Raw genomic sequence first — 72,089 nt, forward strand, 5'->3', positions numbered from 1 at the left:
TGGTTTACCAGAGAGATGCCTGGCAACCTAGTGTGATGGGAAAATAGAGTGTCTGTAATGGTACATATTTTGTTGTGATTTAGAACGTACATTTTCCAAATAATTTCCAACTATTCATATACAAACACATAAGTAGCCTTGGTAGAATAGTTACAACCTGCTAGGTAAATATCTACACCCAATTTTCCTTTTAAAGGAAGTTTCTAATTGTCTAAAATAATACAATTACAGCCAGATTTATAAAGTTTTTCCAAGTCCATGATGAGTTTTTGAATAATCTGCATGAAAAAGCCCCCAAATAAGGGTTTGCACATCTTTAGAACCTTCACCATCTATCATGCCGTCTCCTTTACACTTCCATGAGGAATGTCTTCCATTAAAAAAAAACTGTTATAGAAGGAAATTAACAACTTTTAAATAATACTCTTGGAGAAAACCTCCAAAGTCAGGAAACTCAAAGTGAAGGCTAACACTTAATTCCTCACTTTTTCTGCTTATTCCTATGTGTGGGAGGGATCTCAGATCAGTATGGTACGAGCCATATGTGCTGTAATAGCGCGATACAATGGAACAACTTACACATGGAGTGTCAGCTCCCCCTCCCCCAAATCGACCCTCCTGGTTTCCTGCACACCCAGAAGGGAGCACTTGTGAGGTGCGTGACTACTGCACTCTTCAGTGTGGCACAGTCCCAGCTGATCTGGTCATAGTAGCAGATGACTTAATATCTCTGTCTAGAAAATAAACTTCATGCATCTGGGGAGTTGATTGCATTACCTGGTTAAACATGTTCAGCTGAATTATTAATTTTCTGTCTTGTTAAGTACTGGATTCATGGCTGGAAGTGAAAATGCATGCAATGTAAAAATATGCTGGAAAACAGTTGTAAAACCATCATTAGGTCTCGGTGTTGCATGACTTCTTGTGAGACAGAGTGACACGTTCCCTAGAACAGGATCAGCTGTCATTTTCACAGGTTTATCCAAATAGTTTATATTATTCATTATATATTCTAAAGATTTAGGTGACAGAAGGTTCATATAAGATAATTTGTGTAGAACAAATGCTGTGTGGATCAGGGAAAATTCAGCCTAATGTCTTGGATCATAATATTATAACAGACTGCTGGTCAGAATTGAAGACATCTTTTCTGACACTTAAATTTGATAACCATTATTTTATATCAGAGAGATGTGGCTCCAGTTTGTTAGTATTTATTTGGCCTTACTGAATTGAAGGTATGCCATAGAAAAAGATAAGCGGCTGTTAAGGTGAATGCTCAAGAAAGGAATAATTATTATTTATGGTATGTTCTGGGTGTCATGATGTTTTAAGTTATGTTTTTATAGCTGACTCCTGAATAACTAATATTTGAAAATGTATTAGGTATAAGTGCAATAGTCATAGTACATTTTTTATTCCCTGTTTTCTTCCCCTCTTCCTCCCTTCTCTCTCTTTCCTTCTCCCTTCCCTCCTCTCTCCTTCCCTCCTCCTTCCCTTTTGACACAGGGTAGCCCAGGCTGGCCTTAAACCCATTTTGTAGGCTAGGATGATCTCATACTGATGCTTCTCTTGCCTTATACTCCTGAGTGCTGGGGTAGCAGGTGTAGGCCACCATGCCTGGCTTGGGCACAGGACATTTCAAATCCATCTTTTTATGGTAACAAAGAATGAAATTTCACTTACAAATGATAAACAACAATGCACTTAAATTATTGGAAATGTTTGTTAGTGAGCTCATTATGAAAGGTCAACTATGTCCCTCAAGGGCACTAACCATACAAAGTTTGGCATTATTGGATTAACAAAAGAATAAGAATTATTCTTCTACCTCATGGATAAAAATAATAAAAAATGTGCTTGGGAGGGTCTTCAAATTTTAATGACATTAATCACACAAATCACCTTCATTGTTGTAGGTTTCATCGTTCTCATAAAAAGGGGACAGGAATATGATGAAGACTTTACAAGCACTTTGTCTAGGAGCTTTTCGAAAGCTCACTGTCAGTGGACCATTATTATCACTTTGTCAATGTCTTTGTCTTCATTTGAGTCATTATCAACATTAGTCTCACTGTAATGCTAGGTCCTCTGGTCACTTAGGTAGCTGTCCTTTTCTTGGTCAGTGTTTTTAGAAGTATTTGTCTTCATTTAGTAAGAGTTCCAGAATATGCCATTTATCCACTCTTTCATGATATCCCAACATCAATGTAGCACCTACAATATGTTGAAGCAAAGTTTAATATGGTAAATGAAATAGACCCTCACCAACATCAGGACATATATCACTTATGAACATAAATCTGATAATGGCACTGACAATTTTCATATTGTAAAATGTGTCACAAATCAGAGTACATAGTTATGTTATTTTAATGAGATCATATTATGGGGTCTGTGGCCCACTCAGAGAATTTACCAAAATCTTCTCAATGGAAGATGGCCATGACAGTTGTGGACAGATGTGACTGATATAAGAGGGAAAACATTTAACAGAGGAACCATTGTGTGAGGCAGGTGGAAACATAGCACAGAGGAACTGACGGAGTATTTGGGAGATATGTTAACTAAATGTGCAAAGGATAAACTATTGAAGGAACTCCTAACCATGGCTGCTAGGTTTCTAGATCACATAGCTGGATCAATGTTTTGATATGCTATCAGGAAATACTGGAAGAAAACCAAACTTAGAAATGAAAACTACGATCAAATCAGTTCTAAATATACTCGATACACAATTCCATAAAGCAGCCGACTGAACACATCACCACAGGTGGTAACATGATGTTGTTAGTCTGGACTAAAAAAATTGTGATCTATCTTAATAAAAAAATTGCAAATATCTTCATCTATTTTCTGTTCCTATAACAAAATACCCAATATTGGTTAATTTATAAAGATTAAATACTGTGGAAATGTCTCTGTATAAATAAAATGCTGATTGGCCAGTAGCCAGGCAGGAAATATAGGTGGGACAAGCAATGAGGAGAATTCTGGGAAGTGGAAGGCTGAGGCAGAGAGATGTCATGCCACTGCCATGACAAGCAACACGTAAAGATACCAGTAAGCCACAAGCCATGTGGCGAGTTATAGATGAATAGAAATGGGTTAGTTTAAGATAGAAGAACTAGATAACAAGAAGCCTGCCATGGCCATACAGTTTGTAAGCAATACAAGTCTCTGTGTGTTAACTCAGTTGGGTCTGAGCAGCTTTGGGACTGGAGGATGAGAGAGGTTTGTCCTGACCATGGGCCAGGCAGGACCAGAGAAACTCCAGCTACAATTAGAAGCATTTAAGTTTTGTGTACTGAGAAGTGTAAGAATATGTATAGCATCGATTCAGTGTCTGATATGCCTTTTCTGCTATATTATAATGTGGTGGTCAGCATCACAGAAAGAATGCTACAGAGAGATTGCTTTTATACAAAGAGACTGAAGGCACCCACAGATGAATTACTTTCCAGTTACCCATCTCAAAGACTGTTAATTTGGTACTTTGTAAATTGAGTTTTCTGCACAGGAAATTTGAGGACATACTCAGAACAGGAGGATCTTTAAGGAGATTTCCAGACTAGTTCTCATGCCCAGTAGTAGATGGATATTGCAAAAAACAAACTCAATTAAAAGTTCTTGGAATTCTGAAGAATGTAGAATTAAGTCTAAGATGTGAAACACTGTCAAACTTGAACATGAATCTGAGACTTCTAAGAGCTTGTGACAACAGGGAAGACTGAGACACACTTCATGACCTCTGTGTAAGCCTAGGATCCAGATGTGAGCTCTCAGGTGTTCCTGGCACCATGCCCTTGCTCTGTGATAATGGACTCACATCCTCTGAAATGATCAGTGTTTCGCTCAGCCATCATCAGAGAAACTTCCTCCAGCATTAGATGAAGACTAATACAGAGACCCACAACTGAATAATGTGCAGAGAGTGAGGAACCTTGGATGTCTCACCAAACCCTTCCCCGTGGAAAAGGAAGCAGAAAGACTGTAAGAGCCGGGGGTGGTGGACACCAAGACACTAGTGTTTATCCAACACGACTGGACTAACGGATGCATGTGTGGATTTACAGAGACTGTGGTAGCATGCACAGGGTTTGCACAGGACTAACCCAGATGGGGTCCCAGCACTTCGATAAGGAAATGGACAGCTCTTATTTCTCGTCAAGAAGCCACCTTCAATTGACAACCACTTGCAAAGGAAAAACCAGTTTTCTCCATGAAGTCTCAGTGGAAGGGGACCCCATGTCTTGCAGTAAATGGCCAACATGAATCAATGGTATTATATATATATATTCTTTTTCTTGTATATTGTATATGATTTCTGATTTTGTGTTTTTATGTTTTTGTGTGTGTCTGTGTATATGTATTTCTCATGATTTTCCTATTTTGGCCTGTTTTCTAAAAAGGGAAAGATGGTTTGGAGTTATATGGTAAAGAGGCAGGGAAGATCAGCAAGGAGATGAAGGAGGGAAAACTGTGATCAGAATATATTATATGAAAAATATTTTCATAGAAGAAGAAAGAAAAAAGGAAGGAAGAAAAAAAGCAAGAAAGAGAAAAAGCAAGAAAGAAAAGCAAACATAAAAAAGAAAACTCATATCTTCACTGATGTCTATAGGGAGAAGAGGGCAAGCCTCTCAGAAGAGTGGCCAGAGCAGACAAGAAATCAGCAAAACCATGTCTTATGACGCTGAGGAATTAAGTGCTTCATGGAGACAGCGAGTTGTCTATACTGTTTAGAGGGCAAGTAAAATGAGGCTGGGAAATGTGTCTGTTAAATTCAGCGTCATTTTTGTCATGGTAAGTTTGTGGAAGCTGCGTTCAGCTAGTGTGTTTGTGTGGGTTTATAAAGGACAGATATGAAAGACAAAGTGGCCTGGGTTGACGAGTGAGAGGGAGGAGAAAAAAGAGAACATGTTGTACAATCCTAGAGAACATGGGAATTTAGGTAAGTATGATTTTGTTTCTTTACTTTGTTTCTTTAAAACACTAAGACTTTTGTTAATCTGTTGGTATTGTATTGCATGAGTGTTTTAAGTAAGATTCTCTTCACAAAGACCACTGTTATAGTTCAACTGGCTGTGATTTTCAGTTTTGATAGTTCTGACAGTAGGAATGTCTCTAAGATTGCCCCTGAACTTATGGTGTGTACACAGAATTGTCTCTGTACTTATATACAGCCCAGCTCATGATTCAGCTGGCTAATAGTGTGATGTAATTACTGCATTTGCAAGTTCATCTGGTTATTTAATAGGGATGTGTCCTGTAAGTCCTGGGACTCACACTTTTATCACAACAGTCAGCCAAGGCTTAAACAAGGACTTGGAGTTCATCAAATTACTTTCATTGAATATATCCATTTTTAAATGCACCCTGAAAAGGTTTTTGTATTTTGGTATATTTTAAATAGAATATGCTGCCCAAAAAACCTTGCAAATAAGAAATAAAAACAAATAATTATAAAAATACTTTAAGTGGATTGTTATTTCTTAAAAACTTCAAAATGTTCTTCTTAAAAGTTGGGGTTTTACAAAACTGAGGTTTTTTTTGTGTTTTGATGATGAGAAAGCATTTCACTCCTGAACTGAGTTAGGATTCTTCAAGAGAAAGTTGATTTATAAATCAGTTGATGAAATAAAAAAGATATATTATATAAAGAATTCGGGTTCTTGCTTAGAAGTAGACAGTTTCTAGTTTCTGGTTTTGCCTGTCCTACCAAATGAATAAAGTCAAAGAACAACAATTTACTGTTGCTTGAACTTTGTGCTGCTCACAGTAAACAGAATGGCAGAGATTAAACTTCTCGTAAAAGGAGAACCCACTTTTGGATGGATTTGCCAGCTTCCTTTGCTTCCTGCCAGCATCGAGATATGATGTTGCAATCTCTAACGCTGTTAAATCAGCAGGGATATCTGTAGCTAATGGTTATGCCTTTCCATTTTGCAGTTTGACTAAATAAATGGGATGCAACTGTCAGTACTAATGGCTTTGGAAAAGGAAGGCAAGCTCCTGGTCCCATCCTGAAGTATTATGTTATGTTAGCTCTCACCATATGAAACAAATATCTTGGTTTCTGCTTCAAACCATGTTAGTGCATGCTTGCAAAATTCCAGGGAGAGACCAAACTGTCCCACATATTGTGGCAAATATCCCATAATGTCCTGCAAATTGCAACAGAGTTGGTGGGGAAAGTAGGAGGAAATGATCTTCCTGCCCAGGGATTGCTCATGTGGGAAGGCTAATCCACAGGTTCCCACAAGAATGGAGAAATACATCTGGTACATCTTGAAGCACATTATGGAATGGCTGTTTTGTATCTCAATTTTACACATTGGAGAAGTATTTGGGATGAATGAATTTCTAATAGATGACTCTAAACTATGAATTTATATATTACACCTTTTTGTTATTAAGAAAGTTGCTTCCCAAAGCCTGCAAAAAACATACATATGTTCATTCCCCAAACTGTAGATTCTTAAAGCAATTTGCCTCAGCATCACAACTGAAGGCACCAGCTTTCGTAAAGGGCGTTCCCCAACAACTTAATTAAAACATGTGGAGAAACCATTTGCTTATGCTTTCTTCCCAGGCAATAGGAAAGCAAACAAGTCAGTGAAGAAATGAATTTTCTGCAGTTGGCTTTTACTATTTTTCTGTTGACTTCTGCTATGTAAGGGGGAAAGCAGCTATCTAGTATTTGTTTTCCTTCCAAGCTTCTATAAGAAGTCTGCTATTCTCAAAGTAGGATGAATTCAGGGAGTATCTTTTATCCTTCTTGTTCTATCTCCTTGTGATCAAGGGTAACTGCTCTCTACTGAACACTTCCACCCTCCCAGGCTGGGTTTGACATAATTACCCCAGTGGAGCCGAGATACAGAATCTGACTGCCAATGTCAACTAAAATGAAGACTTTCGTGGAAAACAAAACCTGTAAAGTATACTCTAGGCTCAGCATCAGTCCCACTCATGAGCAATTAAAATATCAATTTATGAAGTATTTGTCTTTTACTGGTATATCTGGGAATCCTATGGAATATTTTTCTCCAGAAATAGATGTTTGAAGGAGAATGAATTCCAAGGACAATTGTATAGATTAAAACTTTAAATTAGAATTCAATTCCACAAATAATGTTTTGAGTGTCTACCCTATGTGTAATTGTCTGATAATGAATTAGCTTTTCAATATTGACATCCCCTTACACGTTTATTTGGCAACAATGTTTTCATCAGTATTTTTGTTTGTATGTGCAGATATTGCTCAGGTCTAACCCTTAAAGGGGGATGCTACAATATTTTGTGCTTCTTGTGTCTAAGGAACTTCTTAGTAGAGTTTTTACCTACACTTCCATTTTTTTTGTACTATCTCTATGAAGTAGATTTTGTTATCTTCCTTTTTTGTTCATGCTTTTGAAAGTATACATTTGTTTCCACATGTGTGGGAGCTCGAGATCAACCTTAGGATGTCATTAATTAAAAACGAGGGTCTTTCATTGGCCTGCGGCTCAAGGGACAGGCTAGGCTGGCTGGCCAGCAAGCCCCATCAGGATCTACCCATCTCCATGTCTCTAACCCTGGGGTTGTAAGTACACCTTGCTCCATTCTTAGTATGTGAATTCTGGAGATTGACTCTGGGTCCTCACACTTGCATGGGAATCACTTTACCAATTGAGCAATCTCCCTACTCCTGAATTTTCTTTGAAGTATGAGACTCATATATGTGAAGCTATCTGCCTAAGATTACTGAGTCATCATAGTAAAAAGTGGCAGACAGCAGAAACTGGACAAAAAAATACAATGTCTGATTAGTAAGGAAATAGACCACACCTAAAAGGCTTTCAAGGCCTTGCCAATTAGTAATAGCAGGCCACTGTTTAGTGTATGAGCAATGTCCAAATGTACTAAGCAAAGGGGAAAAGCAAGAATAGGTTGGACCAGATACATTTATGTGGTTGACTTTATATGGGTTTGGGGATTTAACGTATTGTTAGCCACCTGGGCACAATGTATTGGTGCACCAAGAAGCAGACTTAATGGTGATCTAGAGTCAATGAAGTAGAAATGTCAGAGATATCTTGGAATACTGCAGTGGGAAAATGTACGGGCATTTATACAATATACTCTGTCCATTGCACACTCACAAGAGGAGTCCTTCTTTGGTTGAGCATCCAGGAAAAGGATGAAGAAAAATAGCACCATTTCCATGAGCTGTTTCTGGAGGTGACTGATAACAGTAGGAGACAGTGTGCTGACCCTAACCCATTGGATACTGCTGGAATAAAGAACCACGGAGTGCCATGGACCACACTGCGTCTCTGCTCCATCAGCAGGTATTAAATAAGTGTGATTGACTTAGTCTTTTTCAAAGATGGAGTGGCGAAAGAGTTTGACTGACAGGGCCATGTGGCCGTGGTCACCGATGGAAGGCTGTTTAGAGCTGAAAGTAGATGTGTACTGCCTGAGGTCTTTCTTACAAGTAGAAAATGTCTGTGTCCGGTAGGCAGAAATTTGGCTTAAGTTACTAAGGCAAGCATAGTTTATTGAACTAATCCAACTTGTAGACAGACCCTTAGCTGAGGCAAGAACACTTCCCAGGAAGTAAACTGCAGTGCTCACACAGACATGATGTTATAAACCTGTTATGTGTGCGTCTCTCTGAGATGGGGTGAATGCTAGCTTGAAAAGTGTGCTATATACTTAAATGTTGTAACCCATGTAGGATGCTGTTTATCCTGAAGCCAAAGAGCATGTCTGCCGGAGGGAGTGAGTGGGACTGAATATGAGCATGAGGTCCCTCTTTCTCTAGTGCACATTATGAGTCCATTTAATTAATTTCTATTCATGATGCATGAACTTGGGTTTTATAGTTTTGGATGTCTTAATCTTAATGAAAAGCATTCTTTTCCCCAGGGACCACAGTTATGTTCCTTAAGTCCCCCCACCCCTCCAAAAATGTGGCTACTGTATTGCTAGGGAGAATTGATCCTGGTTATTCAGGGAAGATTGGATTACTGTTTTATAAAGGGGAAAGAACCTCATATCTTCAAGTCAGACCACTCATTTGGGATACTTCATAATCCCCGTATCCAATGATAATAGTTGAGAGAAATTGTGAATGTCCTGTAAGTCAGTAATCTGAAGAACACACATTCTGAGGGACTAAAGGCTGTACTTCTTAATCAGGAAAATTCTGTAGCAGCTCAGGAGCTGGCGGAGATCAACAACCCTGGCAAATGATAGAACTTCAGGTATCAAATTTGTTACAAGTCTGTAGTAGTAACTCTATTTTGTTAATCATTTCTTTGTCCCACTTAACTGCACTCCATTGATATCTCTTATAGGTTTCAGGTTTTTGTTGAGCATATGGCTAAGTTGACATGATTCTATGCTAAGGTAGCAACAGATGGGGTTCTGTGTCCCCTATGTTAGTGACATGTGTTTTTCATCTGGACAAAGAACAAGCACAGATGATGAAGGGCAAACAATAGGACTTTACAGGCTCTTCTGTTTCTCTTTCTGCATTCGTCTGTTACCCTTCCTCACCCTTTTCAGTGTCCTGGGAGGCAAAACTCAATGGACTGCATTAATCAGGCACTCTTGCCCTTTGCCTTCTGTTTGAGTTCAGTCGATAGAAGGCCAAGGGGAGAAGGGTCAAGGACATCTTTATTTCTCTGGTTTCCTTCTTGTCTGGCTGGTGATTGGCAATGGATGTACTCATTTTTTTTAAAGTCACATAGAGAGAAAACCTCTCAAATTGATGGCTGTTTTGGATTAAGAAAATTACTTTCTTTTCACCATTCAGTTTCAAATCTTCGGACTGTCACTGTTCTAAGAGTATTTTCATTTCTTTTATGAATTTTTTGTGATCTTATATATTTATGAACAATCTCAAGGTCTTTTCAGTTACTTCTCATAATATAACTGACATTATAAATCTAATCAGTGCTATTTAATCTCTTGAGAAGTTATTTGATAAGGGTACATAATATGAAACTCTTTCAAGTGCCTGTGGTACCATGAATAGTGGCCATCTAATATAGTCCATTATTATAAACTGTGGATATGTCACATTACAAAGCAAAGATGATTAAAGATCTCGAGGAAGAGAGAGTATCTTGGAACATCTAGATAGGTCAATATGTAGCAATATGCTTTTAAATTTGGAGTTTGAACATTTAGTTATAGTTAAGGATGAGAATCTGAGAATTTTTATTATTATTTTTAACTTTTTTATTGATTCTTTGTGGATTCCACATCATCCTACTCATCTCTCTGTCCCTTTGTATCCACACTCTGCCCTTGCAACCTCCCCCACAACCAAAAAAACGAAGAAGACAAAAACAAAACAAAACAAAACCTTGTCCTGGAAGCTGTAGTGTGTCACGATGAGTCACCGAGTACACTCTCTAGTCCATGAGTCTTTACCTGAAAACGTTCATTGCGATGAGTCATTTACCTGGTTGGACGCCTCTGGCTTCTGCTACACTATCGATACCGGATCCTCACTGGGACTCTTCTTGGATATCGTGTTGTCTTGTGTCATGGAGATCCAGTAGCTTTGGAGAGGCCAATTCACCTACTCAAAGCAGTTCATAGATGGGGTGGCTGTTGGGGTGGTCCAACTCATAGCCATGCATCTGGACCTGGGTAGTAGCTGAGTTACTCATGCTGCCAGCTCTCCCTCATCCTGACCACCAGGTGAGCTCTCCAACACAGCCCCAGCTAGCTCACCCAATGTAGCAGGCAAAAAGGGGCGGGGCCATTTCTCCTATTCTCAGGAGGGCTGCCTCACCCACACCTATACCAACACCACCAGGACCAGCTCTACTGTGCACTGCCCAGGTGATCTCAAGTGCTGCAGCTGGTGGAAGGAGGACCAGCTTCCCCACTCTGATGCTCCTGAGGCCAGCTCTCATGTCTCCACGTGGCATATGAGGCGGCAGGGCCAGCTCTTCCACACACATTCGCTCAGGGCCTGCTCACCATCATAACCCCACCCCCCAACAGAGCTTGTTCTATTATGCTGCCCAGGCGAGGTGCAGGGCTCAGATAGAGCCAACTCTATGCAGCCTTTGGATATCAACATGGCCCCAGGCCACAGTCCAGACCAGGGACATCCACATGACTTTTGGTAATAACATGAACCATGGACATCAACACAGACCCCTGTTGCTGCATGGCCACGGATTCAGACATGGCGCTCAGTGGCAGCACAGGCTGGGACTTCACCATGATCTCAGGTGGCTTCACAGGCTACTCACATCAGGCTGTTCCTCTCCACCCTGAGTCTACAGAAGCTGTTCCACTTCTCTTTCTCTCCTATCTATCCATCCCATACATGCTACTGGAGGACCGTGCATTGCCAAGGCCTCTGGGTGTCAAGTGTTTGTCTAATCCAAACTTCCAAAGGAAACAAATCTCTGGCCAATATTAGCTGCAGCACGGTAAAACTGTAATTCAACATCGTCATTCAGTCTCATGGCTAAACCACCATGAGCACAACCAGCTAGAGAGATTAGCAGCTAGGCCAATGATAAGAAGTAAACACAGCAGGACATGTCCAGTCAGTTGTGGGTCTCCATCCTGCAGGTACTGCTCTTCTTCCTGGGCTAGGATGCAGCTCTGGGAGTCACAGTGACTCATACAGTGGTTGGTTTTCTCAAAGGAACAAGTCATAGGTCCACTAGCACTTGTGTTTGTTACTGGCTCAATTGATGATGGGCAGTGTAACTCATCTTTTCCCCAGGAACAGGAACAGGAACAGCTTTCACGTCTCCTGTTCCACCTTGCTTCACAGCACACTAACTGCTAGTCTTCCATTTCTCCACCAAGTATTTGTGGGCCTCTTTCTCTCCCATCACTCCACCATCTACTGACCCACTTTCCACCAGCCAGCGGTGATGCAGTGTGGTCTCAGTGCTCATGGTGTCCAGGATCTGTTTCTTAGTGATCCCAGTCATGGTGCTTGACTGGTGTGAGCACCACTGTCTTGCCAGTCCTCACAGCCTCCTCTCTTTGCACATCACCCATCCATAACTGTCTATTCTATTTCCCCTTTGTAGGGAGATGCATCCTTCCCCCTAGTCACTTACTCTATACCTAACCTCTGTGGTTATATAGATTCTAGCTTGCTTGTCATTGACTTAACAGTTAATATCCACATATAAGTGAATAAATAATGTAGTTGTTCTTCTATGTCTGGGATACCTCACTAAGGTTGGCTTTTTTCTTTGTTTTTTTGTTTTTGTTTTTTCAAGACAGGGTTTTTCTGTGTAGCTTTGCACCTTTCTTGAATCTCTGTCCCCCAGGCTAGCCTTGAACTCATGGAGATCTACCTGGCTCTGCCTCCCGAGTGCTGGGATTAAAGGCGTATGCTACCACCATCTGGAGGTTGACTTTTTTCTAATTCCATTCATTTTCCTGAAAATTTCAAATTTCATTTTTTTTCATAATGACTGAGCAATACTTCATTGTGAAAATGTACCACATTTTCTTCATCTATTCTTTGGTTGAGGGTCATCTAGGTTGTTTCTAATGTGAGGCTATTATGAATAGAGCATCAGTGAACATGGTTGAGAAAGTGTCTCTGGAAGGATGAAGCATCCTTTGGTTATATGCCCAAGAGTGATATAGCTGGATCTTGACGTAGATCAAGTTCCAGCTTCCCGAGGAACCACTACACTGATTTCCATAGTGACTGTACAATTTTGCACTCCCACTATCACTGGATGAGTGTTCCCCTTCCTTCACATCCTCACCAGCATAAGCTGTCATTTGTTTTATCGATCTTGGCCATTCTGACTGGTGTAAGATCAAATCTGAAAGTAGGTTTGGTTTTCATTTCCCCTATGACTAAGGATTTTGAACACTTCTTTAAGCACTTTTTATCCACTTCAGTTTCCTCATTTGAGAATTCTCTGATTGGATTTGATTCCCATTTTGTAAACGGGTTATTTGTTTTCTTGATGTCCAGTTTGTGAGTTCTTTATGTATTTTGGATATTAGCCCTATATCAGATGTATAGTTGCTAAAAAATTTTCTCATTCTGTAGCCTGACACTTTGCCTGAACAATAGTGTTATTTGCCATGAAAGAGAACATTACCATGACACAGAAGCTTCTCAGTGTCACGAGGTCCCATTTATTAATTGCTAATCTCAGTGCCTGTGCTAAGGGGTGTTTTGTTCAGAAACTTTTTCCTTGTACCAATGAATTCAAGACTATTCTTTACTTTCTTTTCTATCAATACAGTGTATCTGACGTTACGTTAAGGTCTTTGACCCACTTGGAGTTGAGTTTTGTGTTGCATGGTAAGTGTGGATCTGTTTGGATTCTTCTACATGCAACTATACAGTTTGGCAAGCACCATTTATTGAACATGTTATCTTTTTTTTCAGTGTGTGTTTTTGCCCTGAAAAACCAGGTGTCCATGGGTGTGTAGATTTATGTCTAGGTCTTTAATTATATTCCATTGATCGATGTGCTTATTTCTGTGCCAATACTGTGCTGTTTTTTAAATACAATTTGAGATTATTTTAGCTATGTTATTTTTGTTATTGTTGTTTTCATATGAATCTGAAAATTGTCTTTTTAAGTTCTGTGAAGAATTGAGTTGGAATTTTTAATGGGGATTGCATTGATTCTGCAGATTACTTTTGACAGGATGGTCATGTTTATTGTATTTATCTTATGGATGCATGAGCATGAGCATCCATCTTTCTATCTTCTGATATCTTCTTCAATTTCTTTCTTCAATGTCTTAGACAAGTCTTTTACTTCCTTGGTTAGATTTACCCCAAGATATTTTACTTTCTTTGAGGCTATTGTAAAATGTATTGTTTTCCTGTGTGTTTTTTTTTTTTTTCCTTTTCTGTTTTTTCAAGACAGAGTTTCTCTGTGTAGCTTTGGTGCCTTTCCTGGAACTAACTCTGTAGCCCAGGCTGGCCTTGAACTCAAAGAGATCAGCCTGCCTCTGCCTCTCAAATGCTGGGATTAAAGGCATGTGCCACCACTGCCTGGACCCTGTTTTTTGTTTTTCTTTTTCTACTTTAGGCTGTTTGCCTTTTGTATATAGGAAGGCTACTGATTTTTGCATGTTTATTTTGTATCTTGCTGCTGTGCTGAAAGTGTTTATCAGGTATAGATGTTTCCCAGTGGAGTTTTTATGGTCACTTAAGGATAAAATCATATCATCAGCAAATAAAGATACTTTGACTTTGTCCTTTCCTATTTGTATCTCCTTCACCTCCTCTAGTTGTGTTATTGTTCTAGCTAAGGCTTTCAAGTACTATATTGATTAGGTACAGAGAGAGTGGACAGCCTTGTCTTGTTCCTGATTTTGGAAGAATTGTTTTAAGTTTCTATCCATTTAAGTTGGTGTTGGCTAAGGGCTTGCTGTAAACTGCCTTTATTATGTGTAAGTATGTTCTTTGTATCTCTAATCTTTATAGGACTTTTATCATGATGGGGTGTTGGATTTTGTCAAAGGACTTTTCTGTATCCAATGAGATGATTATGTGGTTTTTCCTCTTTCAGTTTGTTTACACAGAGGATTGTCTTTATTGATTTTCTTATATTGAACCATCTCTGCATCTCTGGAATGAAGCCTACTTGATCATTGCAGATGATTTTTTGGATGTATTCTTAGAAACTGTTTGCAAGTATTTAATTGAGAGTTTTAATGCCCATGTTCATAAGGGAAATGGGTCTGTAATTTTCTTTCTTTATCGGGTCTTTGTGTGGTTTGGATATCAGAGTAACTCTGGTCTCATAGAATGAATTGGAAAATGTTCCTTCTCTTTCTATTTTGTGGAATAATTTGAGGAGTATTGTTATTAACTCTTCTTTGAAAGTCTGATAGAATTCTGTGCTAAAACCTGAGCTTTTTTGGTTGTTTGACTTTAACTACTTATTGTTACTTTTATCTCACTAGGGTGATAGGTCTGTTTAAATTGCTTATCTGACCTTGATTTAACTTTGGTAAATTTTGTTATTATGATTATCTGGATTTCCTCATTGTCCTTTGTTATGTCCTCTTTTTAGTTCTAATTTATTTGGATCTTCTTTCTCTGCCTTTTAGTTAATTTGACAAAGGGTTTGTCAATCTTTTTGATCTTCTCTAAGAGCCAAGTCTATTTCACTTGATGCTTTGCAATTTTTTTGTTTCTATTTTACTGATTTTAGCTCTGAGTTTGATTATTTCTTGCCTTATAAGATGCGTTGCTCAACTGTCTTATTAATAAAAATCCCAGAGCCAGGTATTGAGGTGAAAACTGAAAGATCAGATGGACAAAACAAACCAGCCCCAGTTCTTATTGCTAAGAAATCCTCAGCCCAAGAGAGAGCTACTTCCTGTATACTCACCCATATATACCTTGTTGTGCCCTGACATCTTATTTCCTCTCTTTGCCCAGCTACATCACTTCCTCTTTTCACCCAGCTCTATCACTTCCTGTCTGTCTTTACAGACCTCCAGACTTCTATGGTTATCTAGTGCTGGGATTAAAGGAATGTGCTACCATGTCTGACTGTTCTCAGGGTGGCCTTGAACTGACAGAGATCTGGATGGATCTCTGCCTCTCAAATGCTAGGATTAAAGGCATGTGATACCACTGCCTGACCTCTATGTTTAAAATAGTGCCTGCCTTTTTCTTCTGATCCCCAGATAAGATTTATTGGGGTGGACAAATAAAATATTACCACATTGCCGCTTATTCCCTTTGGTTGTTATTTCTTCTTTTTGTTCTAGAACTTTCAGAGGTACTGTTAAATTTCTAGTTTGGGGTCTCTCTAATTTTTTAATGTTGGCACTTAGTACTATGAATTTGCCTTGTAGAACCATCTTCATGTGTTCCATAAAAGTGAGTCTGTTTTGTATTCATTTTCATTCAATTCCAGAAAATATTTAATTTCTTTATTAATTTTTGTCTTGACCCATTTTTCATTGAGTAGTGAGGTGTTCTGTTTACAGGACAGGAGGAGTTAATGTTCATGAGCTTCTGTTGCTTCTGATTCTGCTTTAGCTTGTAGTAGTCTGAAAGGATGCAGGGGTTGCTTCAGTTTTCTTGTATCTGTTGAGTCTTGCTTTGTGTCCAGAAATGTGGTCAATTTTGGAGAAAGTTTCATGAGATTCTGAGAAGAAGGTATTTTCTTTTGTGTTTGGGTAAAATGTTCTGTAAGTTTCTTCTAGGAACATTTGGTTTATGACATCAGTTAGCGCCAGCATTTCCTGTTTAGTTTTTGTCCAGATGACCTGTTTATTGGTAAGGGTGGGGAATTGCACCACTATCACTGTGTTTGGTTGATTATGTGATTTAAGCTGAAGTAGTATTTCTTTTATGAAACACTAATATATCTCTTTTGGTGGACTTACAAATTTTCTTCTCATCTCTTTTGATACATTTTGGCTTGAAATCTATTTTGTCTGATATTAAAATGATCAATCCAGCTTGTTTCTCAGGTCCATTTGCTTGAATATATATATATATATATATATATATATATATATATATATATATATATATAAACTCTGAGGTGACGTCTATTGTTGATGTCAAAATGTGTGTTTCTTGGATGCAGCAATAGGATGGATCCTGTTTTTGCATTCATTCTCTTAGTTTATGTCTTTTTATTGGGTAATTGAGACCATTGATATTGAGAGGTATCAGTGAGTAGTATTTGTTTACTCCTTTAGTTTTGTTGTTGTGGTGTGGGTTTTTCCCACTTTCTATTGATTTGCTGGTCTGATAAAATTGGTTCTTTATGTTTTCTTATGTGTGGTTAACCTCTTTAGCTTGAATTTTTTTCTACCATGTTTTGTAGGGCTTGATTTGCATGAAGATACTGCTTAAATTTGGTTTTACCAATCAATGTCTTTCTGTCTCCATCTATTGTGATAGAAAATTTTTCTGGGTTTGGAGTGTGGCCTGGCTTTTGTAGTCTCCTAGAGTTTGAACAACATCTATCCAAGTCCTTCTGGATTTTAGAGTCTCTTTTGACAATCAGGTATATTACTAATAGGTCTGCATTTGCATGTTTCTTGGTCTTTATCCTTTGTAGATTTTAATATTCCTTCTTTGTTCTGTATGTTTAATGTTTTGGTTATTATATGTTGAGGGAAGTTTCTATTTTGGTGCAGTCTATTTGGTGTTCTGTATGCTTCCTGTGTCTTGATAGGCATCTCCTTCTTTAAGATGGGGGGATTTTCATATATGATATTATTTAGAATATTCTGTGCATTTGACCTGGATTTCTTCTTCTTCCTCTATTCCTGTTAGTCTTAGATTTGATATTTTCATAGCACCCTTGAATTCCTGGCGATTTTGTACCTGGATTATTTTTAGTTTTAACATTTTCTTTGACTGAGGTATCTATTTCTTCTATCTTGTCTTCAGTGACTGAGATTTTATCTTCTATGTCTTTCATTCTGTTGGTGAGGCTTGTCTCTGAGAGTCCTGCTCCAGTTCCTAAATTTTTCAGATCCAGATTTTGCAAATTTGGGTTTTCTTTTCTTTTTTTCTTGTTTATTTTTTATTTTTGAGATTATGATTACAACATTTCTCTCTTCCCATAACTCCTTACAAAGCCTCCCAAATAATCTTTCCCACTCTTCTTCAAATTCATGGTTTCTTTTTCTTTCTTTCTTTCTTTTCATGGTGGGATGCCTTACTCAGCCTTGATACAGGGAGGAGGAGCTTAGTCCTGCCTCGACTTGCTATGCCAGCCTATGTTGACTGCCCAAGGGAAGCTTTACCCCCATGAGGAATGAATGGGCGTTGGATGGGGGAGATGTGTGTGTGGGGGAACAGAAGAAGGGGAGGAAGGGGAAACAGCAGTTGCTATGTAAAATAAAAAAAATTTTAAATAAATACATAAATAAATAAAAAGAAAAAATTGTGTTTTCTTTATTGATTCTATTTACACTTTCCTATTTGGCTGTCTTTTTCATTTCCTTCCATTTTTTATGTTTTCATAGATTTCCTTAATGGGTTTATTTAATTCTTTTTAAAGGACCTTTAACATTTCATAAAGACTATTTTCAAGTCATTGTCTTGTGTTTCAGCTATATTGTATTTCTCACAGTTTATTGTAGTGGGGTTGCTGGGCTCTAGTGGAAATATTTTGTCCTGGCTGTTACTGTGCTTTTATTCTGGTGTCTAGGCATCTGGCATTGGGATGATTTGGAATTCTAGGTGCTGATATCTGGTCTTGTCTTTGTTGGGTGGGTGTTCCATTTCTTAGCTTCTGTTGCCCTCTCTGGTTCTTAGGAGACCACCTGGTAGGGAATGCAGCTGAGATCCTGGCAATTGTAGCCACTTGGAGTTCCTGGCAGAACAAGTTTCTAGGTTTTGAGAACTGATACTTGGAATGGAGATAGGCTAGAAGAGAGGGGAGTGAGGAGGTCCAGAGGAGGGACAAAAGTAGGATATGCTAGCAGGATCTGCTAAATCCCTTGGAAATGGGGGCTGGGAGTGAGGAGAGGCCTCAGCAAGTGGTCTCCTATAGTGGGAAGTTGAGACTGTGGGGCTGAATTTGAAGGAGAGTAAAGATATGAAAATAGTTCACAGGCTTCCTTGGCCAGCGTGGTTAGTGAGTTCCCAGGGAATGCCTATGTTACTTGGTGGCTGAGAGAAGGGAGTCAAATGACAAGCTTCTTCCTTTTGTGCATCTGCTTTTTGTTTCTTTTTAAAAATAATACTCTTAATTTTTCATAAAGGAGGTAGATCTCTGGTCTTTTTCTGGGCCAGTCTTGGGCAAATAGCCTTACTTTTCTTTTCAGAGGAGATATTTAGGCTTTTGGGGAGTTTATGACATAATCAGTGTTAAAATTTGAGATTTTAGTGTAGATGGAAAAACCATAGGTCAGCCAACATGCTTTAACTCATGCCTCTATTTTGCTTCTAATTAGGAAAAAGGAGTTGTGTGGTTTTTTAGCCCATATGATTAGGGTTCCATTTCTGTTTAGGAATTGGATTATTGTCCAAGTTGATAGTAAGGGTATTTTGCCATTTACATGTATTTCCATGAGACCATTTGGAGCTGAAAGCATTAGACAAGGGAAGATATACATATCTCTGTACATCTGTGTTAATACTTGTTATAACCTCACTTTTTTATAATTGAAAATGATACACTAAGTGAAAAGTTTACTTTATCTCCATTCCTTGTCTGGTGCTGGGGACTGTGAGCATTAGCCTAGCTCATCCATTCCACTCTAAGAACAGCAAAATAGAATAGGGAGCAAGAATTTGAAAATTAAATAATTTACTCATCATATTCACATAAACATGAATAGTGTTTATTGTGGTTTTGTTTGTTTGTTTTGTTTCTGACAAGATCTCTTGAAATTTAAGCTGGTCTTGAACTCAATGTAGCTGAAGGTAACCTTTATCTTCTGATTCCATACCCATGAGTGTGTGTGTGTGTGTGTGTGTGTGTGTGTGTGTGTGTGTGTGTACATGCACATACTGAGGATTGAGCCCAGGTCTTCATCTATGCTAAGTGTTCTGGTTTCATTGTATTTCTGTGATAGAACACTCTGACCGAAGCAACTTGGGGTGGAAAGTTTGTCTTATACTTTCATGCCACAAATTCATCATCAAGGGAAGTCAGGGTAGGAACTCAAGCAGAAATCAAAACAGAAGCCCCAAAGGAATGCTGATTACTGGCTCATTCTCTGGCTCATGCCTAGTTACCTTTCTTTTACCACTCAGGACCATGAGCCTAGGGATGGTGCTGCCCACAGTGAACTGAGCCCTCCCACATCAATCAGCAATTAAGAAAATGCCCCACAGACATGTCCACAGGTCAATTAGATGTAGACAGATCCCTCAAATGATTGTAGCCTGTGTCAAATTGACAGCTGAAACTAATTATGGTACCAGGCAAGTAGTCTACTAACTGAGCTTCATTCCCAGTCCTTTAGTTTACCATTTAAATATGCATTTAAGATCAAATAATTGATATTGAGAAGAGACTTCAGATCTGTACTGACTTTATATGAAGTTAAGGGAAAAGGTAAATGAATACTTGATAAATTCTCATTTCTACTCAGTTGGAAATTGTTTTCAACCTAAGACACTTCTGCCCTTAGCTTATCAGAGTTGTCATAAAAATGTGGGGAGACATTGTAAAGTTGTGCTTGTACATTGCCCTGCCCCCTGCCTGAGACTGCCTTATGCATTATTCTATTCTTTTATTTAGGGACACCAGATCATTGGCAGCTTCTCTTCTCATAGCTCCAGCATTTGCAAAATAAATATTTCATTTTATTTTAACCTCTACTATTTTGAAAAATAAGTGGTATTTCTGTCCTACTCCATAACAACAAAAACAACTACAAAAACCTTTCAAGCTGTGGCTCTCTCACAATAGTCTCCTTCCCAGGCAAAGGAGAGTTAACATATTTTAACCAGTTTGCTCCCCCTACCAGGTCATTGAGATCACTCTTCCATTTCCTTTTATCCCTCTTTCTCTTTCTCTTTCCCTTTCTATTCTTTCCCCCTAGTCTGTTCTTTCCTACCCACCTCTTTCTTCTCTCTTTTCTTTTCTTATTCCTTCATTTACTGTTACACATTTATTCCCTCTTGCTTTATCTCTTCTTTTAAGGATTTCTCCAGATAAGCTTTTTGTATAAAATTATTTTAAGGCAACTCTATGCTATATAAGCTTAACTTATGCAAAACAAATCAGCTTTCAGTTCTCCAAGTTTGTAGTTCCAGGTAAATTGGAGGATGTGCTCCAACTTGCTACCCTTACCAACAGACAAAATACTGGGATAGCTATTTGAGGACTCTGACTAGAAATTTTAGTAACACTGAACTGACAATGAATTTATAATTGTCCCTATTTTGTGTGTACACTATTCTGAATTCATATACTTAGAGATCCTCAGGGAAAATCATTCTAACTGTAGCTACAGGACTGGGAATGAGATCTTCTGTTAGTAGAATCGGTGCCAGACTGGAATCCACAAATGATTCAAACACTGAAGAGTGAAAATGCCTACTTTTGTTCTTTTTTTCTGTTTGGCCCTGGTACTATCAAGTTATAGAAAGCATATATCAAAGGAAAGTGTAAAACCATATAAAGTGGCAGAGTAGGGAATGAGAAAGTAGTATGGAGATTTTGGAGACAGGGACCTTGGTGTAGCAATTCCTTGGAAGTGTTCATAAAAACTTAGTGTCACACTTGATTTGAGTGCACACCAATCTAACCCTAAAAGAAATATGGCATTTAGGAATGGAACTAAGATGGGGACTATCTAAGATCAGGTTCTTGATTGGTCACTGGGTGACAAACACAAAAGCCAGGTGTGATTTGCTGAGAAAGAAACTTGACAACAGGGATGCACATCAAAAGCCATGAGCCAAGATTTTAGGCGTGAACTTAATTGGAATGATGGTTTGCTTAAAGAAAAATAACATTGTCCATATCATTTGAATATGAGTTGGACCCTCAAAAGACAGCATTTAAATATGAAGCATCATTAATTGGTAAACAAGAACTCAATACAATCTCAGGATTTGTGGGTGAAGTATAGACAATAACACTGAGATGTTAGTACTGTGGAATTGCCTGATGAAGACTCTAAAACATGTTATAAAAATATTCCCATTAAAGTTGAATACTCATAAATGAGTATAAAGAAAATCTACACAATATCTGGAAGATGCAAAGAAATATGTAATGGAAACTTTCTACTAATGATAGAAAGTATATATTAAGATATAATGAAGATACAAATACTTTTAACAAACAAGGAAACAAAGAATTCCAAATTTGTAGATGAAGAATTGAAGAAACTGAAGAACATATTGGAGGCAGAGAGTCAGTGAGTTAGAAGATACATCACCTAAAGGATGGAGAGAAAAGAGGAAAGTTCTCAGCAGCCATTAGATTAAATGAAGAGCTATGATATTCATGTCACAGGACTCTCAGAAAATGAGGCACATATAGTACAAAAAGTTTGAAATAATGATAACTGACAAAGATCCAAAGCCACATACAGAAGGGGCTCAGTAAACTCCTAAGAGGAGAAAATCAGAAACGTCATAAGTAGTCTGCAACTAATATCATAGAAGAGAAAATGCCCAAAAGCTGTAACTGAAGACTTCAGCACTGAAATCAGGAGTTCCAGACACAAAGGACCAGACCCGGCATCGTACTCTACTTCAAGTGCTAAATGTTGGTTCTAAGTAGTCAGTGGAAAGCTAGACATTGTAATTCTTAGAATAAGCACAAAAATTGATAAAATACACAGAGGAATATGATTCAGTTCAGTAGAATACTCAAAGTGTTTCAAATAGTAAAAAAGTCAGGACAGGAAAATGGAATTTTCAAACACGATAAAACATAATACAAATGGCATAACAGTAGAGTATAAATGTAAACATAGCAATATTAACAGTTACTTCAATAAAACAAATTTTAGACTAGATTAAAGCACAACTATATATTGATTATAAAAGGCTCATTTCAAGTACAATAATACAGAAAAAGCAATTGTATAGGAAATGAAGTGCCATAAAACAGTAATAGAAAAAAAAAAAGCAGCAGTAGTGACCACATTAGTGTCATTAAATATTATACTTGTTTTAGTGTGAAGCAGAAACAGAGTTCAACTTTAGATAAAGAAGGCTGGCAAAAGAAAATTACCAAAGAAAGTGTTGCCATCCTAAAAGCACATTCTCAAATAACAGTGCTTCAAAATATAAAATGAAAATTCACTGACTGAAAGGAGAAAAAACAAACCTGCATTTATTATGGGGATGTTTTATACTTCTTTCTTAGATCAGAAGAATGAATAAAAAACCAGCAAGGCCTTTTGTGGTGATATTTTGTTTGTGCTTTAACAAATAAATCTTTCCTGGAGATCAGAGTGCAGAGCTAGTCACTAGAGGCCAGGCAGTGGTGGTGCACACCTTTAGTCCCAGCACTTGGGAGGAGGAAACAGGAAGTACAATGGCTGTGCTGAGAGAGGAAGTGATAAGGCCAGGTGAAGAGAGGAGCTCAGTCCTTTCAGGATGAGGATACAGTAGAGGTAAGAAGTCCCTAAGTGGCTGACTCCTTTACTGATCTTTCAGCACTTACCCTGATATCTGCCTCGGTTTTTTTTTTTTTTTTTTTTTTTTAAATTAATTAGGATTTCAACTACAGACTTTCACTGTGAACCAAGTGGATCCAGGTAACAGAAGCTGAACACTCTCCCAAACCATGATAGTTCATGATGTCTTTAAGTATACATATGGCAGTTGTAGCCAGGCATATCATTGAGCATAAACAAATCTCAAGGGGCATGTTTAAGATAATTGAAATAATGTAATGTATATTCTCTGAATCAAATTAGATACCATTAATACAAATACCTATAAAATTTCTGTATGATTCTGTGTTAAACAGAAAGTCTCAAGAGAATTTGTACTTATTTTCTGTTTGAGAAACATGAAATATGCTATGTCAAATAGTCTTTGATACAGTCATTGCAGTGTTCAGAGGAATATTCATAATGTTAATAGTGTCCAATGGAAAACAAAGCACATGTCATGCAAAACAGGTGTCATGGACTTCATTTTAAGAAGCTAGAAATAATTCAAGATAGAAGTGAAGTAGAACTTAAGTAGAATTTAAAATAAAGTAGAATTAAAAATTAAGTAGAAGTAAAAAGTAATAGATATAAGGGCAGAAACTGATAACTTTGAAAATAGAGAAAATGACTTGAACCAAAGCAGAATCATTGAAAGAGCTTTGAACCTGATACACCTATAGGAAAAGGAAGAAATGCAAAGACAGACACAAAAAATGATGTCAGAAATAAAAGGTGGGGCTCATCATCTTCCCTATAGACACACACTAGAATATTATATATATTTCTATGGACATAATCTTCAAGTTGATTGAAATCAATAATTTCTCTTAATCTAAACATCCTACAAGTGCTACCTGGATAAAGTAGGGAACCATAATTGTTCTGTGGTTTTCAAAGAACATAAACCACTATTAACAACTTAAAAAAAAAAAACCCTCTGGCACTAGATGATTTTATTTCTAAATTCTGCCAATATATCAATTAAGTACAATCAAATGTACTCTATTGCTTTAAAAGGGGAAGATACTGATTAAGATGTTTTGTGACATGAAACATTTCCTTGCTAGAAAAACCAGAAAGACAATAATGAAAAGTGAATATCAATATTTCCCATGAAAATAGATGCAAAATCATAGAAATTGTAACCAATTATATACAGTAAAACAAAACTATAGACAGCATCAAATGCTGATTAGGAAGAAGAGGGACTAGAACTCTCATACACTACTGATGGAAGCGCATAATGTTTCTGTCACATTATAAACCAGCTCAGAAAGCTTATTATGAAGCCAAATGTACCCTAATTATGTATCCTTACAATTCCACTTCTCCAAAAGAGCAAACGTTTATAATCCCACAAAATATATGCATGGATGTTTCCAACTACTCTACTCAACTTGCCTCCAAATTAAAACACACAAATATTCAATGCATGAATAGACAATGGAATAGCTCAGCAACATGAAAGAACAGATTATTAATTCCACAGCTGTTCAGATGAATTTCAAAAGTGTTAAGTCCCACTGTGTGGCTCCATTATATGACATGTTCACAAAGCAAGAATGGAACTGTAGCTGTTGAGAGTTAGGCGTTGAAGGGGTTGGTAAGCAGGCTTTAGGAAAGATGGAATAATTTCGTATCAATTGTGTGATGTTCTTTATATCAACGTGTTTATTGCTAATACTCAGAGAGAAGGAAATCTATAAAAATCAGTCTTATTTCATATTAAATAAAAAAGAAAGCAAATCATAAGTGTGGTGGCATTCTTGCTGAGCTCCTGGCTTGGCTCCAGAGAGCAGCACCTAGCCATAATCCTTCCTTTGTTTAACCACACCTTTTGTTTCTCTTACCTTTTGTTTCTTTTATTGCCCTATGAGAATCTTGTCTGAGAATCAAGGATCAGAGAGTCCCCCAAGGATCAAAGGCCTATGCAAAACTTGGTCCAGGCAACCTGGAAAACCGAGGTACCTGATAATTCAAGTAACTTGCACCTGGCATTTGGTCTCTGAGAGCTCCTTTTGGGTTGCTTTAAAGGTATGGAAATTAACTATCTAAATTGTAAAAAAGAGTAAGTAAATATGCCCTAGGTGAATGGAAAAGGGATTTAGTCCTTCCAGGCTGGACCCCCCTGCAGCTGTCAAGAGGCTAAAGACATTCTTAAGGTCCCTCTGAATCTTTATCCCACGGATTCGCGTGAACCCACATACCTGTGTCGTGATATACAGCAATGCATAAGTATGCAAAAATAGCCTTAAAAATAAAAATAGTATTTTTTTCCTAACAAGTTGCTGAAATTATGAAGGGATGTTAGCTGACTATCTAAAGAAGATGAAAAATTTTGCATGTTTTATCTGGAATCATAAAGATGAAAAAAGAATCTGACTAGAATTATTTGAAATAAAAAAATCCTCAAAACTTCAAATCCCAGAACATCAGACCCAGATAGCAATATATGAAACATGGTTGGTGCAAATTAAGGTAGGTATATAATTGAGGTTTTAAGATGAAATTTTTTTCAGTTTTTGAGATTATAATATAATTACATCTTTTCCCCACTTCCGTTTCTTCCCTCCATTCCTGCCTCCTTGCTCTTTTTCAAACTCATGGCCTCTTTTTTCATTAATTGTTGCTTTTAAAATCATAACTACAGCTGGATGGCAGTGGCACAAACCTTTAATACCAGGACTCTGCAGGCAGAGGCAGTCAGATCTCTGAGCTCTAGGTCAGCCTGGTCTACAGAGCAAGTTCCATGATAGCCAGGGCTACACAGAGAAACACTCTCTTGAAAACAACAACAAAACAAACCAAAAAACCCAACAATAACAAAAAGATAAAAAAGAAAAAAAAAACCCACAAAACTTCATGTTGCTCAGTTCATGTAATGCTTCTCATATGTCTGTGTTCAAGGCTGACCATTTGAGATTGGATAACCATTTAGATAAGCAATCATCTCTGGGGCAGATATTTCTCCTGCCCTCAGGATTCCTTACTTGTCCGTAGTCCTCTGTATACAGGTTGAGGTCTCTTGTGCTTTCCCCAGGCCATATTATTATGTGTGTAGATGCTGACCTTGTTCAGCTCATGTTGAAGCAGTCATGTTGGTGAGACTTCATAGTTATAGCTTCTGACATTTCTGGGAGACACAGTGTCACAGCAACTCCCTGATTCTCTGGCTCTTACAATCCTTCTTCTTCTGAAATGATCCCTGAGCCTTTGGGTGGGGATTGTGTTATAGATGTATCCATTTGGTTTGGGCTCTACAACTCTACATGTTGACTGGTTGTAGTTTCCTCTAGTGGTCTCCATCTGTTGCAAAGAGAAGTTTCCTTGATGAGGGACAAATAATTGAATAAGAATATTGTAAATTTATGACACACTTTAATCATTAGGAAGGCTGAGATGCAGAAAAGGCTTAAGATCTTATGATGTTAAACAAAGTTGACCGTAAAAGAAACAGATATTAGAGTGCATAAGTAGTTATATCAGCACTTTAAAATGTTTATAAATAAAATCACATTGACTTTCAGAGATTAAGTGATGTCCTCAGGTTTATAGCAAGTTCACTGATCTTCAAACCTATTGATGAAGGACTGAGCCTGCAACTCAGTTGTAGAGTGCTTGCCTTCCACACATAAGGCCTAGGCTTTGATCTCAGCTATCAGCAAACAAAAAGTTATTCCACTGTCTTAGGGAAGCTGTTCAGGTAACTTTCTTCTCATAAACTTTCCAAGGCAAAACAAAAAGTCTTAGCCCATTTACATCCTGTTTTTGTCTGTTTTCTCCTGACAGAATTCTCTTTACAATTCTGCTTTTGTTCTTTTGTACTTCCTGACCTCACTTTAAACTGTGATGTTTTCAATGATTAATAGACCATCATTGCCTTTAATTTTAGACATTGCTTTGTGCCATTTTCCTTTAGACTTCTGCATCTTCTAAATTCTATCCTGTGTCCACTGTACCACATTTAAAATTATTAATAGCCAGGTGGCAATGGTGCACACCTTTAATTCCAGTACTTGGGAGGCAGAAGCAGGTGGAGCTCAGTGAGTTTGAAGCCAGCCTGGTCTACAGAGTGAGTTCTGAATAGCCTGGACTGTTAACACAGAGAAACGCTGTCTTGAAAAACTGAAAAATAAATAAATAAATAATGTGGATGTATGGACTCTCAATTTGTTTTGCACTCTGTCCCCCATGGAATATTGCTATTTGATAATCCAATTTGGTGAATGGGTGCCCTTTGAACTGTGTCCCTTTGATAGATTCTCTTTGTTCTTTGAAGACTTCCTGTTCCTGCCACAGCAGAGATGGTTCAACCTCATCTAGGACCATTTCTGACTGCGACAATTTGCACAAATCTGGGTAAATACATGTTGGTAACTTAATCAGCAAAGCTGCAGTGTTGAAAGAGGGGACCTCAGGAAAGAAGTCATACCCTCAGCATCTCCCTCTCTCCTCTCTCTGAATGAATAAGTATATCATTTAGAAAGTGTCCATGTAGAAAATGGGAAAAAGCACAAGCAGCTTACCTACAGAGAAAACAATTATTTCTCCTCTTTAATGTGATGCCTATATGTTATTTGAGGGATAGTTGACTAAATCCCAGTGTAACTTCTGAGAAATGGAAAGGAGAGGGAGAGGAGGAGGGGGAGGGGAAGGGGAGGGGAAGAGAGAGAGAGAACACACAGAGAAACACACACACACACACACACACACACACACACACACACACACACACACACTTTCCATCAACCCATCTCAGACTGTCTTAAGTATTTGCATTAAAAGTGTATGCCACTGTGTTCAGCTTCCAAATTGTATGTGTGTGTGTGTGTGTGTGTGTGTGTGTGTGTGTGTGTGTGTACACAAGCAAATGAAGTTGATATCAGGCATATTCCTCAATCTCTCTCTACTTCATTTATTGAGGTCTGGTCTTCATTTTGAACCCAGAATGGTTCCAGCTAGTATACTTAGCCAACCCCTACCTTGGGAGAGGATCCCCGTTTTTTAGCCCCAGGACTTCTGAGATATCAGTGATGGACAGTCTGCCTGGCTTTTCCATGGGTTCTGGGGATGTGGTTTAATCTTATAGTTGTTGGCAAGTGCTTTATCTACTGAGCCATTTCTCTAGCTGTTTCCAATCTTTTGAATATAAAATTATTTTTCTCTGCAATATATATATTCACATAAAATACATTTGGAACATATTAATAATCACATAATTGAATTTCATGTTTCAAGAGACATCTTTGAATAATGGTGCCCTAATGGAATAAAATTAAGTTTGGTTTCTTGGCATAAAATAGCACTAAGACTTTTGGTTGTCACTCACTATTTTTTTCCCGTTTCCTCAACTGTTAATTAGGTGTATTCTCCAAGCCTTGTTTGAAGTCTGGCTTCCTTCCCAAGTCTTCCTCTTCCCACATATGATCATCAGGGTTGTGTCCAGAAATCTTTGTGTTCTTTGTTACTTTTTGCAACTCTCTTACTGTTGACTAAGTCTCATTGTATATTCATCAAATACATCCATTTTATCTTGCTTAAATCATACCACATTTGAGGAAATTTGTAAATATAACAGTTGCATGAAGTAAAACAGGTAGAAGTGTTCCTTTAATGAATTTGCTGTTTTCTATTTAATAAGAAAACATTGCATGCATGCAGAGGGAGATGCAGCTCCGCAGCCCGTGTCCCCTCTTGTGGAGCAGAGGTGTTTCCTCGCTCCTTTCCACTTTCTGCAGAGGTAGTAGGCCTTTGCCTGAACATCAGAATAACATACATCCTCTTTGGGCTGAGATCTGGCCCCAGTGTTCCCTTCCCTGTACCCAAAGTCAATGAAACACTTTGTCAGAGATTGTTAGGAAATTCTTCTGGAATCCTGTAGTAAACCTTCCTAAGGACAAGGCAAATAAAGTCAGATTTCCTGATGGACTGCAGAATGCAAGAAACATTAGCATCACTTTTGAGTTTTCCAGAAATTTATCAGCTACTTATGTAGACATATTACACTGTCTTGATTTAAATTATTAATTGTTCTCGCTTACTCCTGGTTTCATCTCAGTGATTTAAACCAGACTTCTTTATAACAGAAAGAAGGCATGCTTTCTGAAAAAGGACTAATTCTAAAATGGTTTTAGTTTGTCTTTATAAGTGAATGATCAAAATAATTAGTGATCACAAGTGATTTGATCATTTATCATCTAATATTAACAAGCAATGGGTCAGAGTGTGAGAGAAGAACTTATGTGCCACAGAGTAGCAATATTTTGTACTATGGTTTATATTGTTAAGCAAACTAAAATAAGCAAATCTTCATGCCAGGGTCTTAGTTAATGTCATTTTGCTTGGCTGGGAAAATCTGCAACATCTCTGAGCAGACATATTTTAAGAGAGCATTAGGGCATGCATATTTTTAGGATGCTAATAGACTCTCACCCCCTTTGATTTTAGCTGCCAGAAATTATGATTCATAGTTCTTGATAACACAGAACAGAAAACATTGCAAAGGGAAAGAAATTCTAACAGATTGCTCAGGAATGATTTCTGAGTGTCAGTTAATCAAACAATTCTCTTTCATCCTTTAGCAAAATGTACACTTACATTTTGAAAAATTAGCCTAGGAAAATCTTTATTTCTTCCCTTCAAATATCATAATTATTAACAATTCTTGCCATAGAATTAAAAATTGGATGGTGAAAGAATATAAAGCATTATATTTATTTATAATTATAAAAAGACAGCCTAAAAGGGACCTATATAGGTGCTTTCAAAAGAACAAAGGGTGGGGTTTGCTGTAGAGTCTAGTCCTTCTTATAATAAAATACTAAAGAATGTAACAATAGTATCTTGTGTTACCCTATTTTTACTAGCTATAGAAAAATCTGGACAAATGCCTCTAGTAGATTAAAATTATATTAGAATAGAATATTTCAAAATATATGACCATTTTCTGAATTAGCTGTTATTCTGGAAAACAGGTTAGGGTTGACAAAGAATTAATTACTATCATAACCGAGGCTCAAAGTAGTCTGTCTTGAAATTCAAATTCTTTCTTTTTAACACTTATTTTATTTTTAATTCTGTGTATATGTGAGTGTGTGTGTGTGGATGTGTGTACATGGCTACAGGTGCCTGAAGAAGGCCAGAGGTATCAGATCCCCTGGAATTGGAGTTAAAAATAGTTTGAGATGCCCTATACTATTACCTGCTGTGTCATCTCTCCAGCTATGAATTTCAATACTTACAAAGACCCTAAGGCATCATGGTTTTGATTTGGATAGTGCATATCTACATACCACTGTTTTTAAAGTAATACTGATTCTCCTCCTTTGTGCCTCCCCCCCCCCACATTCCAGTTGTCTAGGCTGAAGCACTTAGTCGCCTGTATAGATCGCTTTTCTTAGGACACTCAGGGACGACATAGGAAAATGAAGAGGACACTATTACTACTAATAAATTTACAGTGTTTAGTTTTTAAAACAAACACTGCTTTGTTGGAATTTTCAGGTATGAGAGAACTTTAAATTCCTTGCTATCCAATGATCAGTCAGAATTAAAAAAAATGTACATGTAGTATATTGCATGCAGATTGAAGTGTGCAAAGCATTCATGTTTTAATTAAAATTTTAGAGGAAAACTCATTCACATGAATTAATAGCAAGATTTTTAACAGGTTGCATAAATGGTGACAAAATTTACATCTTTGTATTCAAGGAGAGTATAAAGCTACGTAGCGAAGATGTCTACATATGTCGACTCCTTTCAACATGTGCCATAAATAGCAAAGCTCTGTGGATATTAACTTATGTGAGAGCAAATGACTCATGAGGAACTGCAAATACCTGATCTGCTTCCACTCCATCATTCACTTTCTAAAAGGTAGCACAAAAAGAAAATGCAAACAGATCATCCAAAGGAATGGCTTCTTGCTAAACGATGCTTTGTCCTAAAACAAAATATCACAGCCAAATTCAGTGCAGGATCAAAGCAACATTTGAAGAAAATGAAACCCCTTTAAACCAGAAGCCTCAGACCTCTGCAGGTAGGAACCTGTGCTGTTTACGTGTCTCTTCAAAGCATTCTGCATCTTCCCAATTATTTCTGTAGGACAGTAAAATACTTTTTATTAAAATGCACTTCGACAATCAGAGGAGTCAAAACAGAAAAAAAATGACAAAAAATGGCACACATTCATGTAAAAAGTATTCAGAGAGCTAATGAATGGAATGAAATAAAACTTAGCTCTGTTAGTCGTCATTGTCAATCAAATGCATACTTGATAATTCTCATCTTTTTGCCCTTTGGGGGATACTCTGCTTGCTTTTTGACTTTTTAATCACTTACTGTAGATGATCTGTGGGACTGTTCCTTTCAATACCCTGTCCAAGGAAGAATGACTGTCTAGTTCCTCAGACATGTGGCCACTTGGTTCCTAAGAACATGAGTGGTAGGCAGAAGTCTTAGAGGTTGGACCTCTTTGGAGTTGTAAGGTGTTCCTGAAGATCCTTAGATCTTCTGGCCAACCTACCAAGGCAGTTCTGCTTTAGGGGGTTCTATTTATTTCTGATTCAGGCCAGATGATGGCTGCAGATGCGAGTTCACTTTTTAGGAAAAAAAAGATTATCTAAATGTGTCCTGCCATCTTGTATGTGAAGAATAGGACCTGAAAGTTTGAATGACCTTTCAAAGGGCTGAGACCTCCCCGCTTCTAAGTCATACAACTAAAACAAAATAATTCCCTTTGTTTCAAAGCCTACACCTTTACTAACTTCCAAAACATTTCTGCTTCATTTTTGTGATCAGTTTCTAGTAGTGCTTAAGTCACTCTCCACTAAAATGCAGCTTGAATGGTGGAGTCACAAAGATTCTTAGTTGCTTTGAATCTGCATTCTTGTTCAGCATTATTCGCCCAAAGTGAAATATGCTAAATTCTCAATAATATAGAGTGGGTTCACAAGTAATTTGCAGTGATGAGGGTCTGTTCTCCATTGGTTTACTTCCCAAAGGATTGGGGACATCAAGTGACAGCAGTTGCAGTGGACCCTCTCCCTCTGCCTCCTTCTCTATCCTGGGCTTGGGAAGCAGTGCCTCAGAATGGACAAATGTGCCCAAGGCTAGAGGAGAGAATGGCAGGTGGAAAGGGAAGTGTCAGCCTTCCTTCTGAGACTGGTTGTCTATTCATCCTTGTCTTTGTCTTGTGGGACCTATGTCCTAATTATTCAATTGATTCCAAATTTAGGCAGAAAGAAGTAGTTACTTATTTAATTCTCTAAACCCAAGTTGATGATGTTACTTAGACATTATGATATGAAGACAATCTTCAAAGAGCCAGACCTTACCAATGGCATCCCAATATGCTCTTTAAACTCATGCCCATTTCAGAATTGTGACTGTGATGAAATAATCCCTTATTGAGCCCCTTTCAGAGCCAGGGACCTTGTGACTGTTGCTTACTACATACCAATGCATCTAGGCATGTGCAATCGAAACCCTGAAAGACTTCCCTTTAAACCCTGCATAGCTCAGTTCTGACATCTGTGGATCATCTCTGCCCTTGCTTTCTTCAGCATCATTCTAGGCAAATGAATAACCAGCCCTGTCAATCTCATCTTCAAAAGAGCTTTGGAGCCCATCTGCTTCTATCCATCCTCCATTGTTATTACCTCATGCTAATCCATCATCATCTTTTTTTCCTATGGAGTTGATCTCTACTGTGATAAATTCCTAATTGGTCTTTTTATTTATTGTTTCCACATAAATCTATTCCATACTGAACAGCCACAGTAAATCGTTCTTTTCCTGCTTCAATTCCTTCAGTGTTTTCACATGACACAGAGAATAAAATCTAACCCATGTTGTGACGGATAAAGCCTTTTGTGCTGTCACACCTGACAGTCCTCATGTTTCTCTCCCCTCCAGTAACTGTGCTTCAAGATCCCCACTGTCTTTTGCTTCCTTCCCCTCTTGGCTCATTTCCTTGAAGGGGCTGAGGTTTCCCTGGACTTGAAACTTTCTTTGTCTGTTCTATCTAAAAATCATTTTGTCTGGATGTTTCTCAGACGTCCTGGATCTCTATTTAGCCATGACATCAGGTCTTTCTTGACCACTCAGAAAGATGTTCCCCAATTTCCTCTATCATTTCTTCATGGTAGTCTTCTTTTATTATATAGCACTAATCAGTTCTTATATTTATGCATGAGTTTACTTAATTACTTTTATCTTAAATCTCAAACTCTAGAGTGAATTGCATTCAATTAGTGAATGGATCAGTTAAGAATATATTTATCATTCAGGTATGCTGAGCTCATATATGCAGTTACAGTGAATGAATATTTAATAGCAGCTAATTTTTCCCATCTACAGTAGTAATAAAATTCCTAGGGGAGAATAAACAGGACAGAGTTCAGGATCTGGCCCTATTCTCTTCCTCCAGAATGACTCTTTGAAAACAAGAGTGTGGCTTATACCTATTGAGCTAGACTGAATATTCCTGTTTCTAAGTGTGACTAATGTATGTACTACTGAGTCCATGGAAGTGATCTCCTGCTAATACCTCCTGTAAAATTCCTAGTTCATACATTCACTGTCTGTGCTCTGGGGAGAGAAGTTTTATAATGCTTTCTGACTTTGGGTGTGAAGAAGGGCACACTTACTGGAGTTTATCTTTGATAATGAAAATGTTCATCTATGTAAGTGGCTCTTGTCTCCTGATAAGAAACATCACCATAGATACAGACTTTCTTACCTGAGCCCATTTATGCAGAATAGAGTTTTCCATTTGGCTAGATCTGATATACACAATTCCTTCCCCTCCTCTCCCCTCCCTTCTTCTTCCTTTCCTCCTCTTTTCCTCCCCTTTCCCCTCCCCTCCCCTTCTCTCCTCTCCTCTCCCCTCCCCTCCTCTTCTCTCCTCTCCCCTCCCCTTCTCTCCTCTCCCCTCTTCCCTCCCCTTTCCTCATCTCCCTTTGTCTACTTCCCTCCCTCTTGTCCTCTACTGCCAATTTCCTTCCCTCCCCTCCTTTCTTCTCCCCCTTTCCTTCCTTCCTTTTCCCTCCCTCTCTTCCTCTCCCCTCTGTGCCCTACCCCTCCCTTCCCTCCTTCAATTTCCCCTTCTCCTTGGCCCCCAATGTGCCACATTAAAAAAAATAATAAAATTCCAAGTTTAATATGGTCCCAAAGGCTAAGTCTCTTTCACACATATGCTGAGGCTGATAATGAAATAATTTACAAGCTATCAATCTCTTTTGTGAGATAGCATTTATTAAGCACTAGTTCTTTGGTAGGTACTATGGTATGTATATGTATAAAGTGTAATGCTGATCAAAGACACCTGTTTCTAATAGGGAGCTTCTTCCTATTAGTCTTCCTATCTACCTTGCATACGCCTTTAATGTCAGTGCAACATTTCTATTTCCTTCTACCATCTTTTATTGTTTGAAAGTGATTTCAGAGAAGTTAACCTGTATCATCATGGACACAAGTACCAGATAATTCAGAGAAATTCCCTTGTGTTTATTGGAATGCCATTGTGGGTTTATAATAATTATGGAATGTAAAGCATCAATTGAGAACACTCAAGATGGAGAGAAAGTTAAGTTGGTCAAGTAGTTAGTTGCCTGGTAAGCATGGGGATCTGAGTTTAATCTCCAGAACTCACATTAAAACAACAACAACAACAAACAAACAACTTGAAGGGGTAGAGTACTGTAACACAGTGTTAATGCAGGGCTCAGGAGTCAGTGGATCTCTGTGAAGTTAAGGCCAGTTTGGCCTACACTGAGAGTTCTGGGATAGCCTTGGCCACACAGTGAAACTCTGTCCCCTCCCCCCATAAAAGTGTGGCACATGATATCATAAGTTTGTATTTCCAGTCCTGAGGAGACAGAGCCAGGCAGATCCTTGGATTTCTCTCTGCCTAGATAGTCTAGCCCACTTGGCAATCTCCAGGCCAGTTACTAGAGCATATATACAGTGAAAAGAAAATATAAATATTACCAGAATGAATGCAGTATTTTTGCTGGTTGCTGGAGATTAATGTCCTATAAAGAAAAGTCCCCTCAAAAGGAAAAATTAGAGCACTTACAGCTGCCTGAAAAGCCTCCTTTGAATCCAGAGCATGTGTTCCTGAGTACAATGTTCCCTTGAGATGAGCTAGACACCTGCTTCCCAACCTTGGAAATAAAGTGTTTGCTTTAGAATCGATAATATTAACTTCATTGTGAACACTGAAAACAAGACCAGGTAGTTTCAGAGGCATAGTACTCAGTTTTTGGAATGTGCACCTATTGTGCAGCTCTGGTGTAGAATTCATCTCCAGCAAGGCAGACAAAGATTAGCAGTTATGTGCGTTCAGAACAGGAATGAGAATTTTGAAAAATCTCTCATCCTTCAAGATCATGTGACACATGATCTTGAAAGATGAGAGCATCTTGTGATGTGTTAGCTAACCACATGATAAAAGCCACAGGCTGTGAATTCTTTTTCTAATTTACAAGAATTAGGTTCTGGGTTTTAGTTCACTACTTAACTTCTGAACAAACACACAGTAAGTATGGCTTTGCCTAGGATGCTGTCCTCAAGGAAAGCCATTCTTTTGTTTTGATGCTACCAGCAGCTCTGATATATGGGAGAGTTGTGTACTGGATAGACGCACATTTCAATGTTTTCATGAATACAAGAGGCACCCATCAAATTGACTCATCAAAAGCTCTACCCAGACATCAGTGAAAATGCAAGAAGTGGCTTCTGGGGATTATTCAATGGATACTTTTGGAAGAGTAGTTTCCAAATAGTGGTCAATGGGATTATGTCAATCTGTGGAGACATTTCTCACAGGGCTACAGTGTAATGAAATGTTCAAGACACAACAAAAACCTTGTGTTTTATGTATTTTAAAAGAATTTTTTGGTGTTTGTATGCTGCGAAGACATAAAAACATCAGTCGTTATATTTTCGCCTCCGAATGTCCTTCTGTGGCAAGAGTAAGAGATGCTAACTCTGTTTGCTGTTCAACAATCTAGAAAGATGAGGAAGTGGAGAATGCTAGCTGGCTATATGGTGGGCTCTTAACTCATCTCCACTCTTGTTTAGATTTTAGAGTGATGTGGTTATTAAAATGAAAAATGTGGTCTGATCATATCTGAGATTAGACACCACATACAGAGGGGATTTGAAACTATTTAACATTATCCAAAGCTTCAGATTTCTTTGTGTATAAAATTTGGCCAATATGGTTATGGCCTAAATATTGCTAACAGAGGGCCACTGTCAAATTCTGCAAGTGTCTTGTAAACAAATGCTACATTTTGGTACTGGCACAGTTTGTTTGTTTTTACATTATTTATGCTTAATTCTGACAAGTGACAGAAACAAAGTGGATTCGGCACCTTTAGAAAACATGTTGCCCAACCAGCAAGAGCAGTTCAGTGTTTGTACTCAGAGCTGGTGCAGTGCTTGGTGACTTCATGCAGACCTCTGGAGATGGAGTGCCTCTTGTTCCCAGTGGTCTATCTGAATGAGGCACAGGTCAAGTTTGTATTTCTAGGGCAACATACACATAGCCATGAAACTAAGGAATATTTGCATGAATGGCTCTTTCGACTTCTAAATCAGGGCCTACCCAAATGTGTATTTCTACTTGTTGAATTATGAAACTCTGTACAATCAACCCAGATACAGGATAGAAGAGAAAAGTGACCATGTGAGCAGCCCAGGGGAAACTTGATGAGATGGGGCATGTTTCAGAATTGTAAGGATGGAGACTATAGGAGTTGTTTGAACAAGAACTTTACATCATTATTCTGGATGAATTTTTTCTACCCATCATGACCGAACCAGAAAGCTCATTTTATTGTTAGGCATTAAAACAAATCTTTATTTTATTAGAACATCAATGTGATCAGAAACTTAAACATCCACTTTATTTTTAAAGGACTTTAAATTTGGAACAATGCATCATTATATGTAGGAAATTCTTGATAATACCATTATGGAAAACAAGGAGTGACTCAGAATAGTTTCCATTTGCTGAGGGGTGATGGTAGGCATGGGGTTAATACTCACACATTCAGATATACGTTTCTTACCTAGAGCCAAGGCTGCATGTCAGTTTTGGCTAGGGTGTTTTAAACCCCACTACTTACTATCTGAGCCAAGTTCCAGAGAGTCCAGCTTGGTGGGTATGGTTTGGACTTGAATGTGATAGTTTTAATTTCAGATGATTTTAATAGCTCTGGTAAATTACATACTTGTTCCTAAAGCAATACTCTGTTTTCTAAAAGGCAACAACACAACAAAAAGTGCCATTTGTCCTTATGAAATATAAAGTGGCTGGAGATGGCAGTGCATGTCTTTAATCCCAGCACTCCACATGCAGCCTGTGGTTCAAGACCAGCCTGCTCTACATAGCCAGCTCTGGGATAGCAAGCGCTACACAGTGAGACTCTAACAAAACAAAATAAAATAACAACAACAGCAGCATCATACATACACACTGTGACATGTTTCAAATATCAAAATTTAACGCCTGTCTCCTTCTAAAATGAAGTTAGAGAAAGACAAGTTGAATAGAAGAACCTTTAGGAATATTGGTTCATGGTTCCTTCTATGTCTTTAGAATTTCCTGTCTGTGTATCATTTGTTTACATCCTTCCCTCTCTTCTTGAGCGGATTACCAACTCCTACCACTGTTAACCCTCATCCTGGAAGGAGCTTCTGTCTGCATCATTCTGAGTGGGCTTTAGCTTCCTCACATATGTTCAACTCTTAAAAACCTGTCAAAATGAGAGACCAGAAGATGTAGGAAAGATGCCAGGCAAGAGTGTGGTAAGTGGAAGAGGAGCTGTCTCCAAGGGATTGACGGAGGCCTCTCCACACACACACACACACACACACACACACACACACACACACACACACTCACACACACAACCATATTTTCATTTTTATGTGCCTGTGTTTTATGCATATGATATTATGCTTTTCTGTGTTCAGAGGAGCGGTAAATATATCCTTATCCCTCACTATACTTCTTGCTCAAGATCAGGGATCTGGCTTCATTATCTTTTACCTTCATTATCATACAATGTGTAGTATATTGGTGTTCAAAAGTGTGGATGAAATGCATATTGAAAAGAGGGGAAGAAGTGATGAGAGAAAGGAAGATAAATATCAGGTGGCATTTGTCAGGAAAGTCCATTTTCAGTAGTTCTGGTAACTGTCTTCTATAATCCGGTCTGTTTTTGCACAGGTGAGGACTATTACTGATGACTCCTTAAGTCCTCACATCTTCAAAGGAGCTTCACCTTTCCATGGGGAAGTGAGGAAGGCCAGGACTGATGAAAAGCAAAATTCTAGATCTGAAAGAGCTTCACCAGTCATGGAAATAGGTTTTCAGTGTCTCCATCCTATCTGACTAGGGTTGGTACCAGAGCCTGTACCAATGCCTCTGTCAACATTGCCACTGTGCCTGCAGACACTGACCTACCATGGGCTCTGTAGCTGCTTTCTTACCACTATGTCTATAGACGATTTCATACCATTGCCTTTGTAGACACTGTCCTACCCTGTCTTTAGACTCAAACTTTCAGAATGCCTGTGGATCGAACTTGACCTGGAGAATACTCTGACACACTGGTGATGCCCAGTTTCTGATCTAAGTAATTAAACTCACCAGGAGCGTGTCATGGGGAAACAAAGGAAAACAAAGAGGCAAATACATCTCAATGTCTCTTTTTCTTTACGTCGGCCATGTTTCTCATTTACTCTCTTTGCTTCATTTTATCCTCTTACTATCCCTGCTCTGGTACTCTACTAGGTTTTATTTCTCAGTAGGAGACAAGCTGAGGTTTCTGTAGACTTGTACACTTAATTATAATTTCATATCTAATTGCTACAATTTATTTTAATACTTGAAATATGTGGTTTAGCTTGATCTAAAACCTGTAATGTGACCCAGGGTGGCCTGGAACTCAAAACTCTCAAGGTTCTGCCTCCCAAGCGCTGGGATTACAGCTGTGTACCACTGTACCTAGTCACTTAGGTATTTTTATCTTTGGGTATTGCCAGACTTTCTTTGAGAAGGCTGTCTTATATGATATGGTCATTGACATTTTGTAATGTTAAATTTCCTCTTCGTGATTAAGTACCAATAGTTAGCTGTATTGGATATCTTTCATGGCCCTTCCTGTTACCTTGTTCCAGGGAGGGAGCTTGTTTCCTAGCCTCTTCTTCATCCTGAGTTGGTGTCTGTCACAGGTTGACAGCAGTAGCAGAGCAGAGCATGAGAAGGGAGTGAGGTCAGGGGATTGCAGCCTCCAGCTTCTCTGGCCAGTGGCTATGGATTGGAAATATCCTTCTTGCTATGATGGTGTCCATGGCCCACTATTTGGAGAGGGCTGTGTTGATATCTGTGGTCTGTACTGCCTCCAGAGATCATGCTAAGGTCTGTGGCATGGACTGACATATAAGGTCATTCGAATGTCCATGCTGTGGCCAGATACCATGTGGAAGTCTATGATCCATGTTCCTGCTGGCTGTGAAGGGCAAGGGAGCTTTTTTATTTTCTTTCCTTTTTTTTTTTTTTTTCCAGTGGCATTGATGACTGCAGACTCAGTTAAGAGAGACATAGAAGGCTTTGGTGACAACTTTTACCCACTCCTTCCCCCCAAAAAACAACAGTCTCGACAGGAAGCCATTGAAGAAAACTCTCAAAAATTGTGATAAGGATGCCGAAGTATAGCTCACAGAACTGATGGCTTCTGGCAGGGGTGTGGGTGGGGAAAGAAGGACTCAGTTTTCTTTAAGGAGATGGCTACTGGGACTTTGACCATGCTCCAGTGAGTGTATGGACAACACAAATTAGACTTGTTTCCCTCTTCTCCTTCCTTTCCTCCTCCTTCTTGTGCGTGTGGCGGGGATGAGGGGGTGGGAGGAGGGTAGAGGTAATACCTGGGAGGACTGGGAAATACGTGTGATCAGGGTGCATTATGTGGAATTCCCAGGTAGTCAATACAATACTATGTTGGAAAAAAAGGAAATTGCCTTATAGAAAAGACACAGCTCATTAGGTGATGGACTAGTGCTTTTCCTTTTCCTATGCCACCTACAAGGCTTAGGTGACTTGTTCTCAGATAAATATTCTACCTCCCCTACTCTGCTACTAGGCCTCAGATAGGTAGTTTCTCTCTCTCCTTGTGCTGGGGTATTCCAACACAAGGCAGTTTCCTGTTGACATCGTTGTCATCTTTGTGAGGAGCCCACTCTATGCTTGAGTGTGCTTGGTCTGTGGCTCTGACTGGTGCACCTCATGATGCTTTGCTCCAACTAGTGCACCTCATGATGCTTTCCTCAGGTCCATAATACATGGACCTATAGAGGATTCAATACACACTTTGATCTCTGGCCTGTTTGGGGAGAATTCTAGTTCTTTGTTGTTGATCTCTCCCTCTCCCTTTATGTGCAGGGAAGAATTTACACTGTTACCTTTTCTTCAACTTTCCCAGCCAACAGTGATTTAAACGTTAGCTGACTCCCAGAGGCTGTCCTGAGACACATGTATTCTCATGCCAAGTACCCTGTTATGGGCTTCATGGTCTTTTAGGAAGTACAGATTGTGATCTAAGTATATAGATTTTTATCTAGAAAGCATATGTAGGTAAATCCTTTTGTTTCTGCTGTGCATTCTCTGAGATTATAACGTTACCTGGAATGGGGAAGTAAAACACCAATTTTGTAACACAAAATTAGCTTTTGTTTTTCATTAGACATTACTATTTATAAAAAAAAATCATTTTTTCTTCCTCGCTTTGTTGGTGTCCTATCATTTGGTATTTAACATCGCTTTTAATAAGTTTGTGTGCTTGTATGTCACATTGGTAGAAAGAAATTTTAAAAATTTTCTTTGAGCAAAGTTTAGATTGCTTTTATCCAATCTTTTTATACTAACAACTTAATCAAAATAACTAGCTCCTAATTCTGATATATCTCTTTAATGAAAATAAAATACTTAATCTTTGGTTTTTAATCTTCATTTTTCTTTAAAAACATGGAATTATCTATAGAGAAAGTTTTGGCAAAGATGCTACATTTTAGTCTATTATAAGAGGTATGTAAAATGTCAACAGATGAGGAAAAAGGAGGAGCTATTTTATAAATTTCCACTCATCAAATATGTGACAGGTTTGAGTCAATCAATTTAAGAAGTTACCAGTCCACTGATGAAACCATTTGAAGAAAATGTGCTGTTTGAAGTTATAGAAGCCAAAAGTCGAATAAATTTGTCATCTGTTTTTCATTTTAATTCACTATTTCAGAAGTATTTACTGTGTATTAAAAAAATCCTTTACCCTTTCAAATCTTTTGGACAACCTGGAAAAATTCAGAAGAGTTTAACGTGTAGCTGTAAAAGCACATTCCCATCTGAGTTATCTTACCCATAGCCATACTATTAGTGAACTTTAAATTTGAGTAGAAATTATCACCTTACTGTTTAAGTAGCTGCTTATTTTAAGAATAAACTGCAAAAGAAAATATGAAAAATAAAAACGATTATGAAAAAAAATTAGTTGAAGATTAAAAAATTGTGTGGCATTATTTGAAAAATATTTCAAGTTTTGTACAAAATGTCTCAAAGTGTGCTATTTTGTTACAGTACAGACATGTGAAAGGATGCTCTTGTTTTGGGAAAGAAATTTCAGATTGTTGTCCATAAGAAAATATTGCTGGACTAAGATTTCTTTCCAGATCAATGCCTACCAATCCCATCCTGCCCTAGAAATGAACATCAAATTACCGCCTCCCCTTTCACTTTTTAAAAGCATCGTCCTGGCCTGGCATGGCCTTTTTATAAAGATCCAGCTCTTGCCAGCCCTTCTTCAGGCTGTCTGGCCTCTCTCAAGACACTCCCTCCACCTAGACAGACCCCGCTTCTGACAATACTAATTTCCTCTTCTGTTGGGCTACGGAATCTTGCACTGTGCCATAGACAGGCTTCTAGCGGTACATTGGGATATCCATAAGGAATGGTCAAAAATACCATTCCTTGTCACTGATCTCTAGATAGAACAGGCAGGGAGGGAACTATCCGTGTGTTCCCTTAAAGCCACTGCCCTTTACTGGTTTTCATTAAAAATTCAGAGAATGAAATGTAAGAAGTAATAATCTTCAGGTTTCCTTGGGTTGTTTCTGGGAGTGTTTTTACCCAGCTTCATCCAGGCAGCTGGCTTGGGAAGTGCCGAGGGAGTGCGACAAGGGTGTTGAGAGTCCCTCAACGGGATCCCGTAGTTTCTAGAAAAGAAATAGTTCTGCAAACAGGAGACATGATTACATAGACTTAATTAGCAGTTCAAAGTATCGGGAAGGACTTATCGTGGTCCGCCGCATGTTTCTTGTTCTTTAATGAGTAAATGAGCCATCTGAGTGCACCAGCGCATATCAGAAGCACATGGCGATGAAGAAGCTTGGTGGTGGCAGATCTGATCAAAGTTTGCAAAACTGACTCCGAGCATTTGATGAAGAAGATTAACATGGAGACAATTTACCAAATAAATACAGCATAAAGAGCCAAGAGACCTTCGAGGGGACTTCAAGGCTCCAGCTTGCCCACATAAAGAATATCATTAAACAGCAAGGAAACAAAGACCAGAATAAGTATCTCGTGTGCTTAGTCCGCGTAGGGTAACTGAACTGCGGATTGATGATATTTTTTGTTCTATTTTTCAAAATATATATACCATAAGATGTTTTCAGTTTTTAAATTCAAAACTAAGCAATGCATTTGACCTGAGTTCTAACTGTGCAACTCTCCGAAGCCTTCTAAAAGATTTCTGGACCAGAATTGGTTAATTAGCGCTTTGTGTTGTACTGTGTTACATATGACCTAACCAGAGATAAAAAGGTTTAAAGGTCTCTTGTAACCCTGCAATGCCATTTGTAACACAAAAATAACCCCCTTTCATTACTGGCATGCCACTGTAGCACGCAGGTTATTTTTTCCCTTCACTGCAATAAGGGCAGCTTTCGCATCAGAAGAATTCTTGGCAAATTAATGCACTACCTCTTGGGCTAATTAAATTAGAAAGGATCAAAAATACAGAGCGGCTTTTGTGGTGGACACAATGTCGTGCTTCATGCATCTTGCTCAGAGAGGAATTTCTGCCATTTAGCCCCCTTTGCCTCTAGCAGTGTTCTGGACTCTCTAACACAGTCAAGTTCCTAATTTGCCTCAATGAGAGAGAATTATTAACTGATAATAAGAAAAGGAGCATTCACAGCTCCAGGCTGGGCTGTGTGGAAAGGGGTGATCCACCCAGCACCTGAAGCACATGCAATTTTTATTAATTCCTGCCTAAAACAATGCATTCAGGAGTAAAATTGCTGTGCAGATGACAAAAACAATTACGCCTTTGATTCGTTCATTCTAAAAATGTGAACTACTTTAGCTCACATATATAACCAGATTAAACAACCAAGGCTGTGGCTCACCTTTCTTTAAATCCAGTTTGGACTGCAGCAAGTGTGTTTTATGTTGAGAAGTTGCCGCTGCCACTTAAGCTGATTGTTCTATTGAAATCGCTGAGTGCACAAGTAATTTTGACAATAATTAATATTGTTCTCTCTATACTGTGGCCCTTTGTTTGGAAGATGACACTGATGATGGTGTTGCTATCTCCATGGGCACTAGGCCCAGAACGAGAGACAGGAGCTCCTACAGTCAATCCGGGCTGTTCTGGGTCACTTTGTTCCTTTCTGTGACTCACTGTTCTTTATCGGGTCTTTCGTTTGTGTGCCTGTTTCTTTGATTTGGGGGTATTTGGTAGCTTTGACCAAAACAAGATAGCATCATTCCTACTTCCTGCAGCATCCAGCGGGGGTGGGGGTGGGTCTGCTTTCCAGGCATTTAGTGTCACCACAACAGAGCTTGCTACATGACTTCTGCTGAGTTTTTCTTTTGTACCTCTTTGGGGGGACAGCTACAGTAGACAATCAGTTTGTTATACTTATTTGTTGTCCTCCTTTCTCTGTTATTATTGGGTGCTAGGAGAAACTGTTTTAAAGTAGAAGTATCTATTTTGATCCCATTGTTCATTTATTTAATGATGTAGTGGTAACTTCAGTCCTGAACTTTCTTCACTCTTTCTAATCCACACTGCCTTATTATTCATCTCATCTATTCAGAGTCTTCTAGAATGAGTCCACACCACAATTTTCTGTTCAATTTTTCTAGACTTTAATTGATAGATTTCAAGATTCATAATTCTTACATACTGGAAAAATCTTGATCTACTCTCTGTAACATGTGATCTTTTAATTGCTCAAGGATTGATATCATGTACTCTGCTTTCTTTTATTGCCCATAGCATCTAACTTGGCATACTGTAGATACTCATTAAAAATCTTCTTGCTTTGCCAATTGGTTTCTTTAATGGGTACCAGGGATCAGTTCTTTTGGCAACATTAAATGTTTGTTTAAAAAGATGTATAGATGCTCATATGTAGCTGGAAAGTAGTTAAAGTCAGGGCACAAAGAGAAAAGTGTATTAGAGAAAATAACTGTGAGAATGCTTTTTTAGGAAGGTGAGACATTGTAGACCATACATCCTATTTGTTAATGTGGCCCAAATGTCAAGATTTCTAATATTGGCATAGATGGATTTCTTTTCTTTTTGTTTCATTAAAAATATTGACTTGTATTTAAGACTATGTAATAGAGAATATTTGTTTTTTATGTACACACTAAAGTCTTCCTCATTGCTGGAAGCAGTTAATAGAAGAGCTGTGTGAACTGGGGCTAGATGAAGAAAGAGGGGTTCAATGTCTCTTTCATGTTCATTTTGTAGAATACTGACACAACTACTTTGCTACATAAATAGAACTTTTCCTTTGTATTTCTTTGCTTGGTCAATTTACTTACGTATAGCTGTGATCACAGAACTTAAGTGTACATCAGGATGTGGCCCAACTGTTCAATTGTTCTCCTGATCCAAGAAAATCTGTCACTTGAAGACGTGTTCAACACACAGCCTTCAGGTCTGGTTTTTATGTGGGGACTCTTTTCACCTTTTTGTCTTCCTTCTGACTAGTTTCATCTTGTGGTCAAGGCACATTTGATGTACAGTCCTTACTATGGAAAAGATGTTACTCCTAAAAATATTCTCATTGTATAAAGGAAAGTTAAGTTTGAGGAGATGGAAATCTCTCATATCAGGATAAAACACAATGGGTTTTCTTGACGTCTTCAGGGAATTCTGTAGAATAAACTCAGTTCTGCAACACACACATACACACACACACACACACACACACACACACACACACACACACTAATTCAGGGGCATTCTCGGCCTCTTGGTTAAATGGCATGATTTGTCTTCACAGAAGCAAGCTGGCATCCTGTTATTTGGCATTCTACTATTTGGCTATGGTGGGAATAACTGTACATGGTTACTAGAAGCTGCTTCATTTTCAGAAAATTAGACTTTCAGATGTTTGATTTGCAGGATTTATGACAGTTCTTACCTGGAAGATCATTTCCAAGAACCCAGAGTTGAAAAAAATCATAAGATGACATTGATAAATAGAAATGTTCGGAAGAAACTATTCAAACTATCTTTTATGAAATAAAGTAAATATTTTTCATTTTCACATGGTTGAGATTTGTTTACACTTTCTCATCTTTGCATAATGTTTGTGTGTGAAACACATATTTTGATACCTTTGCCCTTTTAACAACAGAATCTACATTCTGTCTTGAGCTTTAATATTGGAAGGGAGGACTACATGAAAGATGTCAGTTCCAGAGGAGAGTTGTAACACCTCAAAGTGTTTCTGCAAACTCCTCTTGTCTGCCAGTGCTTTTAAGCTTCCATTTCTCTGGACATGTATAGGATTCAGTGAAAGAGAGCATTTCTTTCTGGTATAAGAATGCCATGCTTAAAAATATCATCTGTATGTGTTTTATTTTTATTTTAACCATACGTGCTTTTATAAGTATTTGAAAAGAAACTATTTTAAAGATTTGAAATAGAAGCAAGGGGATATGTGAGTACAGCAGTCTTAGGGTAACAGTATCTCACATACTAGTGATTCATGTGGGGTTTATGTGTCTATTTATATTGTCATTTGTTTAAGGGAGGGATTGGTAGAGAAGGAAAGCAGTACATAGTGTTCAACCTAAATACCAGTGGTTTTTGAAGAAAGGAGAATTCCCTAGGCATTGTCCTTATTTAACTGGGAGAGATCATCATGTAACTATTTGCATTGATTCCCTTTCTTACAACTACCTTACACTTATTGACACTCATTTCCTCTCTGTGTGCTAACAGAAGGGAGGAGGGTTTTTTGTTTATTTTATAGAAAGGAAAAAAGTTTACTTTTTCATGAAATGTGTAAAACAAAAACAAAAACAAGAACAACCACATTTGATGTGGTTCCTGAGTCACATGGTATTTGATTGCCATAGGAAATCCTGGATCTCTCTGGAATTCGTTCCCACACAAATAAATGATGGTGACTTTAATGAAACCAGAAAACACACATGTGTATCTCCATCATAAAGGTAGAATTTAGAATATCAGAGTCCAGTTTCTGACTTTAAAGGAGTGAGCACAGCATCTAAGAGAGTTGTAAGTGACAACATAAAACTGAACTTGTACTGGGAACATCATTAGTGGAGCCAGGACTATGGAACATGAGCAAAGGGCAGGAAGAACAGATGAGAAAAATACTATTAAGCCATCTCACCAGTGAGATATTTTTATCCATAGTACTTATTCACATAGTGTACCAGAAAATTATTTTTCTAAGAGATGGTGTGTGAAATAAAGCAGTTGACTTTATTTCTATATGTCTTACTAGATTCCAGAAAAAAGATTACACTAGCCAAGCACATAGATTCACTTTTTTAACGTTGTCACAAACTTGCAAAAATGGCAGAAAAATAAGAGCATTTCACATGTCACTTATTCTTTGTAAGTGAATACAAGATACAATTAAAAAGAAACATTTGAAGGTATTAATTGAAAAATTATTAGTTCTTAAAATGCAGGGGCAAAAATAAATTAAAGCAGATGCATTCTGTGCTCTCTTTTCTACGTTTTCCCACACATACATTTCTTGCCTTTTGCAATTACATAGAAGAGAAGGGGAAAACTATTTCCAGGTGTCTTCTCTCAGTTTTTCTGTTTCATAAATACCGAGATATGGCTTTACTACTGACAGGGGACAGAGGAAGGGATTCTCATCTGTTCTGATCCTCAGTTACAAATATAGTCACAAAATAGTGTAAAATAGTTCTTTTGAGTTCCAGATTTTTGACTACAAAAAAATAAAAATAAAATAAAATAAAAAAATGGGTATTTCTTTCTCCCTTTGCTTGAAAATCAAGTCCACCCTGTCTTAACCACATAAATAGAACAATTTTCCCTCTGTGAACTGCTTGATGAGGCTGTGGCCAGATTCGTATAAATGTCATAAAAACAGAGTACAGAATGGATTATTTTATGATTAAGATCTGTATGGATCTTTGTATGAAGGCAGCGTGCTTTGGCAGGGTTCTGCTGCACGCACACTAGTTTTAGTGTGTGTGGTGGAAAAAATGGCCTGCCATACTGTCACTTTAATATCTTTTGAAAAGGAACAAAACTCACTGGGCTCCACCAAAGGTTACAGCAATTGTGCAAAGGTTTGGTCTGCTAACCGGTACAGAGTGTGTTCTATTTCTCATTGTGATAGTAATGAGAACAGATCCAAGAAAGTGCCACAGCATTTCTCAGTGCTTTGTCATGCGGTGACACGTTCACATCTAATTGTGATTGCAAGGTGAAACTTTCCTGTTCTCTAATTTATGTAATGAGATTCCATTTTCCCCAGTATCTCTGTGTCACTGAAATCTTCCTTTCTTTGCATTTTTCTCTTTAGTGAAATCTTTTGGAGCAAAGAGAGGCTTCATTCAGATTTTTTTTTTTTTTTTTTTGAAATGCCAGACAAGCTGCTATCAGTATGTGGATGCCAAGATGGTCCCTTAATAAAGAATTGTGGTTTAAGAATTTCAACCAAAGGATTAATGTATTAAAGTGAATAATAGCATCCAGGCAGTAGTGAAGATGATGATCAGAGTTGGTTAAAGAAAGACTATTGATCATCCGGTTCTATCAGCCACAAACAGAAAGGAAGAAAACAAAAGGAGGGAAAGTAGATTAAAGAAACAAAATATAGTTTGGTATGCCAGCTGATTCTGTTGCTAAGTATACACCTTTGGCAAGAGGCCTTTGGCTATACCGTCACTCCCCTTAGCTTGTGGTCAGTTTTCTAGCAATCTTTGGCAATCAAACAAAACAGAGATCCTGAAATTATACCTCCTAAAGCACTGACTTGACGGGAAAAGCTTCCCACGATAGAGTATGTAACCAGCTCTTGGAAAGTTTATTAATTTTGTATATAACTTAAGATTGCTTTTGTAGTACATCTTCTTGTCTGGCATTTCAAGCTACTTCAAGTCCTTCTGCAGACAGCTCTGAGAGGCTAGTCAAAAATGAACCGTGGAAGGGAGGAAGGCTGTGCAGCTCCGCAGGCTACAACATATGAATGAATATGTGAATAACTCTTTGACTGCCAATAAATTTTTAAAGAAAGAAACTGTTTGATTGTCTCATGTCCTTAGTTGTGAAATCCAAAAAAAATTCTGGGCTGCAGTCATTCGACCACAGCCTAGATGGATATATGGGATGAGAGATGGCATTTCAGGAAGGCTTGAGATGGTGGAAGGGGGATGTCAATCAAAGATAATGTGATTGAAATCATAGATATACATCCAAACATAGACTATCCCAAATGCTATGCATTTAGGCACCATTGTAGGCTATGGGAGTGAATGGAACTATTTGATCAACAGAGTTAAGACGTCATAGGTACTTTGTGGTATGTGGAGGACCCAGAAAGCATCCAGATTCTAGGCTTGTTTGACTCCATAAATGGCAGTGTCATGATTGAAGTGGGAAAACAGGACAGCAAACTGGGAGTAGAGACAGTGGCACACTGGGAGTACCGTTTCTGTGAGCATCGAGCAGATGGCTCAACACAAGGGAGCATCAGAGAGATATGGAGTCAACTCAGAAGAGCTAAAGGCAACAGTTAAAGGTAGAGCTTGAGTGGAGTTGTCAACAGGGACAATGTAAAGAGTTAAACAAGGAGAAATCAGAGGAAATCCTTGAAATTCATTTCAGCGGGGAAAAAGAGAAGTGGTCTGAAAAGCTACAGTTGGAAATATCACCAGGAAGAAGGAGGAACATAGCGTGCGGCATTGTGGGGAAAGAAGAGTAAGAAGGAATGGAGGAAGGGGCAAAATCAAGCAATACCAGGGACCAGTTTCCCAGGTACTCACATTAGAATGTTGCTAGACTTCATGTTAGGGTTATCCCTTCACCCTGACTTAATGAAGGAAAGAATGGACATCCAGGTGGGTTTAGAAAATGTGTCCAAGTTAGCAGAGCAGCTCAGATGTTCTGTGCTGCTTGAGGGAATAGGGTAGTAGACAGCTGGGCTTTCTCTCTGTCAGTACTCCTTACCTTCACACCAGGAACTGAGATGAAAAACGTCCATAAGTCACTGTCAAGAGAAGTCTATTTTGTAGAAAATGTTACACTGTTTTTGTTAAGCCAGTATCTTATAAAGAGGTAAAATTTGATTGCTGATACAATCCTAGATTACAAATGTGAGTTTAGCAGTATCAGCTAATAGTGCACCAATATGTTTCTGGCATGTGAAAAAAAAAATATCATGACGAACCACTGATATTTTTAAAGTAATAATGATGTGAAAGGAAATTCTCAAATAGTAATGATATTTTATCTTAATGTGTGCTTTATAACTTTCTCTATTTCAGTCTCAAGTAGGACTAGGCCTTGTTATCCAGACAAAAGTGAGCCACAGCACACAGGTTGTAGCTAGCCCATGTTTTGAAGTTCACATGATGATGTGGGTCCTTTTCACTGATTCACTCAATAGCATCCCACTCATATTTTATTTGGGATTATGATTGTGCCATTCAATCCCACAGGTGCTGTGCTAATCTACAGTTTGTGTCACATGAGACACTTTCTCCTTTTTTTGAGATCAGTAATCATATAATTGGGGTCTCTCCCAGATTTTTAGTTTCTCACAATTTCCTCAATTGATCTCTTTTAAAGTTACTACCTTTGCTAGCTCCTCCAGCCTTGTTCATTCCTATTATGCTCCACAGTGCATTTTTATAACATCCTAACTATGATAATTCTGTGTATTCTCCCTAAACGGAGCAGTTCTCAATGTATAAAACCAAGAACTCATAAAAATTCCCACTTCTTAGTTGTGTTAGTTCCTGTCAGCAGTTTCCCCGATTCCTGTTGTTCGTGTGTCTGTTGTTAGGTGAAGAATGCTCAGAGACCAAGATGAGGACAGCAAGAGTCAGCTGCAAATTGTCAAAGCAGTTAATAACGCAGAAGTGGATCATCGCCAAGCCAAGCTACCACGAGAGGGACAGTGCTTCTTGCCTAGATGAAATCTTAGATGAGCCCATTGAAAATACGGGTATTAACTGTAACTAGAATTCTAAACTTGTTTTTAAAAGAAGAATCGCCTGACTGAAGGAGTGTCTGTATTTGGGAATTGGGAAGAAGGATGATTTGTACTGCTCTTACTGGCTCAAGAGTCCTTTCTTTCTTCCTTTCTTCCTTTCTTCCTTTCTTCCTTCCTTCCTTCCTTCCTTCCTCCCTCCCTCCCTCCCTCCCTCCCTCCCTCCCTCCCTCCCTCCCTTCCTTCCTTCTTTCCCTCCTTTCTTTTTTCCCCTTCTGTCCCCTCCTTTCATTCTTCTCTCATTCTTCCTGCCCCTCCTCCTTTATTTCTTTGTTCACAGAACTCTTGTGGAGGTTGGAGAACAACCTTCCACCATGTTTGAGAAAGGTTCTCTCTTGTTCACTGCTAGCTAGCCCACAAACTCTCAGCAATTCCTTTGTCTTTGCTTCTATCTCCCAGGAAGAGCGCTATTGCATCCACCATTTTTTTGTTTTTTTTTGTTTTTGTTTTTGCTTTTTTGGTCAAATGTTCATAATTTGATTTCTGGGTTATACAAATGATTGAGGAAAGGGGACTATCATGGAAAATAAATGTAGTAATATTGAAAACTTTTTACTTTTGGGCTGAATACAGATGTGTGTTTTGCTACTGGCAGAATATAACAAGGTAGATGCATCTGCCAGAATTCTTGTATTTGGATCTACTTCCACTTAAGGTACTTTTAAATTTTATGAAACTAATCTAATATTTGAATTAAACAAAAATTTAAGTTTGGAATAGTTTTGCAAATTCTGAAAGAGAAATATCACCATTTTTAGCATCTTTGATTGAGTCATACAATAAGACACTATAAAAAATATAGGTGCTTTTCCAATGAAATTTATCTTTAATTATCCTGACACCCACAAACTTCTAGTATTCCTTCTCTTCTCCCTCTTCTTCTCACACACTATTTAGAAAAATCAAGATGATTTGGGATAACTCTTTTTGGAGTAGTTTGTCATAATTACCTGAATTGATTAGACATAATAGGCCTTAGATAGCTATTATTATATAATATCAATAATTATTTATTGATTCATGTTATATGATTCTATTTTTCATAATGCATTTTACTTGTTTACATTTCAATGACCCTTGTGTGGTCAGTATTTACTAAATTTTAATGGCAAGTATTCAATATGTCCTGGGAAGCATGTTTTGTCCATAGTAGAAAGAATAGTATTGAATAGAGTTGGGTAGGATACTGTTACTTAGGAGACATGAAGATCGCCTGAGGATTGTTTCAATAGATGATTGTGCTGACTAGTTTTATGTCAATTTGATACAAGCTAGGGTTATCTGAAAGGAGAGAACCTCAATTGAGAAAAATGTCTCCATAAAATTCAGCTTTAAGGCAATTTCTTAATTAGTGATTAATAGGGGAGGGCCCAACATATTGTGAGTGGTGCCATCCCTGGGATGGTGAATAGGGTTCTATAAGTAAGAAGGCTAAGCAAACCATGGGGAGCAAAGCAAGTCAGTAAGCAGCATCCCTCTATGGTCTCTGCATCAACTCTTGCCTCCAGATTTCTGCCCTAATTTAGTTCCTGTCCTGACTTCCTTTGATGATAAATGGTTATGTGGAAATGTAAGGCAAACAAACCCTTTGTTCCCAATTTGTTTTTTGGTTATGGTGTTTCATCACAAAAATAGAAACCCTAACCAAGACAAGTTGGTAACAGGAGTAGGGTATTGCTGTACAGACCTGACCATGATATTTTTAGGAGGATTGTTGAAGGACTTTGGAACTTTGGGCTACAAAAGTCATTGAGAGCTCAATGAGCTGTTCTATAGGTGCTTGGGAGATCAAAATGTTGAAAACAGTACAGATGATGGAGGCCAGGCTTGTGAAGTTTCAGAGGGAAACAAAGATTCTACTTGGCCATTTGAGTTAAGAGTCTGTGGTTCTGATTAGCTTGGGCTGAAAAATTGGCTGTGATTGATAAAATACCAAAATCACCAAAGTGAATCCTTTGTTGTCCTGGGATAATGGATACTGGACAGCTGGGTCTGAAGGATCAGCTGTGATTAAGAAGATACCGGCACCATTGTGAAGTCTACTGGGAATTGTTTCCTTAGGGTCAGCACACAGAATTTGTATTGCAGAAGTGAACAAGGTTGTATGCCCTGTTGGCAGCTGAACTTAGTAGTCTAAGACTCAGCTAGGTGGCTCCTGGTTTTGAAGGCATGAAGAGGTCATACAGAGAAACTGAGGCTTGGCACAGTGTGGTGGGTCTGGAATTCCTGAAGAGAGCCCAGAAGACACAATTGGTAAAAATGTAGTCCAGTTGTAGCAGAAGACCCCCGCATTTTGGGGATGGCTACCAAGAACAATGGAAGATGTGGAGTGGAGCCAACTTGAGCATTTAAGATAATTTATGTGTGCTGTAGAGAGTGGAGCCAGAGAAGTGGCGTAAATCCTTTTGTAGGAGCCCTGAAGATGATCAGTGAGTCCCAGATAATTGGACATTGAGCTATTTACATTTTTTTGGAGTTAGATTTTTGCATTGTTCAGATTTTGACTGTGCCCTAGTTCCTCCCTCTTAAGTATTTAACTTATTTTTTATTTTACAGGATCACAACTTTTAAAGAGAGTTTGGAATTTCACAAAAATTTTGGATTTTAAAAGAAACAGAATATTTTAAAGAGACTGGATTTTTAAGTGTTTGAGTTTTTAAAGACCACAGGACTTTCAAAATTTGCAATGTTTATATTGTAATATTCATGTACAATCTTGGGGATGAATAAGAAAGGAAAGGTTATGGAATAACCATGATGTTTGTGTGTCAAATTGATAAGGGGTCAATTGTGCTGACTAGTTTTATGTCAATTTGTTACAAGCTAGAGTTATCTGAAAGGAAGGAACCTCAATTGTAAAAATGTCTCCATAAGATCTAGCTGTAAGGTAGTTTCTTAATTGATGGGGGAGGGCTTAGCTCATTGTGGGCCATGATGAACTTTGATGTGGAGGTGTAAACCAAATAAATCCATGGTTCCCCAAGTTGTTTTTGGTCATGGTGTTTCATCACTTCACTAGAAACCCTAACCAAAACAATGGCAGACTATTTTTTATTTAGTATATAATGTAACAGAGGTCCAGGGGAGTAAAGTCTTATGGGAAAACATTTGAATCTGTACCTGGTATCTGGGACTCTTGAATTCTCATGCTATGACATACTGCTTGTATTTACAGTTCTTGTTTATTTGATGACATAAAGATACATCTATTTAAAAGTACCAAATGTAAAGTTTTCATACATTGAATAGTATTTTAAAAACACAAATTGTATACATAGTCATCTTACCTGAGGAACTTAAGATAATGTTCACATTTAAACATTTTACTCTAAAATTTATATCAAAATGAGGTTGTTTCATGTTAGCAGTGATGAGTCTTTCAGAACCCTGGTGCTGTGATGTGGCTTATTTATGACTTCTTTGCCGCATTTTTGTTTTAAATTGTTCTATAAATCAGTGCTTCAAGGATGCTACACTTCTTGAGGGTGCCTTTAAAACATAGTGCCATCAGCAGATCTAGAGGTGGCCCAAAATGCCAGCACACCACACAATTGTTGTCCTTTCATTGCCCAGGCTCTGTCTTTCCAGGACAAACCATGAGCTTCAGTTTATACTGCTTCATGTTTAGCATCTAAAATGAATGAACAAATTTTAGAAAGTTCCTCCACTTGAAATTTGCTGGGAAAGAAAGGTTAAGTAGTTGTGCAGGCAAGTTTTTTGTTAGCTTGACACAAGCTATAATCATCTGAGAGGAGAAAATTCCCATTGAGAAAATGCCACCATAAACTCAGGCTTCAGGCAAGCCTGTAGGACATTTTCTTAATAAGTGACTGATGGGGATGGGAGCAGACCATTGTGTGTGGGGATACTCCTGGGTTCTATAAGAAAGAAGGCTGAGCAAGCCATGAAGAACAAGTCAGTAAGCAGTACTCCTCCATGGCCTCTGCATCAGCTCTTAGCCTCTAGGTTCTCACCAAGTTTGAGTTTCTATCAATGTACTTTGATCATAAGCCAATACACATCATCTTCTTCTTCTCCAAGTGTTTTTGGTAATTTTTCATCACAGCAGTGGTAACCCTAACTAAGACAGTAGTCAATAGATGAAAATGCATATTTATGAGATTTTTCTATGAGTTATACAACCAACCAGATTTGGCTTTAGTTGCATCATTTACTTTCACATGTATGTGATATCAAGAAGATTGTGTAGAATAAGTAGAAAATATAAATAACTGTTCCTGCCCATTTATACCATGAAAAAACTTCATTAATATGCTGAGTGGTATATAAAATGAAATATTGAATGGTACATATGATTTAGGTTGGATTAATACCCTGAAGCTCTATTTTTCATCCCACATTGGGGACATGAATTATTTCACACATCATAATGGTCTTCTAGATTTTCAGCTGCTATGACCACTTAATTAAAAAATTTCTTAGATGATAGAAAACGAGTTTTCAATTCTACTGATTTTGTTTCAGTAACTTCGAGTGTTATGTATTTTCTAAAGTAGGTATGTGTTACCTCATATTCATATTGATTGTGTTGTTTAGAAAGTATTTTGAATGCCATATAGGTTTCATATGGGATATTGTATTGTGTAATAATATATAGTTCCATTTTAGGACCAGAAATCCACACGAAAGACCCATGTTCTAAGCATGTTCACAGTGGTCTGGGTCTTATTAATAATATTTTAGTGTTATTTTGAGGCTCTTCAAGAATTATTGTTTCCCAGGAAATGGAATTTATATACATTGACATCAGTACTTCAAATATGAATTCCTTCAGCATAATTCAAGAAAGGCATTATGCTTGTTTTGTAGAAAAAGGAAATTAAAATGTTGTAAAGATCACATGTGAGTATCTTCAGGAGCCATCTTAGGCTAGTCTGATGTGGAGGAGTCCTTAACACACTACAATGTCTGTGCTATATCTGTAAAGACCTAACTTTAGATGAATTTTAAAGCTTACCTCATTGCCTACTGTTGGGGTTTGTATGAGATGTCCCCCATGAGTTTGGGGCATGTGAATACTTGGATCCAGTTATTTGTGTGTTTGGAGAGACTTAAGAGGTGTGGTTTTGTTGTAGGGAAGCCTTCTGGGAGCAGGCTTTGAGGTTTCAAAAGCTATCCATAGAAAACCCCCAATTTCTGTTCTCTGCTTCTTGTTTGTGGTTTGAGATGTAAGCTCTCAGCTGCTTTGCTGCCATGCTTCTGCCTGGCCATTTTGGATCCTAACCCTCTGGAACTTTAATCCTCTAATAAACACTTCTGTAAGTTCTGTATTATTTTTTTAAAAGTATGTATTTTTAAAAAAAATGTGTGTATGAATGTTTATTTGCATGTCTCTACGTGTTCCACATACATGCTGTTGCCCACAAAGGCCAGAAGACAGCACTGGATCCCCTGGAGCTGGAGTTAAAGATGGTTGTGAACTACCCTGTGGGATATGAGAACCAAGTCTGAGTTCTCTACAAGAGCAGCAAGTGCTATTAACCACTGAGCTGTCTCTCCAGTCGCTCCCTGTATAACTACTTTTATGGAGCTTTTATTGTTAAATTAATTGTGCAGAATAAATAATTTTATTGTGACATTTTCTGGTATGCTTATCACTTATTTTGATCACACTCACCCACTTTTGTCATTACTCCTCTCCCATGATTACCTTTATTTTCCCAATACAGCATTACACCCCTCCCCCAAATTTAGTTTTAGAACATGGATTAGCCATGAAATGTTTTTCTTTCTATATCTATATGGTTTATTGCTGTGAAATAGAATACTTATTTAATTAAGTAAAGATGTGTTACATTTGTTTGTGTTGCAGAGTATTTGTTTCACTATGTAAAGATGTGTTGCTGTTTTACATTGCCTGCCTAAGGCACCTGATTGGTTTAATAAAAAGTCAAATGGCCAATAGCTAGGCAGAGGAAAGATAGGTGGGGCTGGCAGGAAGAGAGAAAAGGGGGCTAGCCAGCCAGATGTGGAGGAAGCAGGAAAGCTGAATGGACAGTATGAGGATGAGGTGAATGAGATTTGGGGCAGCACATAGATGAATAGAAATGGGTTAATTTAAGTTTTTTAAAAAAGAGATAGCTAGAAACAAGCCTAAGCTAAGGCCAAGCATTCATAATTAATATTAAGTCTCCATGTCATGATTTACAGCCTGGCAGTCCAAGAAACCCTGCTACATTTACCTTGAAAACATCCCAAATATGACTACAAGTTTGATTATTATAGATGACTAACTACTAACCTGCACTTCTTAATTATGTAATTCATTTTTAATGAGCTGCATAGGTACAACATCTTAAATGAGAAAAGAAACATATACAGTATAACAAAACTAACCTTAAATTTGTATCAATATATAAAAATGTCTTAAACAAGTGTAGAAACATATATAGAGTATGTTCTAACAAAACATCTTAAATTTGTAGCGATATATAAAAATCCATACCAATGTAAAATATTTGAGATTAACAGTTGCTTTTTAGTTTAAAGTACATTCAATAATCTACCCCTCTATTGTATTCTTTCTAGTTTATTTCAGTCAAAATCATGTCTAGTGCCATTCATTTTTCTGTAAGTAATGTCATCTTACTTGTTTTTATGGCCAAGTAATATTTCATTGTATATATACAACATTTTCTTTATCCATTCATCTATTGTTGGGTACTAAGACTGATTCTGTGACTTTTCTATTGTGAATAATGTCATGTTAAATGTAAGCATTCAGGTATTTCTATTGTATGCTGCTTTGGATTTTTTCGAGCATATACTAAGGAACAGTATGATGACAGCACACTGTATTTCCGTGTCCTAATTTACTTTTCATTGTTGTGATAAAACACTGACCAAAAGCACTTTATTTTACAGCTTATATTCCATCACTGAGAGAAGCCCAAGTTTCCGTTCAAGACAGGAGTCTGAGGGCAGGAATTGGAGTAGAAGCTGTGGAGGGGTGCTCCTTGTTGGCTGGCCCAGCTTGCTTACTTGTACATCCAGAATTACCTGCCTAGATGTGGCATCACACACAGTGGCTTGCCCTCCATCAACCATTAGTTAAAAATAAAAAATATGCCTCACAGCTTTGCCATAAGTTAGTCTGATGGAGGGATTCTTAAGGTGAGGCTCCTTCACAAGTGATTTTAGTTTGTGTGATGTTGACCGAAACTAACCAGGACATAGTCAACTTTTAAAGGTTCCTTTTGAGGAGAATTAGCAAGGATATAGGTAGATGAGGAAAGCGAAAGCAGCTTCCTGTTCCCAGATGACGCTGGGGGAAGAAACGGCGGGAAGATATGGGGTCTGTATCTAACAGGACACCCCTGTAAATGGGAGGGCCCTGGGAACCTAGAAAATACCCAAGCCAGCATCCGTTTATTATATAAAACACCTAAAATCCCGAAACCTTAGGACCTCTCTCACCCCGAAGGGATGAAGTAACTACACTGATTTTCTCTTTCTGTCTTTCTTGGGTGTCCAACTCTTTGTCCGTGCTGGGGAAGGAACTCTGTGATTCTCTCAACAACTCCCAGCATCTCTTGTACTTGTGGCTCATCCTTCCTAGATTTGTTACTTTTTGTTGTTTTCTTGATGGTAGCCATTGTGAGTGTGTATGGGGGTATGTATGTGTGACAAAACCTCAGTGAAACTGTTTTTTTTATTGGTATGTGGTGTTGCTAAATAGCCCAGGTCAGCCAGGAATTCATTCCATAACCCAGGCTACCCTGGACATACCCTCACAATACAGATCAGCTGGCTTTTAACTCACTCTGTAGCTGAGGCTGGGCTTCAAGATTCTCTGGCTTCTTCCTCCCAACTCAATTGTTTGTTTTTACTTCCTTTTTCCTCCTCCTCCTTTTCTTCTTCTTTTGAATTGTATTTCCCTAATATTTAAAGCATTGAATGTTAGTTCTTGTATTTATTGAATACTTGTATATTTTCTTTCAAGACATATTTCTATAGTTGGTTTGCTTACTCACTGATCAGGTTATTTGTTCTTTTGGTATTTTAAAAATATTCCATATGAATAGCTAGGACATATTTTCTCCCATAGTTTGATTTGGTATATGGAGTCAACAAATGTTTAAAATATGCATTTGTTTTTTATTGATTATGTTAAATTGGTAACTTTTAAAATTTTTGCTTTGGTTCAAAGACTATAATGATCTTTCATGTGCTTCTAATCATGCACTTCCCTCTTATTATGTACCTGACAAAGTAAGTAAGCAGGGTGGTGGAGAACTGCATATCCCAGAGTGATGGATCAGTTGTCTTCAGTACTGGCTTGGTTATAAATCATTTGGTTCCCAAGTGCCCCAGGCTGAGGTACTATTTGGGATATCTAGGTATCACTGTCATGTGCAGAGAGATGCTGTCAAACTCCTCATGCTCTAACCACAAGGGCTGGTCTGAGAACCAGGTTAGCTAAAGCATATGAAATTGACTTAATGACATACAAATATTATATTTATTGTTTTTTAAAACTTGAGAATGAATAAATAAAAACTGTTTATTTGGCCCAGCCAATCCTTTGGTTCTCTAACTTCCTATTTGTAGCATGAAGTTCACTGCCCAGTCCGCTCTTAGAGATATTTTCTGACCTTTCATCTCCTGTTCAAATCCTGGCCCAAATGCTACTTCTGCATGTTCCAAAGCAGCCCGTGTGAAACAGCGTTAGTGAATTTACTGCATTGCAGGGGCAGGGTGTTCTGTGACTATCTCTTCCATTAGACAGAGCTTCAGAGGGCAGCCACAGTCAGGTTTGTTTTTGCATCTCTTATTCACAGCATAATGGTTGGCCCACTGTAGATGCTTCTGAATGTTTACCAATCTAGTCATAAAACTTGGAGACACTATGATGACTAGTTTATATTTTAAACAAATATTCTTGTTTAAGATATTGTTCCACTTAGCTGGCTGATGACTTATAATAAATATGATTTTGTAATTTCTAATTGGAAACCTTTTAATTTCTTAATTAGGTTTACCAATTTATCTTATGTCTAGTAGAAAACCCTGAGTGTAATTATCTTTTCTTTATCTGGTATTACTAGGGATTTTCTCTTTTCCTTTCTTTCCTTTGCAAAACATGAAAATTCCTTGCAACTTTTTCCTTTCAGTGTTCTACTGAGCAGTTTATGGACTGGCAAGCTGCCAAATGGTGATCCATTTTCTCAAAAACGTCGTCTGAGACCATGCCAAGCAGGCACACAGGCTTATCTACCGCATCAGAGTACACTCACATAATTCGTGCAAAATTATGTTTGACATTAAATTATAAACCCTTAGCATAATAATAAAAAAATAAATAACCCTCAAAGCAAATTAAAAATATGTTTTCACTGGAGCAGGTTATTAGCACACTGGAAACTTGATCTTAGTCATCAATCCATGGGCACACTTCCATTTCTGGAGGGGTTTGAAATTTCTGTCTGTGCAGAGAAAAATTTCTAATTCATAAAATGAAAATTAGCTAATAATATAATTTTTCCTCCTGAACTGTTCTGTTGATGAAAACATGTCCACTGCTATCATAGAAATGAGTGACTTTTCAAATAAAGTAGTTTGTGTTGCCATAAACAGAAGGGTAATGGCCACTGCTGGGTTTTGCCAAAAGAAAGAGTACCCAGCTGTGGCTGGCTCATCTCTATCCCTCCCCCTCCCTCTCTTCCTCTTCCTCCTCCTCCCTCCCTTTCCTCCTCCCTCCCTTACTCCCTCTCTCCCTCCCTCCATCTCTCTCATGCTGAAATATTCATTCAAATACCTCTTCGTGGGATCAGTAGATTGGTATAGCCTAAAGAGAGCCCAGCATAAAGAATGGTGCCCCTGTGTGTGCATTTCTTCCCAAGCCAGATTCTTAACAGCAATAAACAGAACAGGTGTGGAGGGCAGAAAGCTCCTCTTGCTCAAGCAACATTTCAGATTCTGGACATTTTATATGTTTTCTCAGTTGTCAACAACTCCAAGTCACAGGGTCAGATTGTTAGCTTCCTGTGGTGCTAAGGTTACAGTTTTAACCTAGGTTCTTGTACAAGCTCAGTAAATATTCTGAATAAGACTTAAATTTTGATGTGGCTTGAATGATCACTCTTAGGCTCTTATATATAAATCCAGGAATTTAGTGTTTTAGTAAAAAAATTACATGTAAAATAATTCATTGCAGTCCTGGTTGAGATTAAATTATTGTGTTGGTATTTCTTATTATAAGCTACAATAATAATCACACAAAAGGACAAACTTTATTTCCAATGCATTTATTTATAAGGTTTAATTTTAATTGGCATTCACTTCCTTGTAATTAAAATCAGCATTGTTATGTGAAATTAGATGTTTATATAAATGTTTATGACAGATAATTTGTATGGTTTTATGACAGTATCAAAATGGATATACCTTCTTCAACTTAGTAAGAAATAAAGCCCAGGAATCAGACAGACTATGTCTGTGAGAAAGACACAAGAGTACCCTTTTACACAGGATAACATTTCAAAATGATTGCCAGGTAACTTGGAAAACTGTGCTCTGTCTGTTCTGCTGCCAAGTTCATCTTAGCACTGGGAATTAATTTTCCAACATCTTTTTGAAAGTAAGAGGTGAATTCATTATTTCAGGCACTGTGATATCTTTGGAAGTCGGATGTTCGACTGCCTCAGATGAACATCGAACCAATAATATAATTGGACTCAGCTTCTTTATCTTTCAAGGGCTCTTTTACATGACAACACAATATACACACTGCTCCAAGGGACACCTTTGGCAGGTCTACAATTCTAATTTCTTTCTACACTCTTGTTCATTGTGAATTCTTGGAACCTAAGCATGATAGCATAGTGGTGGTGATGGGGGGCAGTGGACAGAGCCCAGGGACCATCAGTTTTTGTCAGCAAGTTGGTTTCCAGAGAGCTCAAGGACCATTTGCAACAACTTCCAGAGAGATACTGCTCTGCTCAGCTGTGAATGCAAAGCTTTGGTATGAGTTTCATTGGGGACTCACAATTCCCAAGGGGGTAAAGGTGAGCGAGATCATTAGGAGGCAAGAGTTGCTCTTGTACAGGGCAGCTGTGGAGTTGCAGGATCAGGCCTGCCATGCAGGACAGTATCATACCAAAAGCAGGGGCACAGGTGGATTAACCTTTTCCTAACAGACAAGTTTAGAATACTGCCAAGTAATAGATGTTTACCTTTGGTATCAGATATCCAAAGGACTGAAAAGCAACGAGCCTCAGTGAAAGGCCTCAAGACAAAATTGAATGGCAGGTACGTGCCAGGAGCATGATCTGCCTCTGATAGTGTGTGTCTTTTGCCTTGTTTTCCCGCCTCCTTCCAGTTACCCCTTTTCTTTCATCTTTTACAACAAAACTTGATTGATAAGTATGCCATATTAAAGTTTATCTGATAGTATTTGTTAAGAGGCTAACATTCTGTCAGAATTCTTTTTCTCCCCTTCTCTTTCATACTAATGGTTGTATAAAAACCTTCAGAGTAAGGCAGAGGTCATTAAAAATAAAGTAGTAGCTTAAATAGTGCAGATGGTTTTTCTGGGGCAATAGGCTTCCTTTGGGTATGTCCAGGTCAGAACTCCTTTGTTAGGAGTTAACTCTGCTTAGGATTTTGCCTTGGAGTTCCAGATTGGACATATCTCTGCTGGCTGAATTTTATTACCATGCAATAAAATAAAATCCAAAGTACTTAAACTCTTTTTTAATGAGGACTACCAAAATATTTTTATTCTGTGGCTCTCCCTTTGTGCGCTCCATATTTTAATGAGATTGAGAGGGTTGGGGGAGAAACAAACAAAAGAACATGTCAGCCATATCTACATGACATTGATAAAGAGATGGAGCATAAAATATTGAGATAAGCAGTCATTGCATTTGTCCAGATAGAAAAAGAAATAACTAGGGCTTTATTATTTTTTCTTTTGTTGTTCTCCTGCTGAAGTGGTCAGATTAACCATGCGTTTGCCTCAGAATGAAGACAGTTGCAGCTAGTTTCAGAAGGAAAGCAAAGCAGTTTGTACATTTGGCTCTTCCGTGTTCTTCTCATTTGGCTATTTGTTTATTGTTGACCTCAAAATTCTCTTACTTTAAAGGACAGACAGGTGAGGACCCCTCCCCCCATATTGCCAAGCCTAGATAACACACACACACACACACACACACACACACACACAAACACAAGTGATTTTTTTTTGTAAAACTCAGTAATGAAAATTTTAAGGTACTGAACTATATGGATGGCTATAAACCAAGGCTTGGACCCTGTGACCGCTCAGACAGTAAACTATTTAACATGTGTACACAGAGCTGATGATGTGTTCCTCTAGGTGACTGCAAGCAGCAAGTGTTTTTGCTTCTAAAATAGCACACTATTTGACTACATTCATATCTTTTGAGTGGTGTTCTCTTCACTACAAGAAAAAAAAAATCAACCAGAGCTTAGATTACTACCATGGCTGAATCACAGCAAAGCTACTTTAACTGAGTTATTAAGTTGAAATGAAAACAATTGCTTAATGACTCACTCTTGACTTTTTGAATGAGAAGCAATATGGTCCCCTCTGTATGCTTTCTGCTTGTAGTTATTTCAAAGTTGCACTGATTTTGTAACAGATAAAGAAAATTTCACATATCTTCTTAACTAATACAGCCGAGAACACAAGCTATGTCTCTTGCTAGCATATGGTACTCATCATTAGCAGTAGCAGGAGCAGCCACCTCCTCTAGTTGACTGGTAGAAAATAGGGCTCCAACTCAGAACTGTCTGCCTGCCATAGCCCTTTCTAGTTAAATTGGTACCACAATCTGTAGGGTTTCATCACTCCATTGGCAGTTTAATATAAACATCTGTTTCCAGTCTTTTATATCCTGAGATTTTTTTTTTCAGTCCCTCTGACTTATCTGTCCTTCTTTCCTTTCCCACTTACTTCCCTTGGCTTTGAAATAATACTACAGTTTTCAGTATTTCCTTGATCTTTCGCTCAGATGTGTGTACCATAGAAGGTACTTAATTATCCTTCATTTTTCTTCTAGAGCCTAAGCTGTTTGTTTGTAATCTTCTCCCCTTAAACTTTATTACACTCACTGCTCTCACAGATCAACTTTCCTTGGAAATAACATAATATGATTCCAGATTTCAGTGATGGTGGTGATCATTTCATTGTGAATGCCATCAGTAGCAAACTGCAAAGAATCTTGTTGAAGTTAAACAATTTTTCTGTTCATTCACCTCTCTTGAATTAAGGGTTTCTATTGCTGTGAATAGACACCATGACCATGGTAACTCTTATAAAGAAAAACATTTAATTGGGGTGGCCGCTTACAGTTCAGAGCTTTAGTCCATTATCATCATGGTGGGGAGCATGGCGATGTGCAGGCAGACATGGTGCTAGAGAGGCAGCTGAGAGTCCTACATCTTGCAGGCAACAGGAAAATGGTCTATGTGTCACACTGAGAGAAACTTGAGCAAAAGAGACCTTAAAGCCTGTGCTGTCAGTGACACAGTTCTTCCAACAAGGCAATACCTACTCAACAAAGCCACACCTCCTAACAGTGCCACTCCCTCTGAGCAAATGGGGGCCAATTACATTCAAATGACCAGAGCAAGCATCTCAAGATCTAGTGCTCAGAACTCATATCATCCTAATGTCCTTTCTATTGAACTTACAATGTTGGAAAACAAGGGTATTTCTTGCAAAGTAATCTATTGGAGAAACAGAAACCTCAAATCAAAGACAGTAGAATCTTTAAACTCAACTATTGGTTAAATATCAGCAAATGTACTGCACAGTAGCACAAAGAAAGATTTTATTTTCTTGACTTTTAGAGGGCAGCTAGTCATGAAGATTGATGCTATGTGAGTCATGGGCAGTAGGGAAATAATGGAATTCTGTAAACAATTGGCAAGCAGGGCTTTGTTCTTATTGTCCCATTAAGCTTAAAGTGAGGTGTTATATTTAATGAAATGTGGTGAGTAAAGTGTTATTTTCCTATTGGTTACTGTAACAATCATTAACAAGTAGGACAGACTAGTACTGAAAATAGAATGTTGTATCCATGACAACACAGAGTTCAGCTTTTCCATTTTCAGCAAATGGGACAGCAATTACTTAATATTTTCTTCATTTATTAATTTCCATATAAGTGGGGATATCAAGAAGACTTGAGTTGGGCATTTAATAAGGCTGTGTTAATTAGGTTTTTTTAGGTACACCATTAATGTAATGAGTGGGTCTCATGCAATCCTATAAACATTTGTTGAGATTATACCTTGTTGTAGACACTAAACATACAAAATGAGTCAGAGACATTTCAGACTTAAAGTTTTCATAACGTAATTGATGTTGAGGTTTCAAGGTGAGGTTCCTAGACAAGCAGTTATCAGTATCATAAAAACATGGAAAAAAATAAAACCCGCAGGTGTACTGGGCTCATATTTAGTCATCATGTTAGGATAAAGCTCCCTGATATGCATTCTAACACACTTCCTAAATGACTACAGGAATCCCTAAAATTCAAGAATAACCAGTTGGAAGAAGGAATAGTCATTTCCAATGAAAACCTTTCTTAATGTCTGAAAATATTATAGAAATAAAAGGATACCATCCTGTAAGAGAGATGTCATTACACAGAACTTTACAAGCATAGTCTAAAAATGTAGGCCAAGGCCCATCTACATATAACTTATTAAAAGGTAACAAAGTAGGGCTGAAGGTATGGCTCATTTGATCGAGTCCTCACAAAGCATTCAGGAAGCCTTTGGTTGTTAGTCAGCAATGAACAAAAGTGAGCATGGTGGTATATGCCTATAATCCCAGCACTGTGGATGGAATTAGAAGAGGAGGATAAGACATTCACTATCATCCTCTGCTACATAATGAGTTCAAGGCTAGCCTAGTATATGTGAGACTGTAGTTGGAAGTTTTCCTGTGTCCTGAAGCCACTCAGTCTCAAATAAACACAAAGAGGCTTATGTTAATTACACACTATTTGGTCTATCGCTCAGGCTTATTATCAACTAGCTCTTTCATATTAAATTAATCCATTTCTATGAATCTATGTGTCACTATGTGTCTCTGGCTTTACCTCTGTTCCATTACATTTTGTTCCCCTGGCGGCTCAGCATCTCTCTTGACTCTGCCGTTCTTCTCCCTGCATATCTTGGATTTCCAGCCTGGCTATATCCTGTGTTGCCATAGGCCCAAATGGCTTCTTTACCAATGGTAGCAACACATATTCACAGTGTACAGAAAGACCATGCCACAAGACTCTTTAAAAAGTAAAACAAAACAATGCACCCCCCACAACAACTCGCTAAAGAATGAAATTAAAAAAAAAAATCACAATTAAAAATATTACAAGTCTTGCTCCATCTCTTTGGTCATCAATTGCTTCATGAACATTGAATCATCACCCTTAAAACAGGGCTGTGTGTTATAAACTACTTGAGGAAAGAATCACTCAGACACAGATATGTAGAAAAATCTTAAAATGAAAATAAAATCACTTCACCTTTCCATATATTTCTTCTATGGCAAAATGAAATTGGAGGTAGGAGATAGAAAAAGAGTGTACTCTTGGGTTTCCCAATTTGAATTTTCAGTTATTCCATCCTTCAAAGTTGGTGTTTGTATATGCTCATATATATGATTTTTGGATAAAATTATTTCCAGTTTCTACAATCACTGTCTTTGCATATAGGTTACCCCCTCTTGTTATTTCCAACCACACAATTTTCTACATTCTGGATGAATTTTTGTCTTTATTTGGACTCTATTAAAAGCAGAGCCCTCAAAAAGGTTTTGGTGCTTTTCTGTGAGAAGTATTTTTCTGGCATGTTCTGTGGAAGCTCTTATGATATGCAGTAGGAGTTCATTCCTTGGAAGCTCTAAGCTCTCAGAATCATTGGAAGGACAGGAGACAGCCTCACCCATCCCAAATCTTCTAGGCTTCTCTAATTGGAAGGTGCATTTAGATGTGATGTGCCAGCACCTCTAGGCTAGGCTATCACATTTTGTGTGGGGCTAACTGGGCTTCTAGAACACAGAAGCCTCAGAAATGGGAAATGATTGAGTGCATTTTCTCAGGACCCCGCATCTCCTTCACAACAAAAATCATAAGAAAATGTGCCATTGTGTGGGTGAGAGCTCTACCACTCTGCGCTCCAGTGCCACTGCCTACAAGGTCTCCACTGCCCTCTAGGAAGGATCTCATGGGTAACTCAGACCACATCCACTGCCAGGAATCTTTCCCTGCTTGAGTAATGCAAGTCTTCAGTTGCACTTTCCACTTCACAAGGACAGGCAGTAGTGCCTTCTCTTGTCCTTAGGGTAAGTGGATCTCAAAGTGGGGTATTTTCATCTTTCCTTTGATTTATAATATAATGATCATATATTCTAAAACTTGAGTCAATGTTTGCTGAGTAAATAGGGGCATAAGTGAAAGACAAAACTTCTCAGACTGTTTTGAAGCTTCATTTTTTTATTATGTCTTCAGTCTTAAAAAAGTCATGAATTATACATTTTACTACTTTTCAAGATGTGAACAATGGAGTTTGACACAGTATCATCTTAGGGGGAAGCCTCCATTGAGGAATTGCCTAGATCACATTGACCTATGGGAGTATCTGTGGGGAATTGTCATGATTACTAATTGATGCAGGAAGGCCCAGTCCACTGTTGGTAGCACCATACCTATGTGGGCAATGCTGGGCTGTATAAGAAAGCTACTGAGCATGAGCCTATGACAGTCTTCAAACAGTGTTCCTTCAAGGTTTCTATTTCAATTTCCCACTATGACTTCCTTTCAGGATGGACTGTAAGCTGAAATAAACCTCCTTTTCCCCTGCATTGCATTTGGTCACAGTGTTTTGAGAAGTTCCTTCTTGCTAGTACAACACACTTGTCCGCTGCTCTCAGTGCTGATCTTCCCAACAATATCTGCCTTTGTTTCCTTTCTAGTCTTTCAGATCTCCATTTTCATACCTTTGTCTGTGTTACTCTGCATTTCCCCCTTTCCTTCCTTCCTTCCTTCCTTCCTTCCTTCCTTCCTTCCTTCCTTCCTTTCTTCCTTCCCTCTCCTTTATTTTAGATTTTTTATGCCTTGTATTTTGATTATAGTTTATCTTCGCCAAACTCCACTCAGATTCTCCCCACTTCCCCAACCACCCAAATCCACACACTTTCTCAGTCCCATTAGAAAACAGAGTATCTACAAATAAAATGATAATAAAACAAAATAAACACAGCAGAAACAGAATAGGTCAAAACAAACAGGAAAAAAAAAAGAGCTAAAGAAAAAGCACGGGAAATAGCTACAGACGCAGAGACATGTACATTCGTGCATACACATAAAAACTCATAAAAACAACATCAGAAACAATAATATATAAGCAAAAGATCCATAATACAAAATGACCAGACAAAGCATTATAAGACAACTCTCCACCCACAAAATGCCATTGAGTTTGTTTTGTATTGTTCATCTACTGCTGGGCATGGGGCCTGCCCTTTAAGTGTGGTTTGTATGCCCAGTTCATACTCCATTGGAGAAAACTAATTTTTTCTTTCAGAGAGATTGTTGGAAATAGCTTCTGGGTAAGGATTGGGGCTTGTGTTTACTTCCCTTCTCAGCACTGGGACCCATTATGGCTTAGATCCGTGTGGGCCCTGTGCATGCTGCTACAGTCTCCATGAGTTTCAGTCTCCATGTGTTTCAGTCCTGTTGTGTTTAGAAGGTCTTGTTTCCTTGATGTCTTTCATCCTTATTGGCTCCTACAGTCTTTCCACCTCATCTTCCATAGATGAGGAGAGGGATTTGATGGAGACATGCCATTTAGGACCAAGTTTTTGTAGCTGGGTTAGTGTCTACCTTTTTCTTTGGGGAGCATGCAGAGTACTTTCCAGTACCATGACCACTAGTCAATAGGAGTGAAGGCTCTAAGAAGGCACCGACTCGACTTCTCCCTGTTCAATGAGTGCTGTAGGTGTTGTTTTCAGCAATAGGCTCTTGCCTTTAGATTGTGGGGAGGGACCAATACCCTTGGCAATAGCCTGGGTTGTTTGGGGGTTCCCATGGGGCCTCTTGGGCCAACAACTTGGTTGTATATAATCAATTCCCAGCACTGGAAATTTCATTTACTCACAAGAGATATCTAGTTGGGGCTTTGTGTCCTTGTTAGTTGGTGATTCCATCTAGATTTCTTTCATATATGTATATATTTTAAGCAGCTGCTACTGTGTTAGGGTTCCATATGACCCCTTAAATGGCCTTTGGTTTTAGCAGTCCTTCTCTGTATTCCCCTTCTTTTGATCCTCCTATTTGATCTTCCCAGTCTAAGCCAGCCCCACGCCCCTGTCCTTCCATAATATCTATTCTGTTTCCCCCTTTTATGGAAATTCTTCCCTATTCACAAGCCTCTTACTCTCTACCTAACCTCTGTGGTTATACAGATTGTAGCCTTCTTAATGAAGACTTAACAGCTAACATCAAGATATAAGCAAATACATACTGTATTTGTCTAACTGAATTTTATGTAAATCTGAGGCAGAGCTCAAATACTGCTTCTAAAAATGAAAAACCAAAAACCAAAAACCAAAAAACAAATCCTTGACTGTATGTAGTCTCTTTGAATTCTACATCTAGTTCTTTGGTATAGTATTATTAATGACAGGCGGTAGGTGTGTGTCATCTCCGTGCACTGTATCTTCTCACTTGGACTTCCTGTTCTTGAAGGTCAGATTCCTTTCTTAGGCATCCCTTGGAGTAAGATTTTAATTCTTTGTATCCAATATAGTGCCTGCTATGGATTTTTGTTTCTATTGTCAGCTAACTATTGCTGCTATTTGGCCATATTATTGGATGTTCACCACCCGTTAGTCTTTCAACCACACCTATAGTGCAGATAGTCAGAGTAGAGCTTCATAGTCTAAAAACAACACTGGGGTGATTGACAGGTAGTAAAGCAGTAGGAGAGAAGTATTTGCCAGTGTTTACAAAGCATATATAATAAAGAGGGACTGCCTAACAAAGCGAGTAAAAAATATCTTCACAACAGGAGGCATTTGCTGAATATAAAAATAACCATGAGGTAAAATTTTTTTTGAAAAAAAAATCATTCTGGTAGTCACATTGTAAATTTTTTGTTCTTCAGATATGTATTTTATTTTATAATGTTTTACAGAGAGAGAATGAGATGGGGCTAAATAATCATAAATGTTTCCAAGTATTAATTCTATGATTATAAATCATTAATATTTAAGAGCTATAGCCTTTCAATTTTGGAATAATTTAAGCAACTAGAAAGAAGGATTTTAAAAAATTTTTAATTTTTGAAGAGGAAAAGCGGGGGGGGGGGTCAGTCACAGGTTCAGGTTTGCACAGGTTCTTCGTAAAATTGTGGTCACATAGTATTTAGTGAAAAGTGCCAACATACTGGAAAATGTCATCTTTTAAGTCTCACTTTCTCCCTCCTTCCTGCCTCTTATCCTCTTGTCAGAAGCACCGTTTGATATTGGACCAGTTACAACGTGTAGAAACTACACACAGTTAAATTAATCAATATGATGAACCGAGAGCCTACACTGAAAACAAGACAATGATTTGCTAATATTTAGTGAACTGGACACTAGACCTTTGTTTAAATCATAGCTGTAAGCTTTAATTGCAATAGAATCCAGATTTACTAGCAGAATATAGTTGTCAGTTTAATTCCATTGGCTTCCTTAAAAATATTAGATAAATTTAAGTAGGAGGTTTTCTTATTGTATGCTATGAAAAAGAAAAAAGGAAAAAAGGATAAGAAAATGTCTCTCCCTCCCCTACTGGGCTACTTCCTGCTATTTCTAACAGTAGTACAATGTTGCTGACTATGTTATGTTGTTACTAGGTTGTGTCAAATCAAGAGAATAATTGGACATTAAGATTCATCTCTGAATACATTAATTAGATGATTTCTTTATTTCTGTCTTAGGTTACTAATGATTTCCTCTCCATAACTAAGGAAACTCTATAAGAACTCATTATGCTTTGGGGAGTCTCCAGCTACTTTTAGATGATTTTGGGTGGATGCGTTTGTTCTGGTAACAGTAGACTCTATATTAAGTTCCAAAATTAAAATTTCAAAAAGAAAGGGCAGTATTTAGATTTCACATGTGTGCCCTTCAGGGGGCTATTTCTTTTCAGATGAAATATGTTTCACAACGGTGGTACCTATGGAGAGCCCTAGGCCCCAGGAATACTAATGTGCTCATCACTGCCATCCTAGACGCCACATTCTCTCCAATACTGAGTCTACAAGCATCTCCTTTCCTTGCAGAAGACACAGGCAGGGTGCTGCCCAGCTCCGAGGACATGTGTCTGGCTGCACAGTGCGTTCACTTCAAGCAAGTTCTCTCTGCTGATTCTGTCTGTTCCCTTAGTCCAAGTTTAGGTTGTGAAGGAGAATAAATCTATTATTAGCGTATTAACAAAATCACTTCAGCTTTCTGAGTGAAAGGTACTAAACCAGAAATTACCTGAAGATCATTCCTGTCATGCTAGTCTACATGGTTTGAGCAGGCATCTTCATAGGTTGTGGGCATTTTTCAAATAATTTCATAGTATTTCAAATTGTTATTATTTGATAATATTTCATATGAACTGCACTTTACTTTAAAATGGCAAGGTATCAGCATACAGTTCGGAATTCATAACCAGTGAGACACACTCCAAAGTCACTGTCAATCTTCCTGTATCCAAGTGTTCTGTGTGCTCTGCCCCCTGTGTGATGGGTTTTGCCAAAAATTTGAAATCAAATGACTCTTTAAAGATTTTGTAATAAAGTTTTGTTATCGTTTCCACTTACTGATGACAATGTTCTCTGATTTTAGTTATACTATATATTTTATGCCAACTTTTATCTTTTAAGTGAGAAGTATAATTCACCTACATTTAAAGTCATTTCTGACAACCAACCTTCCATTTTGCTGATCACTTTCTTACTGTGCACTCTCTTTATTGTTTTCAGTTCCTTTAGTACTGATTTTCTCATTTAAGAAAATACTTTTTCTGAGTTGTCATTTTAGTTCATTTAATATTTGCTTTCTTGAAAATAAAAATATTTATTGAGAATTTTGTGTGTATACAATAAAATATCATATTTACCCTCACTTACCCCCTTCACCTCCCCACAGATCTTACCCCACATCTACCTCTCAATTCCATACCCTCTCTTCTTTTTTTTTTTTTTTTGAGACAGGGTTTCTCTGTGCAGCTTTGGAGCCTTTCTTAGAACTTACTCTGTAGCCCAGGCTGGCCTTGAACTCACAGAGATCTCCCTGCCTCTGCCTCCTGAGTGCTAGAATTAAACGTGTGTGCCACCACCACTCAACTTTCTTCTTCATTTTT

The sequence above is a fragment of the Onychomys torridus genome, chromosome 4, assembly GCF_903995425.1.
Source record: "Onychomys torridus chromosome 4, mOncTor1.1, whole genome shotgun sequence".
Lineage (NCBI taxonomy): Eukaryota > Metazoa > Chordata > Mammalia > Rodentia > Cricetidae > Onychomys > Onychomys torridus.